The 68,286-nt window shown below is 44.2% G+C and overlaps 3 protein-coding genes across 4 annotated transcripts in view; all 3 read left to right on the top strand.

The window, feature by feature from the left end:
• Positions 1–11,351: 11,351 nt before the first annotated feature.
• LOC120108577 (protein AGENET DOMAIN (AGD)-CONTAINING P1-like) lies at positions 11,352–17,973 on the top strand. 2 transcript variants are annotated; one of them, XM_039122221.1, is made up of 6 exons: positions 11,352–11,494; positions 11,610–11,681; positions 12,377–12,799; positions 13,995–14,058; positions 14,158–14,339; positions 17,736–17,973. In XM_039122221.1, exons 1-6 carry the CDS (start codon positions 11,435–11,437, stop codon positions 17,856–17,858), a joined length of 924 nt encoding a protein of 307 aa, XP_038978149.1. In that variant the 5' UTR covers positions 11,352–11,434; the 3' UTR covers positions 17,859–17,973. The 2 variants fall into 2 exon arrangements, with proteins under 2 accessions (XP_038978149.1, XP_038978150.1); XM_039122222.1 differs by lacking the exon at positions 17,736–17,973 and adding an exon at positions 14,585–14,929.
• Positions 17,876–25,147, top strand: LOC120108576. The gene is made up of 6 exons (XM_039122220.1): positions 17,876–17,990; positions 19,655–19,671; positions 19,800–19,869; positions 19,966–20,523; positions 22,359–22,425; positions 24,862–25,147. The coding sequence occupies exons 1-6, from the start codon at positions 17,876–17,878 to the stop codon at positions 24,953–24,955; spliced, it is 921 nt and encodes a 306-aa protein (XP_038978148.1). The 3' UTR covers positions 24,956–25,147.
• Positions 25,148–67,911: 42,764 nt separating this feature from the next.
• Positions 67,912–68,286, top strand: part of LOC120108575 — a 6,758-nt gene continuing 6,383 nt past the window's right edge. The window contains exons 1-2 of the mRNA XM_039122219.1: positions 67,912–68,043; positions 68,157–68,228. Of these exons, the coding sequence (XP_038978147.1) occupies positions 67,984–68,043; positions 68,157–68,228 (132 nt within the window). The 5' untranslated portion in view covers positions 67,912–67,983. The remainder of the gene's footprint in view (positions 68,044–68,156; positions 68,229–68,286) is intronic.

Genomic DNA, 68,286 nt, shown 5'->3' with positions numbered 1-68,286 from the left:
TTTTATATTTCTTTTTCCCTACTCTTATACTGGGTTTTCATACATGAGATTTCCCCATCTCCTCCGTTGCGTGAGATGGGAGATAAGAGATGTGATATTTTGTGATGTGGAAGTAACACAAACCACAACTGCACAAGACTATACTCTGTCTGGCGTACTCCACCAGCCCTTCAAAAGGCCAGCCACAGTCACCATTCCTCACCAATTGTTCTCATGTTTGCCCCCCTTGGCCTTGGGTTTGATTGGATTTTAATCTGATAGCGGTGCGGGAAACACACAATCGATCGGGAATGTCAAGGCACCACTTTCTATCTCGTCAACAGAGAGGAGAGGAGAGAGAGAGGGGGAGGGAGGGGTGTGATTGGATACGGAGAGTGGATTGTTATAAAGATGGCCACCCATTGATTGGTGAGACTTGCAGAATGGTCAGCAAGATACTCCTTCCAGGCAGCACATATTTTTTGAAAGACAAACAGAGCTGCAGATTGAGTTGCCTCCTTCGTGGCACGACACTCCAGTTAGCTTATTTGGACAAGGGCAGCTGATATCCCTTCTCCCTTATATCATCTTTTTACTTTTGACTTGTTTGGCTGTGCTCATGTGAAAACTATATGAATTGCCGTTTTTACCAAAAAAACGTCAAAGTCCTCATCGTCGCACCGGACCTCGACTTTGGCCCCAGCACCAAAGCCCCCGCCGGCGGTCCTCCCACCGCTCGAAGATTCTCCTCCTCTCCCAGACCTCCGTGCCATTAGGTTTAGGGTTAGGATTTCATTTGGAATGAGATTTCTCTCTTTTTTTTTGGCGGGAATGGAGCTGGTAAAAATCTGCAGGAGATGAGGTGAAGTAGCAATGGAGACGAGGCGCAGGGGAGGGGGCGGGGTTGCTGGGGATCCGGTCACCTCCTGTGCTTACCGCAAGGTTCTTGTTTCTTCTTGTTGCCGCTGCGGCGAATTCGAATTGAGGGTCATTGAGATATTAAGGCTACGGCGTTTATGTTATCTTAGGAGGCCTGATTTGTTTTGAACAATCCAGATTTGGCAATCTGTCAAATTTCAGCCAAAATATATAGTGGCTATTAAGAGGCCACTGTGCTACCGTAACACATGTATAGCTATTGTAGCTACACTGTAGCTCCTACAGTGCATTGAATGCCACTGTAGCTTGCGAGTTTATCACTGCATGAAAGAATATTCAACCATAGGAATATGAAATCCTATTATACATGACCATGGATAAAAATGTTCATCGCCATGCTTGAACTGCCATAAACTTAAAAGTAAAATCATCAACCACTCCATTGATTTGCTAACATGTAATTTTCTTTTAACTTCGGTGTATACCTCTATATGTTTCCAGTTACATAAAAGCAGAAAGAATCTCTCTAAAGACTCTAGCTTCCAATTTAATTCTAATGGCTGATTACAATTGTTGCAGGTACAAAGATATAGGATAACCACGAGTTCACATTAGCCATACCGACTCTTTTGAACCTATAGAAAAGAAGATTGTACTTGAAAATCTAGAAAGCTAAAAACAGAAAAAAACAAGAAATCAATTTCTGGTGATCAAGATGGAAGGATGCAGAGTTTTTAAAAAGACCAAGATACCCGGATATCTCAGCTCTTATATAACAATCAGGATATCTAAATAGTGGCTAATACAGTAAAAAGAAAAATCAACTATCATCTTGGCATTGTGTATAGTAGACAATATCCATGAAAAGAACACGTCCAAATAGTCTAAGTTGATCATAACATCTTGGCCGATATCATTGGACATCCAGCTGATACAGAAAGAGAATGATTTTATCCAAACAAAAGACCACAGATGTATGATGTCATGCCCACATCAATGCAGTGTATGTATTATTGCATTGTATTCAATTGTATTGTGTGGTGACAAGCCATACCAGCAAGTGCCCGACACCGGTATAGGCTTGTAATCATCCAAAACCTAGGTTGTTATGGAATACCATGTGTCACATGACTTGCTGGCAAGACACTGAGATAATAAATATTGTAGAACATATGCAGGATTGAATTGTAGGTGATAGGGGAAGAAATACTATAAGGCATTGAAAGGCCAACATATGAAACAATAAGAAAGAACTAACTTGAAGCCATACCATACCTGGGAGGAATAGCTGATTCACTGCCCATCCTCCCATACCTGGCAGGATCTCATTTCAAAACAAATTAAACTCCATCTCCTCTTCATGATGCTTCAACTTGACAATGTACTTTGACCCATTAGAAATCTGAGTAACAACTCCTAGCGACCACCCGCTATGGTAGAGCACCTCAACGACATCATGTAACCCGAAATCCTCATCGTCTAATGCAAGGGGAGGTGGAGACCTAATGCGTTGAGCATCAACAATCTCCGTCGACAACTCTCTATCAGTGACAGCTCTCAGGTCTTGCAATCCACCAAAAATATAGACTTGCTGATCATACTAACAATCGTAGCTGCAAACCAAACAGCTCCATAGCTCCGCTTTCCTGGCTGACCTAGACCTGTGCTCCCACACTGAACAGTGGCTCAGCCACTTCCTGCAAGGTGAAAATATGTGAGCGAACTTCCAGCCTTAACGTGAAATGGGTTTCACATCGAATCAAGCGTTTCCCATTGTGAAAAATATTTGATTTGCCTCCCAATTTAGCGCACGTAGTGCAGTTGGAAGTGAATTCAAATGCTACAGGCAAAACCACAGGAAACATATAGCACTCATAACGCATTTCCCATGCAACCAAAAGTTAACCAAAATGGGGAAGATATGGATTAATGCACCAAGAAAAACAACCAAAGCAGCATCACAGCAGTACCTTCACGGGTTTTTACGCAGTTTCCCATGTCTTTCCCTTCTGTCCATGGACTAGGCATCAAATATGGGAAGTTTAGACGACCCATTTGCGCCAGCCTTAGACTGACTGGGCGGTGGAGGGCTAGTCGTCTGGTGTCCGGACCCGTGGCCTATGTGGTGCTCGGGTGATAATGATGATGACTTATTCGTACCATGTGGCGGCGATCCGAAGTGCGGCATGGCATACCGTGAGCAGAGCTAGGCCATGCACGATCCAAAGTGTGGCTTGGCCCCCAAAGGTGCCAAAAGCATAACCCACGTTGAGCAGAGCTATGGTAACAGACCAAAACACCCGAAAAGTTAACTCAGCTGTCTTTCCCCATTAAAATCGCTTTATCATGTGGCGTAACTCACGACGCAAATAAAGAGGGCGCCATGAGAATACAACACAAGCTGGGTGAGTTTTGAGTGCCTCAAGCATTTTTGACCTAGAGTGGGGGTACTTGGTGTGTCAGACCGGATGCAATTAATGCAAATTCATTGACGGCTTCACGTGTCCGCGTAACGGAAAAAGCCACCCCGCGGTGGTCGCGGTTAGGCGGCATCAAGTCTGCACCGATTGATGCCGATGCCCGATATCTTAGATGGCAACTGGCCAACAATAAATAATAATGTAAATAAGCAATACAACTGGTATATATAAATATATACTCATGCACTTTAATGTGAATACATCTAAAATAATTTAAGAAAAATAAGTCTTGGAGCGCTCCTAAATAGCGTCCTCTCACTAATTTAGAGAACTCTCCTAAAGTAATTTGTCACACATACGGGGCCACCCAATCCGCAGCTCTATTGGCTTGGCCTGGAAGGTAATGTCTCCACCTACTATAGCCCAAATATTAGGAGTAGTGGATGGAGTCAAATATGTGGAGCAGTGAATCGCACCCCCCAAATGCCACCAGTGCCACGGAGATCTATCCGAGTCACCTTTAGAGTAAGATTGCATTGGCCTGTAGTATGCGTCGGCTTAACACAGACTAACCCAAGTTGCCCTCAACTCTACCTAGGAACAGAAATGTCAAAGATTTGGCACCCACCAACTGCAACCACCCTAAAGTCGGGATTCTGATCCCCATCCCACCCCTCCTACCGCTATCTAGTGCACATCGTCGAAGCTGACCTTGAGAAAACTCGGAAGTAGAGGCTTCCAAGTGATAGATACTGTCCGTGGGCGCTACAAGAGCAGATATAGAATTCTAGATGTTCCGAGCTATTAAAGGATATCTGATGGACCTGCATGGGTGATCTCCGCCCCCTGCACACTGGCCTGCTCCACAACAAACCTAGGTGTAGGACTGCTCTCCCAAGATTATGGCATTTTGGCCAGCCAAATATGGTTAGCAATATAAGTCGCCGCAATGGCCAATCTATGCCATATCTTAAAAATCTTAGCCAAGCTAAAATATGAACATAAAAAATTATAATTCCTAAATTATAATTATATAGAGTAATAGAAATAATGATAATAATGCATGCAAGTGGTAACTGCTTCTCACGGTTACCAGGTTGAAAAATTAGTGCGGGAAACATTATGAGAAACGGGAGCTAGAAATGATTGATAAAAAATTGTACAATTCAAGAAATGAAAACATCTATATAAAATTATAAATTTATTTATATATTTAATGTAGGAAATAAGGATGTTATCTTAAACATATTAATAGAATACTAAAATCTCTCAGCTCATTGTCCAGAAAGAGGGGCTAGAAAAATTTTCCTTCTGTCAACTGAAATATTAATAGATAGTAGATTTCTTTTAATCAAAAAAATAAGAGATTTACAAGACTCTTAATTAAAGAAAGAAACTTGAACATGGAGAGTTCTGCCATGAAGAATATTCATGTGGACAAAATCCAAATAAAGTTTTCATTTTTAATTTCTATTAGTAGTGGTACCAAGGTGCTGGCCTCACGAGGAGATACTGATTTTGGTAGTTTAAAAATGCATTGCTTAAAAGTATTTTTTAATTCAGTTTCCCGAGTAACCCCTATTTTAGTTGGAAACGTGTTTTTTTTTGTCAAAACGGTATTTCATTCATATACCTCTAACGTGAATACAACCAGACATATCAAAGAAAAGTAAACAAATAAAGCGTGTGGAACGCCATCTAAACTAGACCAGAAGACCTCTTCAGTGTGCCGGGCAACATAAGAGGCGATCCAGTTGCTGCACTGTTCGCCTCTCGGTAAACATGGGCAATCTGACAAGAGATCAGCTCCCGCACCAAACTACGAGTGTCCCGTATCAGAGGGTGACCATCCCCATACGTGTCCACACCTCGTATCCAGTCAATCACTGTAGAACAGTCACCCTCGAGAACAAGTCTGTTGGCCCCCAGCACTCGTCTCGCATACAAAACGCCCTCCCAAGCAGCCTGCAGCTCTGCTTGTTGGGTTTCCCAGTGTCCTAGGCGCAGCGGAAGATACGAGATTATAAAAATTTTCTTATAAAACCCCATTATATGAAATCCTAATAAGCCAAGATCACCTTAATAGTATAACCAAATAATATAGAAAATAATAATCTTGGTATAAAAGAATACCTGTCACGCTATATCCAATATGTCTGAAGATGTCCTAAGGTGCCCAAATGTTCACCCTCCAATGTTGATCCACAAAGGAATGGGTTCAAGACTCTAGCTCCACTAAAACTTGATTTCTAGTTGTTCAATCCTTCCAAAGGATTTAATTGGCTGATTTTCCTTCACTTCCTTCTTCCTTTCTACCTCTAAAAACATTCACTAGCCTTTTTGTCCTAAAGAGGACCCTCTTGTCTTGGGTTAGGACAAAAGAGAGAGGCTTGTAAGAAAGAAGGGATAAGGGAGAGAGAAGGAGAGGCCTTTTTCTCGGATGATATTTAGAACCCCCGGGGCGCCTCCTTATTATAAGAGATGGAGGGATGCATCACAAAGGATGCATCCCATCCACACGCCTCATCATGATGAGGCGTGTGCCAAGAGGGGCATCCATCATGATGGGGCGCTAAGGAGAAGGGTATTTCAAGCTTTAGAAAAAGTCGTATCTAATTATAACGCTTCTTTCTCACGTCTTTCTCTTAAATCCTGATGATCCAAGGGCCCAAATGCAGGGAACCAAAGCCAATGGTCCAGATCTAGGGCGCCATCTAATGGTCCAGATCAAGGCATCATCATCCAGGGTGTCATCCAATGGTCCAGAAGCAAGATGCCATCACCAATGGGTCCAGATTCAGGCGCTGACAGCAATGGTCCAGATCTTTCCATCTAGGAGCCATCCATGGTCCAAATTCAGGCATGACAATGGGTAGATTATTTCATTCCAGGGAGCCATCCAATGGTCCAGAATAATGCGCCAAACTAGTGGACTAGATCTTTTCATCTAGGAAGCCATCCAATGTCAGATGAAGGCGGCCAACCAGTGGACCTAGATCCTTCATCCAGGGAGCGATCCAATGGTCCAAAAGTGAAGGCCCTAATCAAACCCAATCCAATTGGGTTTAACCAACTTAAAGGAAATATTAAACCTAATCAAATCAGGTCTAATTAAAGCCAAATGGGTTCCAACTCTTGGCTTAACTCATTATTAGGTCATGATCTAATCATATTAGATCAACTAATCTAAGAATCAGATTCAAATTTAATTTGGAATCAGGAGCTAGGGGTTTGCAATACGTGCTAGCATGTTCATCTTGCAAACATGATCTAATCCAATTAGACCCTTGATCAATTGTTCTTTGTGTATAACCCATTGGGTTCCTTATCTTAGCCAACAGTAGGTGCAGGTGTTAGGTTGACTATCTTGATTAGAACACCTCTAAGTCCAATTTAGGTCCAATTCAGTTTTTGAACCTAACTTTAGCAATTAGAACCTTTCTGATGCTTTGATCTAATTCAAACTCTTTGATCCGATCAACCACAAGACAGATTGACGTTAGCAACGTATCATGTCTACTCGGAAGATGAGGAATGTATTGGACAAATCCAAACATACCCTTTAGTGGCAAGTTTACCGTGCAATTCAATCCCTCAGTCATACTACATCCTGAATAAGTGCATGAGTATGGATCAATATCAAACTCAATCACTTATTCATTTTCTCTCTCAATCTTTTATATGATAATTCAAACAATGAAATATTAGAAACTCTTTCTAATTTTTATTTTACTTTGATCAAAGGCTTCTTGAATCATCATAAGATTAGAGTAAGGTAGGATGTTACCTTCTCTTACTAGAAGTGGACTGATTCCTTGTTGACCTACTCACAACCTTCGTACAAAATCTACCATTATCCAGAATTACCCCGTACACAACGCAATGTCGTGAATGAGGGTAAACCAAAACATAGGTTCAAAGTGATTGGGAATTGTATCCTAAATGTCAATTGTCAGCATGTTGATGATTGAATTTCTGTAAATGAATTGACAAATCAATAAAGTATTTTTGGCATTATTCATCATTTTACAGCTTCAAATGAACTCTTATATGATGAAGTTCTTAGGACTTATTAATATCAAAAGGAGGATTTATCTTCGAGTCCTTAAACTAGTTCGCAACCAAATGATATGTTGTTACAAGGACAACAATATTATCGAGATTAGGTCGTTGTGTGACATATACGTTGGTTGTCCTCTTACCAAGGAGTGTGGAGACACTGATATGCCACACAGTGAAGTGTAGGAGTACATTTCACTGAACGTGACCATTTCGGAACGCTCTACTGTCAAGAGATGTTCCGAGTGGATATGGGTATAAGTTTTGGCCCTCTGACCTGAGACCCGCAACCTGTGGACTAGCAAGCACTCATTGTACTTTGGTACCAGACTACCTGAATTTCTAATTCAGTGACGAGAAGGTCACTGGGTGCAATCAAGTACTTGCGTAGTCAGTTGTGAGTCGAGATGGAATTGACCCCTCCTGTAAACAGGAGATAATGTCTTGTGATTAATTTAGCAAAACCTTAGTCAGGGTATGCCCAGTGAGGAGTCACGGGATATCTAAAGTTAATCACATAATGGATGTAGTAATTATAGGGTTGACAGTGAGCTCTTAAGTCATCCTGGCATTAGGAGTCCAAAGGGGATTGAATTATACAGTTAACCATAGTTAGTCAGGGTTCCAGAATATTTGCTTCGCATATATTCGACCTATCGGACGTCCGGTACCCATTGCTAGATGGTCACATTGATTAGTGTAGGAAGTCCGTTCCTATACTACCATCTTAGGTTCGAACCTATGAGGTCACACGCATAGAAGATTCCTGATTGATCAAGAAGGGCTGATGAATGATTAGAGAATCATTCAGGAATAATTTGGTCAATTCGATTGGCAAGATTATCTTATAAAATAATTTAAAGTAATTATCGAAGGATTAATTAGTAATTAGATTGCTAATGAACTCAATTGGATTGAGTAATTAGACTAAGGATGAGCCAAATTTGAATTAGATTCAATTCTGGGCTCAATCAGGGTTTTTGACCTGATTGGATTAGTATGAATCAAAGAGGACTTAGGTTGACAAAATTAAATTAGATTAACTTGTGCTTAATTAGGGATTGACCTAATTGGATTAGGTTCAACCCATGGTAATTGGATCATTCTAATTGTTAGGATTTAATTAAATTAAATGGGTTTGATCTGAAACTGGTTCGGGATCTTTGAAATCCACTTGTCACCATATCATGCATGGTGCCGTAAATTAATTTTTAATATGATTAAAAATTAATTTAATTTATTTAATGGTGCCATGGGGACACTTGGCAACATCAGGGACCTCTTTCATCATCAGATGGGGTGACATGGAGAGATAAATTCATGAAAAGAATTGGATAAGATCAAATTCTCTCTCTTCATGACATATGTCATCCCTTATCTTTATCTCCCCTCTAATATGGTTGAATTTCGAATTTAATCACTACAAAATCAACACGTGACCCTCTAATATGAATTTGGGGGCATGGAAATTCGAAATTGAAAGAGGATAAGTGGCAACATGATGAATGGTTTAGATTAGATCAAGCTTCATCATGTAATGGCGCATGAAGACTTGAATTTTGAATTCAAAATTCAAAACCCCACAAAATCCTCCGCCAAATATGGGATGGTTGGGCATGAAGTTAGAGGGGGATAGCAACATTAAAAAGGACCTCCATCAGCTGGTGGTCGAATTCAAGGAAAAAAAGAGAAAAAGAAAAAAAAAGAAAAAGAAAAGAGAGGAACCCTAGTTAATGTTGGGAACCCGCCCATGCCGCAGAAAAGTTAAAAAAAAAATTCCAGATGCAGCGGAAGTAGCATGCGGCGGGGATCGACGTTCATTTCATGAACGTTGTTCAAAAATCGTTCGTAGATAGATTAGGATTAAAAACCTTTCAAACCATTAGGAAGATTAGATCTTCACCTTGTGCGGGTAGATGATCACCGCAAACTAATGATCGTGGTTTTGGAAGAAGGATCGCTTGAAGCCGCACACGCGTCCGGCCTCTACGGGTATCCACACGAAGTAGATATCCGATCAAAGCTTCCTTGTCTTCCCGGGGTGCTAGCTCCCTTGCAGAGACAACTTTGGATGGCTGATTTCCTCCCTTTCAATCAACTCTTGAATTCTAGAGGAAGGAGGAAGAAGAAGGATGCAGAAAAGAAGAAGAACGAGAACCCCTAGCAGCCTTTTCCCTTTTGCATGCGTTGGGACCTTAGGAAGAAGATCAAGAGGAGGTGCACGCCTCCTCTTCTTTTTTCTTTGCTGATGGCGGCTGAAAACCCCAAGAGAAAAGATGGCTCACGGCTGAAAAGGGGAGGGAAAGAATTACTCTAGGGTTTGTTCCTTTAGCTCCTTATAAAGACACATGAAGCTCCTACATTTTAGGAGCTTTATGTTTTTCCTTTTGGAGCCAAGAAGAGGGGCGCACGCCCCTCTTCTCTTCTCTTTGATTTCGGCCAAGGGAGGGGGTTCTCCTCATCACGCATGCCCTACTTGATCCAATCAAGTGGGCTTGGGGTCTAATGCAAGGTGGTCTAGTCCTATTCCAAAGAGGATTAGGTGCACCTATTTGCTTTCCCTTAAATTCACCTAAACCTTATTTTGTGATGCTTTTTGTTGGTTATGAACATATCATTTTCATGCAAATGCATTGTGTTGCTTACTATATTTCCAAATGGTCCATGCTTTCAGTTGGGTACAAGCTGTTGGAAGTCAATTGCTTTCAGTTGGTTTCGACTGCAGTTCACACCAGAGTCTGAACCAGGTTCAAATTGCAGCTTTGGTTGCAGACCAGAGTCTGAACCAGGTTCAAATTGCAACGAGGTTCAAATCTTCAACGGGAACGAAGGAAGACTGATAAAGTTGGCTCGGTGCGGAGACGGGCTTCTGAGATGGCCACGCTCCTCACGACCCCTTTTCTGCTTTTTGGAGGTCTGCTCAGCTCCGCTCCGTCTAGAAGCAACGGCTTCCTCGGCTTTCGCGTACTTCCGCGCCCGGACTAACATCTCAGTGAGGTCGGTTGGAAAATTCTTCTCAATGGAGAAGAGAAACCTGTAAGACCGGGCTCCAGTCTTAAGTGCCGACATGGCTATTGACTGGTCCAGCTCGCGGACCTCCCAGGTTGCAGCAGTGAAGCGGTCCAAATATTCCCTCGATGTCCGTAGATGACAGAAGCCATACACTTTGATGGCTGAGTGAACCGGAGATCATTATGAACCATGCTCATGTAATGGTTGAGTGCGCCGGAGGCCTGCAGAGGCCATGCGCATTAATGGTTTGACGACAGTAGCGGGATACGGTGAGATTGAGTATCTAGAGTCAGACTCCTTTTAAGGAGCTTAGGCCAGGGTCGAATATTTGGGACAAGGCATTTCGGAGTTCGGCACCTGGTCGGGTGCCGAGCCGAGCCAGTTGCCCAGCTGGGCGCCTTTGGCTCGTGTCGTTAGGTCGGCGCTTTCTGGTCGGCGCCTCCTGGTCGGGCGCTTCCTGGTCGGGGCTCCCTGGTCGGCGCTCCCTGGTCGGGGCTCCCTGGTCGGTGCTCCCTGGTCGGGCACCTTCTGGTCGGCGCCTTCTGGTCGGGGCTCCCTGGTCGGGCGCCTTCTGGTCGGGGCTCCCTGGTCGGGCGCCTTCTGGTCGGGCGCCTTCTGGTCGGGGCTCCCTCTGGTCGGGGCCTTTGTTCCGGGGACGACTTTGGTTTTTCCCCCAACATTTTGTGATGCATTTTGTTGGTTATGAACATATCATTTTCATGCAAATGCATTTTGTTGCTTACTATATTTCCAAATGGTCCATGCTTTCAGTTGGGTACAAGCTGTTGGAAGTCAATTGCTTTCAGTTGGGTTCGACTGCAGTTCACACGAGAGTCTGAACCAGGTTCAAATTGCAACGAGGTTCAAATCTTCAACGGGAACGAAGGAAGAACTGATAAAGTTGGTCCGGCGGATTACCGTATCTGCAGGTATATAAGAGCGAGGGTCACGCCTTTCATTCCTTCTCCTTCCCTCCCTCCCTCTCTCTCTCTCTCTCTCTCTCTCTCTCTCGATCTCGATCTCGATCTCGATCGCTTCTCCGGAAGAAAGAAGAGCGAAACATCCAACTGTAGGAGGAGCGATCGATGGAGGCAGGGGCGAGTTCCAGTCGGCGGCAGCGGCAGAGGCCTCACGGAGCCTTCAAGGTAAGAGAATCCTTCTTCCCTCTCTCGCTCCCTCCCTCTCTCTCTCTCTCTCTCTCGATCTCGATCTCGATCTCGATCGCTTCTCCGGAAGAAAGAGCTAAACATCGAACTGTAGGAGGAGCTATCGATGGAGGCAGGGGCGGGTTCCAGGCTGCGGCAGCGGCGGGGGCCTTACGGAGCCTTCAAGGTAAGAGAAATCCTACACCTCTGCAATAATCACGATAATCTCTTGCCGATGATAAAATAGTGAGCACAGCACAGGGCCGGCTCAACCCTTAGGCGACTGAGGCGGTCGCCTAAGGCCCCGGCCTAAAGAAGGCCTTGGCCTGAATCCCTCTCCCCCCCCCCGGCATCTCCCGTCGTCGTCCTTCCCCTCTGATGAAGATCCATCAGAGGGGAAGATCCATTGCGGCAGCCGACGTTCGTGATTTCCCGAACTATCACACTGGACGGCTTCCCTCTTCTCCTCCGGTGGCTCTTCCTAAGGAGATACCGAGGCTCATCAGCCGGCGGCACCGGCTTCCGGTGAAGCACCAAAATCGATCCGCCTCCAGCTTCTCCATTCCTTTTTTTTATTTTTTTCCTCCACTAATCTCCCATTGAACCTCCCGATCGTGGCAAATCGATGGTCGTGATGTTGATCAAGGCCGATGGCTGCTGGTTGAGGACCGTAAAGTCCATGGACAGAAGGGAAGGCAAATCACTTCCAATGGTTTTTGTTTCCTGTGGTTTTGCTGTACATTTGAATTCACTTCCAACTGCACAACGTGCACTCAATTGGGAAGGCAAATCAAATATTTTCACAATGGGAAACGCTCGATTCGATGTGAAACCCATTTCACGTTAAGGCTGGAAGTTCGCTCACATATTTTCACCTTGCAGGAAGTGGCTGAGCCACTGTTCAGTGTGGGAGCACAGGTCGAGGTCAGCCGGGAAAGCAAGAACTATGGAGCTGCTTGGCTTGCAGCTACTATTGTTAGTATGATCAGCAAGTCCATATTTTTGGTGGATTGCAAGACCCCGAGAGCTGTCACTGACAGAGAGTTGTCGACGGAGATTGTTGATGCTCAACACATTAGGCCTCCACCTCCCCTTGCATTAGACGATGAGGATTTCAGGTTACATGATGTTGTTGAGGTGCTTTACCATGGCGGGTGGTCGCTAGGAGTTGTTACTCAGATTTCTAATGGGTCAAAGTACATTGTCAAGTTGAAGCATCATGAAGAGGAGATGGAGTTTAATTGTTTTGAAATGAGATCCTGCCAGGTATGGGAGGATGGGCAGTGGATCAGCTATTCCTCCCAGGTATGAATGGCTTCAAGTTAGCACTTTCTTATTGTTTCATATGTTGGCCTTTCAATGCCTTGTAGTATTTCTATCCCCTATCACCTACAATTCAATCCTGCATATGTTCTACAAAATATTTATTATCTCAGAGTCTTGCCAGCAAGTCAATGTGACACATGGTATTCCATAACAACCTAGGTTTTGGATGATATATAAGTCTATACCAGTGTCGGGCACTTGCTGATATGGCTTGTCACCACACAATACAATTGAATACAATGCAATACAATACACTGCATTGATGTGGGCATGACATCATACATCTGTGGTCTTTTGTTTGGATAAAATCATTCTCTTTCTGTATCAGCTGGATGTCCACTGATATCGGCCAAGATGTTATGATCAACTTAGACTATTTGGACATGTTCTTTTCATGGATATTGTCTACTGTACACAATGCCAAGATGATAGTTGGTCTTTCTTTTTACTGTATTAGACACTATTTAGATATCCTGATTGTTACATAAGAGCTGAGATATCTGGGTATCTTAGTCTTCTTAAAAACTCTGCATCCTTCCATCTTGATCACCATAAATTGATTTCTTGTTTTTATTCTATTTTTTAGCTTTCAAGATTTTCAAGTACAATTTGCTTTTCTATGGGTTCAAAAGAGTCGGTATGGCTAATGTGAACTCCTGGTTATCCTATATCTTTGTACGTGCAATAATTGTAATCAGTCGTTAGAATTAAATTGGAAGTTAGAGTCTTTAGAGAGATTCTTTTTGCTTTTATGTAACTGGAAACAATATAGAGGTATACACCAAAGTTAAAAGAAAATTACATGTTAGCAATTCAATGGAGTGGTTGATGATTTTACTTTTAAGTTTATGGTTGTTCAAGCATGGCAATGAACATTTTAATCCATGGTCATGTATAATAGGATTTCATATTCCTGTGGTTGATCCTTTCATGCAGTGATATTTGCATCTTTGTTCGACCCTTCTGCTTAGGAATGTGTGTCGAAATTTTTCAGTGCCTCCTAATTATTTGTTGGCCTCTTTTTTTCAAAATTTCAGGTCAAGAATAGAAAAGTATTTTTCAGTGCCTCCTAATTATTTGTGAGACCTTGCTATTGTAGTTAGTTTGATAATAATTATGTTTGGACTTCATGATTCAATTTTCCCAATTGACTATTTTTTCTCCTTGTTCCCAGAGCATGAAACAATATTCACAGGAGGAGTTAAAGACAAGGAAGAGAGGCAGGCCTGCAAAGAAAAGTATCATTCACATGCATGCCTCTATAGTTTGCAGATGCTGCCATTTTAAGTTTAATGCATTATGCTCCCTGTAGCTTAAAACTGCTCATCAACTTGCAGGCATAGAATCGGAACAAGCAGAAGATTTGCCTGAGCAAGTTGCTGAAGAAGAACATGGGAAGAAAGAAATTGAGCAATCAAATCAAGGTCGTCTTGTGATGCATCTTTTGAAACTCGAGCACATAGTCATCATGATGAAGCAACGGGGTACAAGGACCCCCCACTACTTGCGAATATGCAGGGTATGTTTGAATAATAATATTGAAATTTACATGTTTGTAGTTTTCTCAACTATACCATATGTTCGCATTGTTGCTGGAAGATTAATATGACTTGTCATGAGCGCCTGGTGGTATTTGTATTTTTGAAGGGAAAAAAGGTTTCTTTCATTCAGTAGGTTAATTTTATTATTCCTACTTTTTTTTTCATCAGAGATTTTTAATTTGTTAATTACTCTCATTTATCTGTATATTTTCTGTTCTGATAGTCTATGAAGAAGCAACATCCCTCTTCTGAATCGCTGATTGCACAAGTAATTTTTAAGTTTTCATGGTTAAGATGTGGAACCAGTCAGTATATGGTTCTCAGCCTCGATCAGGTAAGCCCATGATTGTGGACTGGACCCAGTCGTGCCCAGTTCAGGTTTGAAAGCAACAATGCCTGAGACTCATGCTGAGTTCCATTTCCATTGCATTAGCTGACAAACTTCAAGCTGAGGAATATCAAGAAAAGTCTGCAATTGTATTAATCTGCTTCTTGGCCTAAAACATTGGATGGGCCCTATCAAATTTTAGTATTTCCAATGTAATCTTTAATACATAACTCCATTTAAACAAAAGGGAAATGTTAAACCACATTTCTGGTATAAAGATGGATCAATGCTTGTTGGCCTCGGCCTCCCTATTGAAACTCTACAGGAAATTCCCTCTTTAGAAAATCTATTTGCTTGGATCTGCAGTTGTCCGGTAGCCAGGCTGTTTCCTCTATTAATGCAATATGGATAAGCATTCTTAAATACCTCCTAATTGCCAGGCTGCAGCAGATGTTATTTTTTTTAAAAAAGGGGGGTTTTGGAGGACGGCTTCAAAGCTATAATGCTGACAATGAAACTATTAAGTTCTTCGTAGTTTAGAAACTAATTAATCTAAACTAGTAAAAAAATTATAAAATATTTTTCGAGTCATATAAATAGTTGTAGATGGAGCTTGGTAGGAGATGCAGGCGACCATCCTAAATTTATGAATACCATTCAAGATTTATGACATTCTACCACCCCCAACCCCATCACCTCTCGCCCATTGGAAAAACAAAATTCCAAAAAAACAAATGAGCATTTGGTAATCGTATCTCTCATTCTAATATTCAAATGAGCTTTAACAACAATACTATTTTGAGGTCACATGAGTTTTCTTTACCCTTAATTCATTCAATCATAACAAATTCTAGCGATTGGTAATTGCATGACTATTTAATGTTATTAGTGTTTTATTTGTAGGCTTTCTTTTTCTTTTTCTTTTTTTTCTCTCATTGAGAAGTTCATCGTTTGATTCTAGTTATTCTAATTGGACCATCATGTACATTTTGGTCAGGGTACTTTGAGATTTTTTATCCTGATTTTTATTGAATTTTACCAATTAAAAGTTATTGTTGAAGTGAGTTTGTGATAGAGTTTACTCTTATAATTTGAGCAGTATATTAGAATCTCTTGCCAAGATAGCACATCTCTTTAATCATGTCCCTTGTTCTAATATTGAAATAGGCTTTAACAACAACACTATATTGGGGCGTCATGAGTTTTTTCTTTACTTTTAATTTATTCAACCATGAAGAATTCTAGTGATCGGTAATTGTGTTTTTCATTATTAGTATTTTTATTGTAGTTTTCCCCTTCATTGAGCAATTTATCATTTGATAATAGTTTTTCTAGTGGGACAACCATGTACATTCTGATCAGGGTAGTGCGAGATTTCTTTGGAGCATCTCGGACAGTATATGCTTGACTAATTGAATGATATATGGTCTAATGGGTGCTTCACATTAGTTAATACTTTTATTTTCTATCTTTTGTCCTAAAATTATCTCTTTTTTATTACCTCTCCTTATAATTATCTTAGGATGAGCACACAGAACACATACATAATATATATTATTTAAATAGAAAATTACATCATACCCTTCAAATTTGAATTAGAAATATTTGATCCTAAATTTTTAAATCTTTCAATTAGTCACCATAATTTTTTTTTCCCATTACAGTGTGGCGTAGTCATCTATCCCCATTAAGAATCGTGATCTTGTAATTATCCTATGATAAAAACCTGGCCTCCTATTCCTTTAACGCCCTTCCTACTTGGATTAGCAACGGTGTTAGTTTTTAGTGTTAAGGGATAGAGATCATAAAGGACTCATACAAAAAATAAAAAAATATTGTACCATGAACAAATTAGCAGCCTATATATCCACTGATAATTTAGAATAATCACAACATCTAATTTCTTTTTTTTTGTTTCCTATCAATGATAAAAGGAAAAATAGATTAAAACTAGAAAAAAGGGGGAAGGGGGTTGATGCTTATGTCCTCTCCGGCAAGGCTGTGTTCTCTTGAGAAGCGAGGCTATGGATTATAGGAAGTATGCAGTTGTATTACTGGTCGCTTAAACTTTGAAAATTAAATTGTCTGTGGATCACCTATTGTTGTTAGTGCTATGACTATATAAATTAAGCTAATTAGTTAACTAAGAAATTTTCAGAAGTAAGTGTACTATGAGAGAGTTACAAGAGTCCTGTGGGATGTTTAATTTAGTTTAGCAGAAGTTGTATATGTGATGAAAAATTTGATTCTAAAGGCAAATCTAACCAGTCTACATTGACTAGCCTAACCTCCTCTTGTTAAGTGCTTTGCTGATAGAGTATGTGGGGATCACCTAGGTTTTGTTATACTGATATTGGGTGTTATGTATTACTTTCACCCTTTTGTTGTTCAAAGCATTGTATTACATGATTATCAGCAAGTAGTTAGTTACTGATTTAAGTTAATAACTGTGACCATTTCTACAAGATAGCAGGATAGTAACTTTTGCTCCTATTTTTATTAGCAACATTAATGCTACAGATATTATTAGTTTATTTTCTCAGCTTTCTCATTTTGCAATTCTTGCATGAAAGAAGTTTTGTTAATTTGTGGGTTTGTCTGGTTAATTTTCTAAATAACTTGCAAATATTTTTTAAATCTACTTCAGTTTTAGATTGTAATGGGTTTTCTCAAATAATGCCTAGCGGACATGGGCCTAATTGAGATGGATTTTCTAAGGGTTGATCATGGATTGATGTTGCTGGAGGTAAACTGCTGGAATAGTATATATTTGAGTAGGGCAGGATTTGGCTAATATACTTGCAGTTTTCTTGGTTATCTTTTTTCTTCGTATGATCAGATTATTTTTTTGGTTCTTTTTCTTTTGAGTGATGGAATTTGAATTTGATTCTTTATAAATGAAAAAGAAATACATGTTGTACTAATTTAGTTTCATTTAAATGTTATGGATTTTCTTTGTTTATATAGAAAGTCAGGTGATCTTCAGTTAACTGAATGGATGTTTCTTTTTTTTGATTAATTCAATTTTGCTCTTCATGTATTGAAGAGCAATTCATGCATAAAAACCGCTTACAAGAATATGCTCAAAGGTCATCCATACCTTTGCCAATATATCAAACTGTTAATGAAGGGCATCCATATGCATCACAATTTAGATCTACTGTTCTGATAGATGGAGTGACATTCATGTCATCTCGGACATTTCCTCGTCGAAAAGAAGCAGAGCAAGACGTGGCAAAACTTGCTCTTGAAGGCATATCTAGGAAGATAAAGGATGAAGGAATTCCCCTTAATTCATGCAGTATGTTGAATCTATCTAATTATTGTTTCATTAAATTTGTCATTGCAACATTTTTACACTTCCAAATGTTGTGTAGTGTGTGTATGTCCATACTCCAAAAATTGATGCCACTGGTCTTGCAATTTGAGTATTTGTTTCTTAATTTGTTTTGATACTTGTACATAAAACAAGAGAGCTAACACAAAAAGAACTGCTACGATATTATATTGAGACATCTAAGCCTACTTTTTATTCGTTAATTATATTGTCATCCACTAAGAAGATTAAGAAATCTTTTGTTCCTTCTTTGTTATTGTTTTGCTAAGTCGTGCATTTGTTTGTGAATTCAGGATGTTGCTCATAAAGCAAAACAAGGGTTAGGCAGGCACATATGTTCCATGTAGGTAAATTTAAGATTACCCAATGGAAAGCATGAAAATCATGGAATATAAATCATAACCACAATGCTTTATAGGACATTTGCAGATCAGTTGATCATTGAAAAAAAAAAATGATTGCAATGGATGTCATATCCGAATATATCTTATCGAGAGATTTAAGGCTGCCTTGTATTCTTTAATTATATAGTCATACCCTAAGAAGATTAAGAAATTTGATGTTCCTTCTTTGTGATTGTTTTGCTAAGTCATGGCGTTTGTTTGTGAATTCAGTATGTTGCTTATAAAACAAAATAAGGTTTAGGTGAATTTAAGATTACCCAACAAAAAGCATCAAGATCATGGAATATAAATCATAACCACAATGCTTTATTTTCAGGTCAGTTGATCATTTGAGAAAATAATGCAGTAGATGTCATATGATTTGTTTGTCAGTCTCACGTGTTGTCTAAAGTTTCAGATCAATTGTTCATGTAACAAAGGGCAAAGAATGTTGTATCATTTGTTTGCATTTGAAATATATTACTAAGTAATTGGACTTCATGACTTTCACTTCATGTTACTTGTTGGGTGCAACCATTACATAATAATGTGTGCACATGTATGCATTCACAAGTTCACTTGTGGAAGTGAGATGAGCCATGATATCTCATCTCCAGCTTTGCGTTTACTTAAAAATGAGAGCATTGCAAGTTAATTTCTCAGTAAAGCAATATAACTTCTTATCATTTGGAAGGGCGAGATAAGCCATTCTACCCACTTTGTTTTCATACTAAAAACTAATTGATATAGCTCTGGAACTGCTTGAAATTAGCCCCTAATACTGTAACTTTTACTTTGGAGCTTCATAATCTTTTGTTCAGTTATAACTGAATGCAATTATTTTTACTTTTGCTAATGTGAAGTCCCCCCACTATTTTGAGTTGTCTTTCTCTGCTGTAATCAGTATTGTCATTAATCATGACGAATGTTTTACCCATAATTTTTTTTGAGCATCACAATATCCACCTAACTAGCTTCAGTTGAAAACTAAAATCTGTTAGCTGGTGGATTAGATATTTTAATAATTTAAAATTTATGGTTCTATGTACACTTACTAGTCTGTGTATAAAAATGCTAGACATGTTCTCGAAGAAATAGTTGATAATGATGGTACTGATAATGACTTTGCTTATGTGTTATTCATGACATCATGTTTGAGTTCTGATTTTTTTTTTTATAGCATAAACTTTGCCTTTTGAAAGATTATGTATATCAAAATATCTGACTTTATCTGCCACTTTTCAGGATACTACATTCTGCAAGTCTATCCTTCACGAATATGCAGTGAAGATGAATATAGAGAAGCCTGCATACACAACATCTCAATTAGAAGGGGTGCTGCTTCCTTCTTTTATATCATCTTTGGTTTTTGATGGAAAAACTTATACAGGTGCTGCAGGAAGAAACAAGAAGGAAGCAGAACAGATTGCTGCACCGTGCTGTTATTCAATCCATCTTAGGTTCTCTTTATTGTGCTTACTTGATTTGTACCTGGTTAATTTAGAGCATGTATTAAGAAGTCATAGAGTTACTTTAATCATTCATAATGTTTGCAGCTCACTCTGATACAAGGATTATCATGTCTGAAATTGTAAAATCCAAGGGTAAATTGTATGCTGCAATACAAAAGAACAATGACTCAGGTTTATCACATCTGGGAAATGCAGCCTCGGGACAGCAGGCAAGGAATGACTCTAGTGGCAGTACTGTGAAAAGAAAAAAAATTCAGGCTGCCCCAGCAAATGACGACTTAGCTGGTGTTGCAAATCATAAGCAATTGCTCTTGGGGCAACGTCCTGCTGCTGCAGAGACAGAACCACTTCTTGAAGCTAAGAAACCTATAGAAGAATATCCATGCGAACAAAGTTTTGGACCAATTGGAGGGGGCACATCACCGCCAGTTCTTTCACAAGATGTTCTACCTTCAGGATTAAAGAGGATTGTGTTCGAGTCATCTGATGGATCTTATCATGCTGAACAAAACCAGGTAAATGATCTGGATGGGCCATCTATGCAATCCTATGATGCTCAATACAGGTTCCTAGTAGCCAGAGAAAGCGCTCGAGGAAGAAGCAGAACAGAGGACATCAACACAGGAAAGCACGGACTGAACAGTATGGATTATATAATCTATTATGGCATAAGTAACTTTATTTCTTTCTTTTACTACTGCGATGCATGACTCAGATTCTTCTGTCTTTGGTTGAAATTTAGTTCTTAACCAGTTTTGTTTAACAGGTAATCACACAGTCCAAACAAGATAATCTATTTATACTATTCATAAATTTTATAACCATAAATGAGAAAAATAATCCACTCTTGGAAGAGATTTGTCTCCTTTGATCAGTTCCTTGTAGAATAATTCAGCTCTTTATTTCATGTTGTATCAACACAAGTTTTGGAAGAGCAAATAGTTTGTCTAATGAATGGGGATGATATATTATGATGCTTTAACATGTCAGTTTTCATCACAGCAATTTAAGTCGACTATGGTACATCGTGACTCATTCATGCCTCATTGCCGGTTAAAATTATTTTCTTACTCAAAGAGACGTAACAGTATCATGCCATCTGCTATTTTGCAAGTAATGTATCATTATTAACTTGGAATTTCAGGACCAAGGAAATTGAAAGAATGATAAAACAAGCAGTAAGGGACTAAAGTAAGAAACTTGGTGAATCAACCATACATCAAGAAGAAAGCAGCTTCATGCTAAGTAAATCTTTCTTTTCTTTTCCTTTTTCTCTTTTTTTTGGAGGGGGTTGGGGTCGTGTATGTGCTGTGTTTAAGAAATGCTGAATTTCTTATTGAAAACTATAGAACACATACAACCTCGATGAGTGCTTTCTTCAAGATGGAAGAAAAGTTGGTTTGAGTCTTTATCAGGCCTGTATAAGATGTTGTTACAGGAGAAAATTATTCCCTTTTTAGAGTCTGAACCTGATAGATAAATCTTAGTAGTTTCTATCCATAAATAAAGGAGAGGAACATGCAATTAACCAAATCATGGTTTTCAGGACCCTGTACTGGTGGGAAACCGAATGAATACTTGGTACATCCTTAGTCAGTGCCAAAACCAGGACAGTACTAACAGATACCTATTGGGTACCATTATGGGTACTAAACCGGTACTATGGGCCTTGCACAAAATTTCTAAATTTCAGATAATCAATCCTTTTGATAACTAACATAAGACTCTTATTATATTTCTAGTCAAATACCAAAACTTTTCTATGACTAGATGAGCCATAAGCTTCCTAAGATAAGAATCGAAAATGCTACTTAAAGTCCAATATAAAACAGAAATAGAAAGACCATAATGCGGGACAATTCCAATGTGATGGAGACATATATGGAGGTCTCTGATGTCAATCTTATGCAAGGAGGCTATCTAGGGAAAGATTCATATGTGAAGGAATGCCAAACTTTTCAAGGTGATTTGACGTCAATCTGTGTAGTTTTTAAGCCTGAAGGCTGCATGATGATTTGCCTTAAGCTCATGATGGCTTAATTTAATTCAATGTTTCCTTAGTTGCCCCATTTCATAAGATGTCATGCTGGTGCTTCTATTTGGTGAAAGATTCTCATAAATGCAAGCAAAGATGAAGCTACATATCCTCTTTTCCCATGTATGAGTACATAAACCTTTGGATAATTGATTGTTCTTGGCTTACGAGGTTCAACCATGATCTTGCTAGCCTTGTCCTTTTACATATAAGATTCAGCCCTTGGATTAGAATGACTGCTGCGGTTCTTTTTTGTCCCACATGCTTTGCAAATCCATCATCCACAAGCCTAGTTATAAACCTCATTTTTCTGTAGAAGTTTGTAAAGCATTATTTCAGCTGTCTTAATATATAAAACTCAACTTCATTGAAAACATAATCAGACTTGATTTAATTATTGCATTTTTGACAAGGACTTCATTATAAACTTTTGGTACTTTAGGATCTTCAAAACTGGATTGTAATTGTTCGACTTGCCCACCATTCAGGAGCATCACTCTTTACCCAAGGTATTGAAAATAGCCTAACTACTGTTTGTGGGATAAGACAAGGCTAAAACTTCACAACATTGTGGGATTCCTTGCTATATAGCTTAAAATTCAACATGAATTCTCATGGTGCTTTATAGCTTAAGATTCATCTTTTCCCTTTCTGCAGCAAATTGTTGAATTGATTTAACTTATTTTCATTATATGACAGTCTAACTTCTCTAACACATTCCCTGAGGAAACTTGTTTTACTTCCAAAAATGAGTCAAGACGACATACCAAAAAAAGTATTGGAGATTAAGTTTTAGATGCCTGAGTTTTCATTTCTGTTAACTTAGCCTTTATACCTTACTTGGCGACCTTCATCAAGTTTATCATTACTTCTATTTTCCAAGTTCATTTTGTGTTGACTCCCATACTAGATGATGTTTGGAATAAGATTTGATGTTTAATTTTTTGGAGTCAAAAAACAGATGCTACTTACGTTGTTTTTGTGCCTCGACTCGTTTTTTTTTATTTTGGCCAAGTAAAACAATTTCTCTTTATAATATAAAGGACATAAGACTCATTATGGGTGATAGTTGACTGATTTGACAAGGACTTTTTGATGATGCCTCTGATTCAATCATTTGAAAAATATGCTTGAACAAGATCTCTCTTTTTTGGTAATAAGACTTGAACAAAATCTTTTATTAATTGAAAAAACGTATAGCTGTGTTTACATCTTATTCAAGCAAGTGCAATGCATGCAACTTAGGAAACAAGAAAGGAGTTAATTTATCATGCACTGGATTTTATTACAATAAAAGAAGTTCAACTTTTTACAAGGATATTTTCATTGTGGGTGCTTGTTAGTAACAGACAGATATGTCAATGGTTGAAGAAGTATATTCATTTATGTCTGAAGTTATATATAGCGTTTTAATGCTCCTCTATTCAGGTTGGGAACTACTTATACCATTTTTCTGCAATGATTCATAGAGAACTAAACATTGAAGAATGCTAATGAAACTCTGTTTTAATTATCACAGCAAACAGTTATAACCACCAATTTCTAATGGTCAGCTCCACCAGAGTAGTGCTGGATCATCCCCATTCCTGTTGGCATTGAGAGATACTCTGCCCTATGATTGCTTCATCTTGGTTCAAGAACCTACAAAAATCCTCTATTTTAATAAAACCAAATCGATGAGAATATGAAGGAGCCATAGCATTCACCCTTTTTCTGAAAATAGTAAAAGAATATGCACCACTGACTATATTAGATACACTACTGTAGTGTCATATTTTCGGTTTGCTTCCTAAATGATAGATAAGTAATAGACGTAATCTGTTCTGTGTTAGTTCAAGTAGTTAGTGTCTTCATGAAGAAGTATAATTGATGTTGTTAGGGTTCTAATTGTTTTCTATAGAAGTTAACCTTAACTAATATTGTACATATTTTTGAAAAATGCTTTCTTCATTTCTAAGATTATAGTAAGTTTAAGCTTTCCACCAGGCTGTGGTTCTTTTTTGCTCCTTATGATCAAAATATCTTTTTTTTCAGTTTGTTCCATCATGTGTTGCATTTGTGGATTCAAAAGATTTGAATGACTAGTTGTAGTTTTTTAGTTATTATTCTCGACTTGCATGTGTTTGATTTTCTACATTTGTTAGTAGTTACTGGTTGGAATTGTTTGTATTTCAAGTTAGTATCTCATTCAGATGCTCATGTGACTTACCCTTCAATTATTGGATACCCATTATAGGTCATAAATTGCTTTCAATTCAAAACTTTCTAGCAACATTGTTGTTAATTTGTTGTTGAAGCTAGCCAAGTCTCCTCTTCTAGTTGGTTTCAAAATTTGGCCTTTTCTTCTTGTGCTTGCCTGATCTTGATAAGCATATTTAAGCTCAACATGTTTAGACTTTAATTAAGTAGGGAGTGACCAATTAGTCATCATTATCTTGATGTATTATAATTTTCATCCTAAGAGTGAGCCATGGTGCAACAGTAAGGTTCTATTATGACCTGGAGGTTATGGGTTCGAAACACAGTCTTTCTATATATAGGAGTAAGGCTGCATACGTTTGACCCTTCTCAGACCCTGCAATGGTGGGAGTGTCGTGCATTGTTATACCAGTTTTTTTATACATTATGCTTAGGTGTTTAACAATCACTTATGCATGCTATACCAGATATACGAATGTGGTTTCTATATAAAACTTGTGTATAAAGATATATCAATTCGAAAGAGAAAAAAAGGGGGAAAAGATTCAACTGTAGATTTATAATCTAATATATTATTTTCGGAAAGAATCTGCTCAATATATTTGATTTTCTGTTTTGGACATATAGATGTGTTGAAATGTTTTCATATTCTTTTTTCTAGTGATGTAATTTCAAAGTTTATGCATGTATTCTACTTTCCCACAATCTACTTTCCAATGATGCAACTTTATGTCAATGTGATCCAGGATGACAAATCTTTCAGCATATTACGCAAGTCTCTTGGCTCATTTCTGGAAGGCGCATCCGATGATGATTTTGGGCTTGATGAATGAGCCTTGATCACCAGTAACTGCTCTTGGATATGGGGAAGCATAAAATTCTGTATATAAACCTTATTCTCTGACACCATCTGTCTTCTTCAACTGAAGATTTTACCAAATTGTTGGATGGTGAATTGGGATTAAAATTTGTCAATGGTTCCTAGGCTCCAGATTCTGTTTTGTTAATATAAGAAAGGGGTATCTACAGTAATCATCGCATTGCCTGTTCCTAGTTTTCCAGGATCTTGACTACTGAAACACTATGTTGGTAAAGGAAGTGAAGTTAAATCTTTTGACGAGGACATACCCAGGAATTGCACCAACCATTGACTTGTGTGAACCACAAGACATTGCACTTATCTTCCATAGCTTACATGAATGATTTCATCATCTCAAGCAAAAGTATTCCTGTTACATGAAGAATATCGAGTTGCATGACATCTCAAAGTTCACTAGCATGCTCCACAGAGAACATGCACAAAAGCTTTTTCCTCTATTGATTTTGAACCCAGAAGATAGGGGAGAGGCATGGTTTTCAAATATTCGCTACAACCTCTTGGATACTCATGACCTATCAAATCTCGGGCATTTTCCAATTTTTTAATTGAAGATAATGAAATGCCTCGAGGCTTTGTATGGTTCCCAGCCAAAAAAAAACTTTCAAGTCAGTATTGCTCCTCTTCTCCTCTTAACCCACTCTCTGTTTTTTATAATTCTACGCTGTTGTTTCTGCTTGGACCTTTCGGCCGCAGCTGAACCTCCTTGGTTGCTAGAATCAGGAATCTGTGCGGAATGTATGGTGTACGTAGTGGATGTTTTAAAGAAACACTCATATCTAAGGAAAATGCCTGGAATGCAAGTAAGCATTCAAGTTTCTGGAAGTTTTAAAAGCAATTACATCACTTTCAGTAGACGTTTCCTGCTAGAAAGAGCAGAATCATAATAGCACATCTTAAACATCATTTATGTGAAACAATTGTTAAATCTAAACCATGTAACTTCTTCGGACCTATTGATGACCATTGGGGATCACATTTAACTGTACAGTACCAATAAAACTTCATCATAAGCAGCAGTGAGTGTACCATTTGAAGTTGCTCCAGAACCCGACCCGACTTGATTTTTTGTTCGGGTCCTAATTTTGGACCCAGACCTGACCCGGTTGAAAATCGGGTCGGGTCGGATCTATGCCAACCCTGACGGGTCATTCGGGTCGGGTCTGGTCCGGGTCTATGTATTTTTAATTCAATAAGTGTCAACTCCAATACAGCATCAGATGAAGCCTTTTGCAAGCTCAACAGTTCCTCCTGGAAGCATGAAAATAAAGGTTTTTCCTTTTTTTTCCAGAGTGTAATTGATGCTCATCTTTTCCAGAGCACATGCATTCATCAACAGAAATTTAGGAAAACCAATGCAATCCTCCACAAACCTATAATGGAAGAATAGTGTAGCAGTTTTCAGCCGAAGGTATCTGTTTATCCCAATAATCTGCCTCAACGATTTCTGTGTATACATGGAACTTATCTATCTGTTACATTCAAAACAGGTTCAGAATACGTTTCACCAAAAAAATGATACTAATGTAATGAAGAAATTATTCTGGACAACTTACCTCAACTGTAAGCTCTTGCAGATTTGGAGAACCATTGAGTAGGGATACTAAAATTGAAGCAAGATACTTGCCATTGAAGTGCATTTTCAGATCTAGCTTCTTCAACTGGATCAACCGATGTTCGGAAGGCAAACTGACAGAGTCTTTTTGGAATAAGAAAGAGATAGAAATATTATTATGCCTCACATTGAGCATAGAGATTAAAACAAAATCAACTTGCCCAACATTTAGACTGCAAGTTCCTACATCTAAAACATTTAAATAGGTGCAACTTTCCATCTAAAACATAAACATTTGAAGAAGTGAACACTGTTGCAATTGCTATTCATAAACAATCAAACCTGAGAAGCAAACCTGGTTACAGTATTAGCATCACAGGATTTTTCAGAGCAAAATTCAACCCCATATGACAAATGACAATCCAAATAATCCAAACAAACGGTCACAGTATTAGCATCACAGCATTACAATTTACAATATCACAACAAAATTCTACCCCATATGACAATCCAAAAGGATGCATCACAACATCAGCATCATGTTCAGTGAATTTTAGAATTACATAACTAAGAACATACATAATGAACCACAATTTCCTCCATCCATTCGACAACAGCTAAAAGATCACCCACTCGGCAGAAACAGTCAAGAACATCAGTTAAGATAGATTACCACCATCCTGCATAAAGCAAAGAAGCAACATCAGTTTACGATCATTATACTATAAAATCATGAGCATAAAATGCTACTTTATACAATAAAAACAAAAAAATTAACGATGTATACCTATGACAAATAACTGAATAAGTAACAAATATTTCAAATTTATATAAGGACAAAAATATGCCACCAAAAGTATAAATAAATAAGTTCTTTCTTCAGAGTACAAACTTCAACTTGAGAGTACAAATTTCAATTGAATAGTTACACACTTACACTAGCAGGAACTAATTAATATACAGGCATACGGACAATCTAAGCATTTTTTGCATTAATAACTGTTGTGGTTCAAATCTGGCCCGAGGGTGACCATGCTGGTGGAGCCGAGGGAGCCGCCGGTGTTGAAAAGGGGAAGACGGAAGCCACCTCCTGCGCGACGGCCACGGACCTGTACAGAGCCTCACCGGTGTTCTCGGTGAGGACCCTTCGACGATCAAGTTAGAGTGGGCAAATTTGGTCCAGCCAAAAAGTCCCTTAGGAATTACCTGATCGAGCTATTTATAGCCTCGGTGGAGTGGCCCAAGTGACAGAGGTACTGTCAGTCCCCATCATGAGGGGGTATGGCTCTGAGCCGGATGGCGTGCAGCCCAGATAGGCTGGTGACGTGCGCTCGAGGTTCTGTCACTCATAAGTGCCTACTTCCATTAGATATTTTAATAATTTAAAATTTATAATTTTATGTAACCTTACTGCTCTGTGTGTGAAAATGCTAGCCATGCTGACCGTTTTATATTTCTTTTTCCCTACTCTTATACTGGGTTTTCATACATGAGATTTCCCCATCTCCTCCGTTGCGTGAGATGGGAGATAAGAGATGTGATATTTTGTGATGTGCAAGTAACACAAACCACAACTGCACAAGACTATACTCTGTCTGGCGTACTCCACCAGCCCTTCAAAAGGCCAGCCACAGTCACCATTCCTCACCAATTGTTCTCATGTTTGCCCCCCTTGGCCTTGGGTTTGATTGGATTTTAATCTGATAGCGGTGCGGGAAACACACAATCGATCGGGAATGTCAAGGCACCACTTTCTATCTCGTCAACAGAGAGGAGAGAGAGAGAGAGAGGGGGAGGGGGGGTGTGATTGGATACGGAGAGTGGACTGTTATAAAGATGGCCACCCATTGATTGGTGAGACTTGCAGAATGGTCAGAAAGATACTCCTTCCAGGCAGCACACATTTTTTGAAAGACAAACAGAGCTGCAAATTGAGTTGCCTCCTTCGTGGCACAACACTCCAGTGAGCTTATTTGGACAAGGGCAGCTGATATCCCTTCTCCCTTATATCATCTTTTTACTTTTGACTTGTTTGGTTGTGCTCATGTGAAAACTATATGAATTGCCTTTTTTACCAAAAAAAAACGTCAAAGCCCTCATCGTCGCTCCGGACCTCGACTTTGGCCCCAGCACCAAAGCCCCCGCCGGCGGTCCTCCCACCGCTCGAAGATTCTCCTCCTCTCCCAGACCTCCGTGCCATTAGGTTTAGGGTTAGGATTTCATTTGGAATGAGATTTCTCTCTTTTTTTTTGGCGGGAATGGAGCTGGTAAAAATCTGCAGGGGATGAGGTGAAGTAGCAATGGAGACGAGGCGCAGGGGAGGGGGCGGGGTTGCTGAGGATCCGGTCACCTCCTGTGCTTACCGCAAGGTTCTTGTTTCTTCTTGTTGCCGCTGCGGCGAATTCGAATTGAGGGTCATTGAGATATTAAGGCTACGGCGTTTATGTTATCTTAGGAGGCCTGATTTGTTTTGAACAATCCAGATTTGGCAATCTGTCAAATTTCAGCCAAATATATATAGTGGCTATTAAGAGGCCACTGTGCTACCGTAAACACATGTATAGCTATTGTAGCTACACTGTAGCTCCTACAGTGCATTGAATGCCACTGTAGCTTGCGAGTTTATCACTGCATGAAAGAATCAACCATAGGAATATGAAATCCTATTATACATGACCATGGATTAAAATGTTCATCGCCATGCTTGAACTGCCATAAACTTAAAAGTAAAATCATCAACCACTCCATTGATTTGCTAACATGTAATTTTCTTTTAACTTCGGTGTATACCTCTATATTGTTTCCAGTTACATAAAAGCAGAAAGAATCTCTCTAAAGACTCTAGCTTCCAATTTAATTCTAATGGATGATTACAATTGTTGCAGGTACAAAGATATAGGATAACCACGAGTTCACATTAGCCATACCGACTCTTTTGAACCTATAGAAAAGAAGATTGTACTTGAAAATCTAGAAAGCTAAAAACAGAATAAAAACAAGAAATCAATTTCTGGTGATCAAGATGGAAGGATGCAGAGTTTTTAAAAAGACCAAGATACCCGGATATCTCAGCTCTTATATAACAATCAGGATATCTAAATAGTGGCTAATACAGTAAAAAAGAAAAATCAACTATCATCTTGGCATTGTGTATAGTAGACAATATCCATGAAAAGAACACGTCCAAATAGTCTAAGTTGATCATAACATCTTGGCCGATATCAGTGGACATCCAGCTGATACAGAAAGAGAATGATTTTATCCAAACAAAAGACCACAGATGTATGATGTCATGCCCACATCAATGCAGTGTATTGTATTGCATTGTATTCAATTGTATTGTGTGGTGACAAGCCATATCAGCAAGTGCCCGACACCGGTATAGACTTATATATCATCCAAAACCTAGGTTGTTATGGAATACCATGTGTCACATTGACTTGCTGGCAAGACTCTGAGATAATAAATATTTTGTAGAACATATATATGCAGGATTGAATTGTAGGTGATAGGGGATAGAAATACTAGAAGGCATTGAAAGGCCAACATATGAAACAATAAGAAAGTGCTAACTTGAAGCCATACATACCTGGGAGGAATAGCTGATCCACTGCCCATCCTCCCATACCTGGCAGGATCTCATTTCAAAACAATTAAACTCCATCTCCTCTTCATGATGCTTCAACTTGACAATGTACTTTGACCCATTAGAAATCTGAGTAACAACTCCTAGCGACCACCCGCCATGGTAAAGCACCTCAACAACATCATGTAACCTGAAATCCTCATCGTCTAATGCAAGGGGAGGTGGAGGCCTAATGTGTTGAGCATCAACAATCTCCGTCGACAACTCTCTGTCAGTGACAGCTCTCGGGGTCTTGCAATCCACCAAAAATATGGACTTGCTGATCATACTAACAATAGTAGCTGCAAGCCAAGCAGCTCCATAGTTCTTGCTTTCCCGGCTGACCTCGACCTGTGCTCTCGACCTGTGCTCCCACACTGAACAGTGGCTCAGCCACTTCCTGCAAGGTGAAAATATGTAAGCGAACTTCCAGCCTTAACGTGAAACGGGTTTCACATCGAATCGAGCGTTTCTCATTGTGAAAAATATTTGATTTGCCTTCCCAATTTAGTGCATGTTGTGCACTTGGAAGTGAATTCAAATGCTACAGCAAAACCACAGGAAACATATAGCACTCAAAATACGTTTCCCATGCAACCAAAAGTTAAACAAATCTACAGGAAGATATGGATTAATGCACGAAGAAAAACAACTAAGCAGCATCACAGCAGTACATTTACGGATTTTCATGTAGTTTCCCATGCCTTTTCCTTGTGTCCATGGACTAAGCATCATAACGCAGCAAAGATGGGAATTTTAGACATTTCCCGAATACAATCAACTAGATAAAGTATGGATCACAACATACAAACGGTGGAAAATTTATACGTTTCCCTGTTCCGTATCACTGATTATATAATCATGACTATACGTTCCCAGTCCCATTTCGCTAACTACGGGTTACAAAACGTTCCAAGGATAGAAACATTTTTTCCCGCGGCGAGACATTTACTTGGTCTCAAGCGACGATCCACCGTCCACGGACCCACTCCAGCAGCGGCCGGATCTCCGACGGTGGGAAGTCCATCACCTCTCTTTTGTTGGAGAAGCACACAGTAAATCTCCTAGAATCCTCTCCGTCAAACTTGGACACCACCCCGGCCACCACCCATCATTGCAAAAAGCCTCGACGCACTGAAAGACCTGATAACGTATACATATACACGTACACATACGTGTGTATGTATATATGTATATCAAGATATATAGACTGATCGAAACATCAACCCAGCATTCAAACAGTCAACAGGAGTCTTCTCCAATCTAATAGTGGGTCCTGATAAAAATATTATTAATAAAAATTTTAACAAATTTTTATTAATAATATTTTTAGAATATTAATAATATTTAACAATATCATCATATATTAACAAAATCATATTTTATTAAGAACTAATTAAAAATATTTAATAATATAAAATATTTATATATTAATAAGAATATATTGTTTTCTAAATAAGTATGTAAAATATAATATTTCAGTGATGGTATTTCTTTTAAATAATAAAAATATTATAGATTAAAATATTATATATTATATTAAAATGGAGGCATTACTTTTCCATCTGTCACACGTCCAAAACAACGTTTCTCCCCGTTGCCTGATCCATTAATTGCTCCGTCCACATCTATACTGTCAGCCCATTTTAATAGGCCGTCGTCCTTACGTAACCGGCATCCAATAAAAAATTTAAAATTTGGAAGGCGGAGATAAAATAAACTAATTTTATTAAAAAATTTATCATCATAACAGAAACATCTAGAAAGTTGAAAACGAAGGGCACCAACAAGAAGAGGAAAGAATAGTATTTATGGAGAGAGAGAGAGTGAAAAAAGACCATACCCTCTCTTGTACTTCTGGCCCTGAGCTTCGGAGCATGTGCCAGGAAAATGTTGCATTTATGTGGAGAGAGAGAGAGAGAGTGAACATGACCAGTGCCCATCGTTTTTTTTCTATCCTTGTGGCAGATGAGGAAATCGAGTGCACATCCTTCTGTCATTTATTTTTTTTCTTGTTTCGCTGATTTTGGCTCTAGCAGCACCAATTTTTTTTTTCTTTTTGTTAACACCAGGTCCCTCCATGGAATAGCAGGTGCCTTTAGACTCCAAGCTTATGTGCTTGCTGTGTCCCCTAGTGCCTTTCTTAGCGTATCCATGGAGATCAAACTGAATATTGAGAGGGCATTTGATAGGATGTGTTGGAAGTTTTTTCGAATTTCTTTACAGAGCTTCGGCTTCTATGAGTTATGGATTAGTTGGGTCATGGGTTGCGTGACGGGTCCTTCTTTCTCCATTCTGATTAATGGTACTGTTGCTGGAAATTGGACCCGGGGGCAATCTTCGGTCGAGGAGAGGGAGCGGCTGTGAGTCCTCACGGCGGGGCGGCGGTCCGTCGGCGGGCGGCGTCCTCCGTTTGGGGCGGTCGGAGAGAAGGAGTAGCAGGTCCTCGCAGCGGGGCGGCGATCCGTCGGCTGGCGGCGTCCTCCGTCCGGATGCCTGCACACGAACCGGTGGCCGGGTTTTCCGGCGCCGGCCCTCCGACGCTCAAGTCAGGGAGGGGGCAAATAGTGTGGAGAAGGGAGATAAACAGTGATTTTAGAGTGTATGAATGTTCCAACCCCCACCTGAGAGGCCAAGGCTCCCTTTTATAGGCGGGGGTCGGTTTACCTGCGATGTAACAGGGCGAAGCCGTAGTACGGCTTGGCATGTTGTTCAGGTCGGCGCACGGTCAGGCGAATTATTGCACTGATGTCGGCGGTGAGGGTGTCGTACAGCCCGAACTAGCACGCTATCAGGCGAATTATTACATTGGTGTCGGAGGTATGGCCGAGATCAGAGACTTATCATAGTCGATTAGACCCTGCTGGGTTGATCTGCCGTGGAGAGATGAGAGTCCGTAGACGGCAGGAGCCATGCGCATTTATTATGGAGTAAGCCGGAGATCCGCATTAATGGTGGAGTAAGCCGGAGATCCGCATTAATGGTGGAGTAAGCCGGAGATCCGCATTTATTATGGAGTAAGCCGGAGATCCGCATTTATTATTGAGTGTGCCGGAGATCCGCATTTATTATTGAGTGTGCCGGAGGATTACAGCGGCCATGCGCAATAAATGCCGGAGGGGCGTCAGAGTACGGTCCTCGGCCGGACCTTGGAGGCGCACGGCCGTAGTAGGTGGCTGACAAGAGTAGGCCTCGGACATTGGGGTTTCTCTTAGGTCGGAGGTTTCGGGGTCGGTCGTCTTGTGGCCGAGCGTTCCGAGGTCGGACGCCGACTTCGGCTGTCCGGGGTCGGAGGTTGTACGGCTTCTTAGGGGCATTTATGTCATTTGGGGGGGGAAACCTTATTCCCCCCAACACTACCCCCCGACTTCCGAGTTCGAGCAGATTGTGGGCTCGGACGTGGGAAGTAAAGTCTGCCATTGAGGTCGGGGGGCAGGTATCGTCCGCCCCCTTGTGCTCTTCGGAGCTTTCATGGTGAGATATGCGCCCTTTGGCGTCTCGAGGCTGCTTTATTCAGTGAGCTAATGATGGAGCTCGTATCATCATGCTTCTTGAAGCGGAGGCGGCGTCTCTTGAATCGCCAGGATCATTTTACGGCGGATTAATGATGGGGGACCTCGAGCTCGTCGAGGCGGTGTCTCGATCCCGTAATCGAGGCCTCTCGCTCATTAATGAGTATGCCGTTATGGGGTTTAAAACGGACACGCGGCGCGACCCAAGGTCGGACGCTTCCGATTTCATGTCACTGGATCATAATTCCGAAGAAGTGGAGGCCTCATCGGGGCTCCACGTGTCCCAGATCTTATTAAATGAGGGGAGCGGGGGTTGCGTCCGCTCGTTCCTCAAGACGATTTGATTCTGTGGACCCATGATGAGGCCCCGAGATCCGATGGGACAATGCTTCGATTTCGTATCCGATTTATTAAACCAGAGTGAATACGGTGCTTCGGCTTCCGAGGTCGACACGTGGCGCAACCCGATCGGGGGGATGGGAACCGACCCCGTCGATCTGGGCCGTCAGGGGGGTCTATATAAACCCCACGAGTCTGCCCTAAAGGTCTTGTTTGGCTGCCTCTTATTTTCGTCGTCTTTCCCCCTTGCTTCCTCCCTCAACCGAATCTTGCCGGTGGTGCGCGGAGCGATTTCCGGCAATGTCCAGTAGGTTTTCTTCCTGTTTTCACTAGGGTTTCCTCTTTTTTTCTCCTCGTCAACTTCCATTTTCTGCTCTTAATTTTTACTCCACTCTTCTGTGAGAATGGGTTTCGGTCCCGAAGAAGTTGGGTCGAGTCTGTCGGAGGAGGAGCTGGAGTTAATCCGCTCCCATTTCTTCTTCCAGCCCGGGTTTCGCCTTGAAACCGCAGGGCCGGGAGACAGGGTGACGCAGCCGCCCCCAGGCCGGATCGCGGTTTACCGCGAGACACTTTGGGCGGGCCTGCGTTTTTCCGCCCATGAGTTCGTGAGCAACTTGCTGGCCGAGTACCAGCTTGTCCCGGCGCAGTTGGCTCCGAACTCGTGGAGGACCATAATCGGGTTCTTGTCCCTGTGCCTCGGGCATGGGATCCCGATCACGGTAGGCCTTTTCCGCCGGTGTTTTCTGTTAAAGAAGAACCCGGCGGACGCAGGGTGGCTATATTTCGTCTTTCGGGGCGGTATGTCACTCTTCCGGGGCGCCCCTTCCTCGATTCATGATTGGAAGGGGAAGTTTTTCTTTCTGGCGTCCGCGGCGCCTTGGGGGTTCGAGCCGAGGTGGGGACACCCTCGGCTGAAGGCCCTCAACAAACTCTCCGAGCCCACGGGGAGGGAGCTGAGGACCCTGGACTCTTTGCGAGCCCTCGGGAGGGGCAACGACCTGACCGAGCTCCTGCGGGAGGGCGCCCTGGCGAGCGTGGGTCTGAGCTCGGCGCGCCCCGAGGGTAAGGGTGGCTACGTTATTTTCTTTCTTTGTCTTTCGCTTTTACTGCCACTGGTCTGACACTTAACGAAATTTTTGATTTCAGACATTCCCCGTATGCCGACCAGCAATACGTCGCTTTTTTCCCGCCTGAGGAGGCGGGAGGCTGAGGCCGAGGGAGCTAATCCCCAGCCTCAGAGGAGGGCGAGGTTGGATGGCGCTTCCTCGTCGGCCGGGACGAGTGGCCCCGAGGCGGGGGCCCCTGCAGCCAACCCGAGGCAGGAGCGGGTCGTTAGTGATGCGGGCCCGTCGGCCCCTCCTTGCCCTGCCCCCCTTGCCCAGCGGGGGGAGCCGTCCGTGGCCCGGCCGCAGCAGCCAGGACCCGGGCCTACCCGAGGCCCCGAGGCGAGCGGCTCCGGGACCTCGGGTTCGATCGTGCCGAGCTCTTCCCGGGCTTTTCGAGAAGAGTCGGTCGAGCCGGACTCCTCTGTTCCCGAGGGGAGCTCGGCCTTTCAGGATGCCGAGGTCGCGCGCTCCATGTTGCGGCGTGCGGTACTTCCAGCGGACCGGGCCGTGTTCCGGAATGTTTCGCTGGAGGAGGTCGTTGGCAGCGCTTACTGCAACACCGCCCGGGTAAGTTTCCTTCTCAATTTCCCTGAGTTACTAGCGTACATGTGTGCTTTTCAACTCACAATACCCTCGTTTCTTTCTTTTCAGCATATTCTCGAGCTCGACACCATGGCGTTCATCGCCCATGGGTATCGGGAAGAAGTCCGACAGCTTGGCCAGCAGCTGGAGCCGGCCAAGAAAAGAGTCGCCGAGCTGGAGGCGGCGTTGGCCGCGGCCGAGGCTCGGTGGACGGCCACCGAGGCTGAGCGCCTTGCCATGGCGGGGGCGCTTGAGGAGGAGAAGGCGGCTCATGCCCTGACCAGGGCAACCATGCGCGGCACGGAGGCGCGCTTGAGGGAGGTCCAGGCCAGGGTCGCGGCCCTCGAGTATGAGGAGGGGGTCTTCTGCCTCCGACTCGAGCAACTTGAGGCCCGGGAGAGGAGGGCTCTCGAACGAGCCGAGCATGCTGTGGAACTCTTCAAAGAGTCGCAAGAGTTCCGTGACATGTTGGAGGAGGAGACGGTCGACGGTTTCCTTCGAGGCTTCGAGAACTTCCGGGAGCAGGTGCGCCGGTACTGCCCTCAGTACGACTTCTCGACGGTCCGTCCGAGGGAGGACCTGGGCTGGGGGTCCGACGTGCAAGCCCTTCCCGCCATCCTGACGTCCGAGGCGGGAATATACGAGCAAGACCCCGCCGAGCCTTCGACGGGGGTAGCCGAGGCGGACGGTGTCATGGAGGCGGCTCCGGCGGCCGAGATGGACGCCGTCCCGGAGGCGGTGCCCGAAGCTCCTGCTCCCGACCCCGAGCTTGTTCCGGAGGAAGATCATGAGGTCATCAATGTGCCGGATGACCCCCCGGATGTAGCTCCCGCCGCTTAGGACTTAGCATATTTTTCTTTTCTTTTTCATTGTATCCGGGGTCGGCCCTTCAGTGGCCGACTTCCAATTTTGTAATTGGCCTTCCGGCCCTTTGTTAATGAAAAAATATTTTTGTCATTCTGTGTTCATCTTTCCCTCTGTTGTCGTGAATGAGGCTAGAACCTTAGCTAACCGCCTCGACGACCTCTAACTTCGTATTTTAATCTTTGGGCTGCTTAACGAAGTTGCCCTTTTCCCGGGCTATATCTTAGCCTTCTCGGATTCTAGTCGTCTCGACCAAAGGGAGCTCCGAGCTTAGGTTTCTAGAAAATTTCTCTAAGTCCTACAACTCGGATCTTAGAGTCGGGGAGTCGCCACGTTTGGCCTTTAGGAAAATCTTAAGGTACCGAGGTCGGGCCTTAGCCCTTCAAGTGGGACCGGAATAGGTCTATCCGTGCCGCTATTCGGGGAGTTTAGCCGGGTTTCCGAACTCAACTCCGAACCTCTCGTAGGGAGCGCGGGCTAATAAACAAGTTATTGCCGAAGGTTTTCGTAGTTATCGTTCTCGGACTCTGCCGAGATTTCGGTGAGCAAGGCTGGGATTTGCCTTGGTACCCGTGTTTGGCTGGTACATTCGTGGCCGGGACCACTTTCTCAGCTGGACGTCGGAGTTTACTTAGAAGAGCCGAGTTGGGCCCTAATTTATGAAGCCTTTGTACAGATTGCGGAGACTTGACGAACGGAGCATGCATAATGAAGTTGGGAGGTCGGTCTTAAGCCGACCCATCGGAGAAGCCCGGCTTTGGGGCGAAATAAGACTCCAACATTGGATGAGATTCCGCTCGGCAATATGTAGATAAAATTTGACAAGGAGGGCGTCTATTTAGATGTACCTCTTGCATTCTCAGAGTTATGTTTCGCGTGGTGGAGTAGGTTGCCTCCCTTTCTCGTCGACCTCCGGAGTCATTTTGACTTTAAGGGGGCTCGGGCTTCTCACGGACCCAACGGCGCCCACCGAGGTTGAGAGGATTTGGGGAGGCTTTATTGAGTTGTAGCTTTCTACGAGGTCGAGGGAGCTTCAGGCCCTATGGTCGGACCTCAGGGCGCCTCAACCTTGGTCGAGGGATCATGCGTCAGGTCGGCGGGTCTGGGGACCCTTTGCTGACCTGTGGTACCTCCCGAGGTCGAGGGAGTCTGGTTCTCTACGGTCGACCCTCGGGGCATCCCGACCTCAGTCGAGGGATCATGCGTCAGGTCGGCGGGTCTGGGCACGCTCTACCGACCTGCGATGCTTCCCGAGGTCGAGGGAGTCTGGTTCTCTACGGTCGACCCTCGGGGCATCCCGACCTCAGTCGAGGGATCATGCGTCAGGTCGGCGGGTCTGGGCACGCTCTACCGACCTGCGATGCTTCTCGAGGTCGAGGGAGTCTGGTTCTCTACGGTCGACCCTCGGGGCATCCCGACCTTAGTCGAGGGATCGCTCGCTTCGGGGATCGGGGATCGTCGACCGCTCCCGAGGGTCCACTTTGTGGCGCCCCGGGTGGAGCCACCCTTTCCACCCCTCACGGCGCCTTCCCGAGGTCAAGGGAGTCTGGTTCTCTACGGTCGACTCTCGGGGCATCCCGACCTTAGTCGAGGAATCATGCGTCAGGTCGGCGGGTCTGGGCACGCTCTACCGACCTGCGATGCTTTCCGAGGTCGAGGGAGTCTGGTTCTCTACGGTCGACCCTCGGGGCATCCCGACCTTAGTCGAGGGATCGCTCGCTTCGGAGATCGGGGATCGTCGACCGCTCCCGGGGGTCCACTTTGTGGCGCCCCGGGTGGAGCCACCCTTTCCACCCCTCACGGCGCCTTCCCGAGGTCGAGGGAGTCTGGTTCTCTACGGTCGACCCTCGGGGCATCCCGACCTTAGTCGAGGAGGCGCTACGGGGGGCCGCGAAGGTACTACCCCGTTGTTGGTGTTGAGCGCCACGGGGGGCCGCGAAGGTACTACCCCGTCTTCCCGAAGTGTCGAGGGGTCTGGGCACGCACTGTCGACACTCGGGGCATCTCGACCTTAGTCGAGGGATCGCTCGCTTCGGGGATCGGGGATCGTCGACCGCTCCTGGGGGTCCACTTTGTGGCGCCCCAGGTAGAGCCACCCTTTCCACCCCTCACGGCGCCTTCCCGAGGTCGAGGGAGTCTGGTTCTCTACGGTCGACCCTCGGGGCATTCCGACCTTAGTCGAGGAGGCGCTACGGGGGGCCGCGAAGGTACTACCCCGTTGTTGGTGTTGAGCGCCACGGGGGGCCGCGAAGGTACTACCCCGTCTTCCCGAAGTGTCGAGGGGTCTGGGCACGCACTGTCGACACTCGGGGCATCTCGATCTTAGTCGAGGAATCTTGCACCAGTCGACGTTTCATCGTCCTGCGATTCTTCCCGAGGTCGAGGGAGTTTGGGACTCTACGGTCGAGCCTCGAGGCATCCCGATTTTGGCCGGGGAGTCTGAGGATCACAGACGACCCAATATTAGAAGAGGATTACAGTCATCAAGATGAGAGAAATATTTGCAGAAAAAGGAGCTGAGTCCATTATCCTGATTGTCTTGAACCCCTTGGGGTTTCACTGGTAGTACATTCGTAGATTCTCGGAGTTCCAGCTTCGTGGGATCAGAGTCCCCTCCAGGGACTTCAATTTGTACGCCCCTGGTCGTTGTACCCGAGCGATTTGATACGGCCCTTCCCAATTTGGGGCGAGCTTTCCTTGCTCGGTCAGTTGAGAAGCCTCGACTCTCCTGAGGACGAGGTCCCCTACTTTGAAGAGCTTGGGCCTGACTCTGGAGTTGTAGTATTGGGCCGTTCGCTGTTGGTATCTCGCCATGCGGACCCGGGCGACCTCTCTTGTCTCTTCGATGAGGTCCAAGTTGCTCCTGAGCTGGGAGGAATTGGTGTCAGGGTCGTAGTGCTCCACCCTTGGAGAAGGCAGGCCAATCTCCAACGGGATGACGGCCTCAGTGCCGTATGCTAGGTTGAAGGGGGTCTCTCCCGTGGGCAGTCGGAACGTGGTCCGGTACGCCCAAAGGACATTGTACAAGTCCTCGACCCACTGTCCTTTGGACCGATCAAGCCTAGCTTTGAGTCCCTGCAAAATAGTTCGGTTAGTTACCTCAGTTTCCCCGTTTGTCTGGGGGTGAGCGACCGAGGTGAAACGGTGATCAATGCCGAGCTCAGAGCAAAATTCCCTGAAATGAACATTGTCAAATTGTCGACCATTGTCAGATATAAGGATACGGGGTAGTCCGAATCTGCAGATTATGGACTTCCACACGAAGTCCCGCATCTTTTGCTCGGTGATCCGGGCAACAGGTTCGGCCTCGACCCATTTGGTGAAGTAGTCGATGGAGACGACCAGGAACTTTCTCTGTCCGGTGGCCAGGGAAAAGGGCCCCAGGATGTCGATCCCCCATTGGGCGAACGGCCAGGGGGCGATGATGGAGGTCAGCAGAGCTGAAGGTCGGCGCTGGATATTGGCGTTTCGTTGGCACCGATCGCACTTCCGGACGAAATCCGTTGCATCCTTCTGGAGTGTCGGCCAGTAATATCCTTGTCGCAGGACTTTATGGGCTAGTGCCCGACCCCCCAGGTGATTTCCGCAGATCCCTTCATGGATCTCTCGGAGGGCATAGTCCGCCTCAGAGGGGCGGAGGCATCTGAGAAGGGGAGAAGTGAATGATCGCCGATAGAGTTTGCTCTCGTATAAGACATACCGGGGAGCCTGGCGCTTGATTCGGCGAGCCTCCGTCTCGTCATGAGGTAGGGTTCCGTCCTGAAGGTAGCAGACGAGCCCATCGATCCAGCTTGGCTCGGAGTCGATGCACATGGTAGGCTCGGGTTCCTCCGTGCTGGGGGTCTGAAGATACTCGAGCGCGGTTCCCTTAGGAAGCTCGCTCATGCGGGAGGTTGCCAGCTTGGATAGCTGGTCTGCCCTGAGGTTTTTCGCTCTGGGAATATACTGAATATTGAAAGAATTCAGGGCAGATATGAGTTCCCGCACCTTTTGGAGATACTTTTGCATGGATGGCTCTTTAGCTTCAAAATCTCCTTGGACCTGGTTCACCACCAGCTGGGAGTCGCTGAAGGCCGTCAGGTCTCCCACTTTTAGTTCTTTCGCCAGCTTGAGCCCGGCGATGAGAGCCTCATACTCGGTCTCATTGTTCGAGGCCGAGAATTCGAGGCGCAGAGCTTGCTCGGCCACCACTCCATCTGGACTGGTGAGGATAAGTCCGGCCCCGCTGCCCCCCGAGGTCGAAGACCCATCCGAGTGCAGGACCCATGGCTGCCTCGGGGTCTCCTCCACGGATTCGATGGCGGCTCGGGGTCGTCCGGAAGGGTGCACTCCACGATGAAGTCGGCGAGTATCTGAGCTTTGATAGCCGGCCTGGGCCGATATTCTAGGTCGAATTCCCCGAGCTCGACCGCCCATTTGGCGATCCTCCCCGCACGATCCGACCTCTGCAATATCTGCTTCATAGGCTGGTCGGTTAATATAGCTATCGTGTGGGCTTGGAAGTAAGGCCTGAGTCTCCGAGCTGAGATGATGAGAGCGAAGATGGTCTTCTCAAGTTTAGAATATCGGGTCTCGGCATCCCTGAGAACCCGGCTGGTATAATAGACCGGCTTTTGGAGCTTGTCCTCTTCCCGGACGAGAACTGAGCTCACTGCGGCTGGGGAGACGGCCAGGTATAAGTAAAGGATTTCGCCCTTCTGGGGCTTGGTGAGCAGCGGGGGAGAGGCCAGAAGGCTCCGAAGCTCTTCAAAGGCCTGCTGGCATTCTTCTGTCCACCGGAAGTCTTTCGGCCGTTTGAGGCTCTTGAAGAAGGGGAGGCAACGCTCGGCTGACCGAGAGACGAACCTTCCCAGGGCGGCTACCCGCCCCGCGAGCCGCTGCACCTCCTTAACTGTCTTTGGAGGCGACATCTCTTGCAGTGCCCGGATTTTCTCCGGGTTGGCTTCAATTCCGCGTTGGGTCACTATGAAACCCAGGAACTTGTCCGAGGTGAACCCGAACGCGCACTTCGCCGGATTGAGTTTCATTTGGTATTTTCTGAGCTTGGCGAATGTCTCGTTGAGATCGGCTATGTGGTGTTCCGCCGCTCGGCTCTTCACCAGCATGTCGTCCACGTAGACTTCCATGTTCCGGCCGATCTGGTCTTTAAAAATTTGGCTGACCAGTCTCTGATAGGTGGCCCCAGCGTTCTTCAGGCCAAAGGGCATCACCTTGTAGCAGTAGGTGCCCTTGTCGGTGATGAAGGCCGTTTTCTCCTCGTCTTCTGGCGCCATTCGGATTTGATTGTATCCTGAAAAGGCGTCCATAAAAGTTAGCAGTTGGTGTCCTGAGGTGGAGTCGACGAGCTGGTCGATGCTCGGGAGGGGAAAGCTGTCTTTTGGGCAGGCCTTGTTCAGGTCGGTGTAGTCCACGCACATACGCCATTTTCCGTTGGCCTTCTTTACGAGGACTACGTTGGCGAGCCAGTCCGGGTAGGAGACCTCCCGAATGAAGCTGGCTCCGAGGAGTTTGTCCACCTCCTCGGCCGCAGCTCGTTGTCGCTCAGGGGCGGAGCCTCTTTTCTTCTGCTTTACAGGCCTGCTGGTTGGCCTCACCTGGAGTCGGTGGACCATGACCTCAGGGTCAATTCCTGGCACGTCCGCGGGCGACCAGGCGAAGACGTCAGCATTGTCCCGCAGGAAGCTGACGAGGCGATCCCTCTCATGGGCGCCGAGGCCGGAGCCGACCTGCACGGTTAGCTCGGAAAAATTTTCTTGTAGTGGGATTTGAATAAGGAGCTCACCGGGCTCTACTTGCTTTTTCCAGAGGGTGTCCCTCGCATCGAGGGTTTCTATGGGCAGTGAAGGGCCCATCGGGCAGTCTGGCGCCTCGGCTGGTTGCTTTACTGTGTGGGCCGCCATGTAGCATTGCTTGGCGACCAGTTGGTCTCCGCGGACCTCGCCTACTCCTTGGCCGGTGGGGAACCGCATGAGCAAATGGCGAGTTGAAACCACGGCTCGAAGGGCGTTTAACCCTGGGCGCCCAAGGATGGCGTTGTAGACCGAGGGCAGACGGACCACCAGGAAGTCCATCCTCACAGTGCTCTCCCGGGGGGCGAGGCCAACTGTGACAAGGAAGCTAGCCTCACCTTCAACCGGGACCGCATCTCCGGTAAACCCGACCAGCGGGGCATTGATTCTCCGGAGATGTCCTTCTGTCAACCCCATTTTTTGGTAGGCATGGTAGTACAAAATGTTGGCTAAGCTTCCATTGTCAACTAGGACACGCTTTACATCAAACCTATTTACAATCATTGAGATGACCACAGCGTCATCGTGAGGGGTCTCGACCCCTTCTAAGTCCTCGTCCGAGAACGAGATGACTTCATCAGTGCGTGGGCGCTTCGGGGATGCTCCCTGGGCGGCCGTTCCTGCTGAAGCCCTTCCAATCATGTTGATGGTGCCGGCAAAGGGCCTGTTGTCGTCCGGATTTTCGGGCGGTACGGTATTCTCCGTCGGCCTCCTTTCCTCATGTCGGCTCCTCACGAACCGGTTGAGTACTCCCCGTCGGATGAGCGCTTCTATCTCATCCCGGAGTTGGAAGCAGTCCTCCGTGTCGTGCCCACGATCTCGGTGGAAGCGGCAATACTTCATGAGATTTCGGAGAAATCCCGTGTCTCGCATAGGAGGCGGGGGTCGGAAGAAGTCCCGACCCTCAATTTCCATCAGGATCTCGGCCCGGGGAGCATTGACGGGTGTATAGTTCTCGTACCTCGCCTGGTACGTCCGGGGCCGTGGTGGAGACCTCGGACGAGGAGGTGTCCTCTGCTGAGGTCGCCCCTGCTGACGGGGCGGGCTCCTCAGTCTGGGGAGATTTTTCTCTCTGCGAGGAGACCGGCTCCTTTGTCGGCCGCGTTCCTCACGGCGTTTCTTCTGTTTCTTCGAGGCGGGCTCAATTGCTCCCCGCCTGGAGGCGACTGCCTCCTCGGCCTTGGCGTACTTCCGGGCTCGGGCCAGCATTTCGGTGAAGTCGGCCGGGAAGCTCTTCTCGATGGAGAAGAGGAATCGGTAGGAGCGAACCCCAGTCTTCAGAGCCGACATGGCTATCGACTGGTCTAGCTCGCGAACCTCCATGTGGCGGCGGTAAAGCGGTCCAGGTACTCTTTGAGGGACTCCCCCTCCTTCTGCTTGATGTCCAGGAGGGAGTCTAATGTCCGTCGCTGGCGCCGGCTGGCAGCAAAGTTGGTGGCGAACTGCCTGCCGAGCTGCTCAAAAGAGGACACCGTGTTCGGCTTCAGTCCAGAAAACCAAAGCCGAGCAGTCCCTCGGAGGGTTGCTGGGAAGGCCTTGCAGAGTATGGCCTCCGAGGACCCTTGTAGGGCCATGAGGGCCCGATAACTCTCCAAGTGGTCGAGGGGGTCGGTGATTCCGCTGTAGGGCTCCACCTGAGGCATTTTGAACCTCGCGGGAACCGGCTCGTCCTCGATCTGGCGGGAGAAGGGGGACTTGGTAGTGAACTCAAAGTCCCCTTCCTGTCTTGCCTTCTTGCTGTGGAGTGCCGCAATCTGGCGCTCCAGGTGCTCAACTTTTCGGTCGAGCTCCCCCACCCGTGGGATTGTCGCTGTGGTTTGCGCCAGCTCACGGTGGTCCGGGGCTGACTCCGCCTCAGAAAGTTGGGGTCTCCGGTCGAAACCTTCTCCCGGTAACTCCCTCCGGGGAGAAGCTCGTTCTCCGTTGTTGGCTCTGGAGGAGCCATGCAAATTTTGGCTGGGAAGAACCGGGCCGTTGGGGAGACACTCCGGCGGGGCCTGGGCCTGCGGGGGATGCGCCGGTAAAGCCTCCACGCGCCGCAGGCCCTGAACGGCGGCGGCCAGGGCCTGGACCTGCTGTACCAGGGCATTGAACTGTTCCGGCTGGACCTGAGGAACTGGGTCAGCCGGAGTTGGAGAATTCTGGACGGAGTGTCCAGGACTTTGCGGGGGACGCCGGGAGATGTTAGAGGCTCCCTTACTTCTCAACTTCATGACTGCTACTCGGGCCCTTCCTCTAGCGCCAACTGTTGCTGGAAATTGGACCCGGGGGCAATCTTCGGTCGAGGAGAGGGAGCGGCTGTGAGTCCTCACGGCGGGGCGGCGGTCCGTCGGCGGGCGGCGTCCTCCGTCTGGGGCGGTCGGAGAGAAGGAGTAGCAGGTCCTCGCAGCGGGGCGGCGATCCGTCGGCTGGCGGCGTCCTCCGTCCGGGTGCCTGCACACGAACCGGTGGCCGGGTTTTCCTGCGTCGGCCCTCCGACGCTCAAGTCAGGGAGGTGGCAAATAGTGTGGAGAAGGGAGATAAACAGTGATTTTAGAGTGTATGAATGTTCCAACCCCCACCTGAGAGGCCAAGGCTCCCTTTTATAGGCGGGGGTCGGTTTACCTGCGATGTAACAGGGCGAAGCCGTAGTACGGCTTGGCATGTTGTTCAGGTCGGCGCATGGTCAGGCGAATTATTGCACTGATGTCGGCGGTGAGGGTGTCGTACAGCCCGAACTAGCACGCTATCAGGCGAATTATTACATTGGTGTCGGAGGTATGGCCGAGATCAGAGACTTATCATAGTCGATTAGACCCTGCTGGGTTGATCTGCCGTGGAGAGATGAGAGTCCGTAGACGGCAGGAGCCATGCGCATTTATTATGGAGTAAGCCGAAGATCCGCATTAATGGTGGAGTAAGCCGGAGATCCGCATTAATGGTGGAGTAAGCCGGAGATCCGCATTTATTATGGAATAAGCCGGAGATCCGCATTTATTATTGAGTGTGCCGGAGGATTACAGCGGCCATGCGCAATAAATGCCGGAGGGGCGTCAGAGTACGGTCCTCGGCCGGACCTTGGAGGCGCACGGCCGTAGTAGGTGGCTGACAAGAATAGGCCTCGGACATTGGGGTTTCTCTTAGGTCGGAGGTTTCGAGGTCGGTCGTCTTGTGGCCGAGCGTTCCGAGGTCGGACGCCGACTTCGGCTGTCCGGGGTCGGAGGTTGTACGGCTTCTTAGGGGCATTTATGTCATTTGGGGGGGGGGAACCTTATTCCCCCCAACAGGTACACCCTCTCGTTTCTTTGATTCATCTATAGAACTCCGCCAGGACTGGCGCCCTTTGTCCCCCCTGCTCTTTATTATTTGTGCAGATGCATTGTTCAGAGCTCTTCGACATACGGTGGGCTTATAGACCCTGGAGGTTTATAAGATAGTGCAGGGGGCTCTGCCGATTTCCCACCTGTTATTCGCCGATGATTGCTTGTTGTTGACCAGGGCGACTAGGCAGGCTGCCCACGCGATTAGGAGGATTCTCCTTGTCTACTGCACTGCTTCTGGCCAACGGATCAATATGGCCAAATCGACAATTCTCTTCAGTCCGAAGACCAAACCTCAGATAAAGGCGGCAATCTTGGAGATCTTGGGAGTAGGCGAGTACATTGACATATCTGGGCGTGCCGATACTTGGACGACGACTACGTAGAGGAGATATCTCTTCTCTTGAGCTCAGCATTAGATGCCAGATTGAGGGGTGGCAGATGCACACACTGTCCATGATGGGCAGAGTCACATTGACACGGTCAGTACTTAGCTCTATTCTGATATATCTTGTGTCCAACACTGTTCTACCCTTAGCCTCGTTGAGGTCAGTTGAGCGACTCATTAGGGATTTCATCTGGGGGAGGCGTGGCGACAGAGGCAGTATGTAGTATGATCGAAATCCTCCTCGTCCTACTCCAGCAACCCCCCAGAAAGGAACGCCCACGTGGAACACTGAAAAATTTCTACGGCAGATTTTACTCAGGAAAATCTAGCAGCTCAAACCTCCCAAAGCCGACGTCGAGCTTCCAGCCATGAAATGCGCCGAGGCATGTCCAGCTCGGTACGCACCTCTTCTCGCCTACATGATCGAAGCACTGGACGATCAGGAGTCTGCCTACTTCCATCGTCCGAGCTACGGGGCAACTCGACCTCGGAAGTGGAGGGCAAATGATGAGTGGCAAAATGGATCGTCCAGCCCACAACTAAAAGGCCGCCCATCTTCAACCCAATAAGCGTCAAAGTCAATCGGCTGAATCTTCACTTCAGCCCAGAGTTAGCTCGACTTCGGGACTCCGCCAAAAGCTCCGCCAACTCCAGTATTCGCCGATTCCCCGACCAAGTTCGGAGTGCCTCTAATATTCGCCGACCCGCCCCGACGAAGCTCGGGGCGCCTACCTCAGTAGTACGCCCCGACCCTCAAGCTCGGGGCGCTCCACCGAGCACACCTCGGAACCCGAGAAGCCGAGCTAGTCATAGCACCCGCCAAGCCGACCTCGTCAAACGTATGATGCGACCTTTCAACGAGCTCGGCCTCGCCAACGACCGCACCCATGTGTGCGCCTACGCCCATCTACGTGACCGTACATTACAACACTACCATGCCACGTCTCCATATCTGGCCTTCAATAGTCAGACGACACCTTGACTACTCTGGCCATACCCTGCTATGACTATCAATACTCTACCGTTCTCAAGAACAGGCAGTACTACATGCCACCAACCAACCTGAGCTGCATGCCATCCGGCTCAGAGCCACACCCCTTCATGATGAGGACCGACAGTGCCTCTGCCACCTGGGCCTCTCCACCGGGACTATAAATAGCTCGGTCAGATAACTTCAAAAGAACTTTTTGACTGGATCAAATTTACCCCATTCTAACTTGATCGTCGGAGGGCCCTCACCGGAAACACCGGTGAGGCTTTATGCAGGTCCACGGCCGTCGCACAAGAGTTGACCTCCGTCTTCTCCTTCCAACCACCGGCGGCTCCCTCGACTCTACCGGTGTGGTCATCCTCAGGCCAAATTTGAACCACAACACCCGGATATCTCAGCTCTTATGTAACAATCAGGATATCTAAATAGTGGCTAATACAGTAGAGAAGAAAGATCAACTATCATCTTGGCATTATGTACAGTAGACAATATCCATGAAAAGAACACGTCCAAATAGTCTAAGTTGATCATAATACATCTGGGCCGATATCAGTGGACATCCAGCTGATACAGAAAGAGAATGATTTTATCCAAACAAATGACCACAGATGTATGATGTCATGCCCACATCGATGCAGTGTATTGTATTGCATTGTATTCAATTGTATTGTGTGGTGACAAGCCATACCAGCAAGTGCCCGACACCGGTATAGGCTTGTATATCATCCAAAACCTAGGTTGTTATGGAATACCATGTGTCACATTGACTTGCTGGCAAGACACTGAGATAATAAATATTTTGTAGAACATATGCAGGATTGAATTGTAGGTGATAGGGGATAGAAATACTATAAGGCATTGAAAGGCCAACATATGAAACAATAAGAAAGTACTAACTTGAAGCCATACATACCTGGGAGGAATAGCTGATTCACTGCCCATCCTCCCATACCTGGCAGGATCTCATTTCAAAACAAATTAAACTCCATTTCCTCTTCATGATGCTTCAACTTGACAATGTACTTTGACCCATTAGAAATCTGAGTAACAACTCCTAGCGACCACCCGCTATGGTAGAGCACCTCAACGACATCATGTAACCCGAAATCCTCATCGTCTAATGCAAGGGGAGGTGGAGACCTAATGCGTTGAGCATCAACAATCTCCGTCGACAACTCTCTATCAGTGACAGCTCTCAGGGTCTTACAATCCACCAAAAATATAGACTTGCTGATCATACTAACAATCGTAGCTGCAAACCAAACAGCTCCATAGCTCTCGCTTTCCTGGCTGACCTAGACCTGTGCTCCCACAGTACTGAACAGTGGCTCAGCCACTTCCTGCAAGGTGAAAATATGTGAGCGAACTTCCAGCCTTAACGTGAAATGGGTTTCACATCGAATCAAGCGTTTCCCATTGTGAAAAATATTTGATTTGCCTTCCCAATTTAGCGCACGTAGTGCAGTTGGAAGTGAATTCAAATGCTACAGCAAAACCACAGGAAACATATAGCACTCATAACGCATTTCCCATGCAACCAAAAGTTAACCAAATGGGGAAGATATGGATTAATGCACCAAGAAAAACAACAAAGCAGCATCACAGCAGTACCTTTACGGGTTTTTACGCAGTTTCCCATGTCTTTCCCTTCTGTCCATGGACTAGGCATCAAATATGGGAAGTTTAGACGACCCATTTGCGCAGCCTTAGACTGACCGGGCGGTGGAGGGCTAGTCGTCTGGTGTCCGGACCCTGTGGCCTATGTGGTGCTCGGGTGATGAATGATGATGATTATTCGTACATGTGGCGGCGATCCGAAGTGCGGCATGGCATACCGTGACAGAGCTAGGCCATGCCAGATCCAAAGTGTGGCTTGGCCCCCAAAGGGCCAAAAGCATAACCCACGTTGAGCAGAGCTATGGTAACAGACCAAAAACACCCGAAAAGTTAACTCAGCTGTCTTTCCCCATTAAAATCGCTTTATCATGTGGCGTAACTCACGACGCAAATGAAGAGGGTGCCATGAGAATACAACACAAGCTGGGTGAGTTTTGAGTGCCTCGAGCATTTTTGACCTAAAGTGGGGGTACTTGGTGTGTCAGACCGGATGCAATTAATGCAAATTCATTGACGCTTCACGTGTCCGCGTAACGGAAAAGCCACCCCGCGGTGGTCGCGGTTAGGCGGCATCAAGTCTGCACCGATTGATGCCGATGCCGATATCTTAGATGGCAACTGGCAACATAAATAATAATGTAAATAAGCAATACAACTGGTATATATAAATATATACTCATGCACTTTAATGTGAATACATCTAAAATAATTTAAGAAAAATAAGTCTTGGAGCGCTCTAAATAGCGTCCTCTCACTAATTTAGAGAACTCTCCTAAAGTAATTTGTCACACATACGGGGCCACCCAATCCGCAGCTCCATTGGCCTTGGCCTGGAAGGTAATGTCTCCACCTACTATAGCCCAAATATTAGGAGTAGTAGATGGAGTCAAATATTGTGGAGCAGTGAATCGCACCCCCCAAATGCCACCAGTGCCCACGGAGATCTATCCGAGTCACCTTTAAGTAAGATTGCATTGGCCTGTAGTATGCGTCGGCTTAACACAGACTAACCCAAGTTGCCCTCAACTCTACCCTAGGAACAGAAATGTCAAAGATTTGGCACTGTTGCCCAGATAGACAACCCAAGAGGGGGGGTGAATTGGGTTTTAAAATTAATTTAGATATTTAAAACTTATGGATGATTAATTAAAAACTATTGCAAGTTATTTAATTAATGCTAAGTGCTGTGAGTGATGTGAGAGTAAGAAGAAAAGAGCCAATCAATCACAAACACAAGATTTTATAGTGGTTCGGAGCTAACCCTTGCTCCTACGTCCACTCCCCAAGTCTCACTTGGGAATTCACTATAACCCCCTTGGATTACAGTCGGTTGTTTTGCAAGCTCACAACCAAACTTGTTGTTTTACGAGCTCACAACGAACTCGGTCGGTTTTCCCAGGCTCACCGACTAGAACCAACCCCGATTGTTTTCCCGGGCTCACAATCAAACCCTTACACACGTTGGTTTTAAACCGGCTCACCAACCAACCTTAATCCCCTTGATTCAATCCCCCGATTGAACCAAGCAAATACAGTGTGAAGAAGAAAACAGTAAACAGCTTCTCAAAAAGCAGATATAAAACAATATGAACGTAAAAGAGTTTAGAAGCCCTCAAACGCTTTTAAGATCGGAGATGAGGAAAGGCTTCTTGAACTCTGGTCTCCTCTTGAATGTGTAGTCGACTTGAATGCAGGAGGAGGATGCTTTTAATGCTGGGAAGATGTTGTAGGTTGCAGTAAATGCAGATCTCCCCTTTTTCGTTGAAGAGCACGTTGCAGAGTTGAGAGCTTGAATGCTTGGTGTGGAATGGGTGTTCTCTGCCTTGCTACAGTCCTCTGTGGCTATTTAAGCCAACCCCCACGGAAACTAGCCGTTACACTGCTTTTTCTGCCCGTTCTGCACACTCTGCGCAGCCTGACAATATGACCGTTGGTGGGTTGGAGTCGACTCGCGCGATCAGGAGTCGACTCGGCTGTAGCGGGAGTCGACTCAAGCTTTTCCGGAGTCGACTCGGCAACTGTTCCAAATTTGAATTAAAGTTGCCTTCGCGACTGGGAGTCGACTCGTCTTGCCCCGGAGTCGACTCGCCAACTTCTGGAGCTGACTTGGCAATTTCGGAGTCGGCTCATCCACTGAAATCCGTGGATCCAATTTTGAATTTTGTCCACTCGAGTCGACTCGACTGTCCTGGGAGTCGACTCGAATCTTAGAGCCCGAACTCCCGATCCTCTGTCTTTTGGCTCATCCAGTCTTGGAGTCGACTCGAACTTCTTTGGAGTCGACTCGGCTCTCAGTTTCTGAAAGTTGGTCTTCTGCCTTTTGACGTGAAGCTATCTTGGAGTCGACTCGAGCTGCCTGGGAGTCGACTCGAATCTCAGAGGCAGTAACTTGGTTTTCTGTCTGTCTTGGGGTCGCGGTGTCTCGGAGTCGACTCGCGTATTGCGGGAGTCGACTCGAATCTCAGAGTGCTAAGAATGCTCTCTGACTTTTTCTTTGTGTACCGCTGAGAGTCGACTCTTGCTTTCTTTGGAGTCGACCCGCCAACCATCGGAGTCGACTCGCGTTCCACTGGAGTCGACTCGAATCTCAGACCCGAAAACTGCTCTCTGACTTTTCTTTGTGTTCCTCTTGGAGTCGACTCTTTACTACCCTGGAGTCGACTCGTTGAACATTGGAGTCGACTCGCGCACTTCAGGAGTCGACTCGCTGACGGGTTCCGAGTTGAAGCTTTCTGTTCTTCTGTCTGTTCTCAGTCGGAGTCGACTCGTACTAATCAGGAGTCGACTCGAGCTCGTGCCAGTGAACTTGATACGCTTGGAGTCGACTCGTGATACTCTGGAGTCGACTCGAGTCTCAGACTTTGGTTCATGCAGACTTCTTAACTTATCCAAAATACTATGAACCAAGTCTAGAGACACTTAGACAGGATTTTCACTGAAACACTCAATTGAATTCATTAGTAATCACAAGATATACTCAAATGCTTTGAGCTCATCAAAATCAAATGGGGTTTTAATCAATCACTCCACAATCTCCCCCTTTTTGATGATGACAAAACTTTGAGTATATGTAAAATGAATTGCCCAATAAATAATTAAATAAAATCCATAAATGAATTCAAATGTCTGGTAATTTAATTTATCCAAGTTTGAAAGGAGTGAAACATTAAATTTCGGAGTTAAAGCTCCTCCTTTCATTTGGAATTATATAAGCCTTCATATTATGCAATCAATTGTTTGGCTTATATGTTATTAATGATTTAGCTTGATTAAAATTCAGATTCTCCCCCTCAACATATGCATTCTACTATGTTTTGATTCTCTGAATTTCCTTTTAATGCTTTGAAGTTTTTGAACTGAATTTTTTGTTTTTAGAGGGAAAATCTGTCAATTTGTTCTTGAGTAGGATTCAGCTAATCTCCGAATATCCCTTGAATAGATTCTGGAGATTACTCCATTAGGAGCCCCAAAAGAGAGATAATGAGCCTCGAGGTACCGAATCCACTTAGAACAAATTTGTGTGTGTTTTTTAAGAGTTTATCTTTTTATTGATTTCTTTTACATATTTTATATCCATATTTCTCCCCTTTTACATATTTTTACATATTTTATACATATTTCTCCCCCTTTTTGTCATCATATCAAAAAAGGAGGTAATCACACACAATCAATGGCACAAACAATCATCAAATGGCACATAATTGAAGATAAGATGTCTACTCATTGTATTGATATGAAATGTGAATACATTTGAGAATACAATAAGTAAAGTAAAGTAATACAGAACAAAACACAAAAAACATCTATGGCCTCCTCGAAGATGAAGCTCCTCCTCTCGAAGCTGTATCTCCTCCTCTCGAGGAGGTGGCTCCTCCTCTCGAGGATGTGGCTCCTCCTCTCGAGGACGTGGCTCCTCCTCTCGAGGATGTATCTCCTCGAGGCATGCATCCAACCAATGCTTGGACCGCATTGGTGACGTTCTCGAGCTGCCGGATAACGGCCTGGATGGCCCTGCTCTGTGTAGTATCAACCTCGAGCACGGACTTCTGCACTTCGTCCAGCTTGTCGATGAGCACATTCGACAAGCGCTCGGCCCCCGCAGTGGTGGTGGACATATCACGGCCGATGTCATCTCGCATCCGTCGAGTGGTGCTCGTGACCTCACTCAAGCCGTGGAACTGGGCCTGCATCAGGTTCCTCATGTTGTAGATCTCCTGCCGCACCTCAGCCGTCATGTCTGTCACGGCTGTCAAGGATGGGACCAAGGTAGAAGATGCGGGCGCAGGAGAGGGAGCAGGCACCGAGCCTCTGAGCTCCCGAAGCAGCTCATCCTTCAGATCTCGGACGATCTGCTGCCGCAGCTCCCGGAGCTGCTCTGGATCAATACGGACCTCCATAGATGGTGGAGCTGAGGAGGAAGGTCCGGCGGAGGTGGTAGGAGCAGGAGGAGTGGATGGAAGGTCTGGATGGTCTTGAAAGTCTGGGTAGTCTGAATCTGGCTCAGGACTGGGTGATGGTCTGGTGGTCTGAGCAGTGAGAGTAGACTTCCTAACCCAGATCCCTTCTCTCTTCCGAAACCCCATCCTGTGCATGGTCCCCGTACACAAGCGATCTGTCCATCGCAATGCACGAGAGGGTTCCCTCTCAGGAATGGGAATCTCGTACTCCCTAAAGAGAAGGGTGAAAATCATGCCGTATGGGAGGGTGAGCCTAGGTCTATCTAGGGGCTCACACATATACCTATAGATGAGCTTGGGGAAGTTGACCGGGGTGTCTTGAAGAATGTAAGACATGATAGCTAGGTCCCTCTCATTTACAAAATCAAATCTCCCTGTCTTAGGGAAGATGGACCTAGACAGAATACTCAAAAGGATTCTCACTTCAATAGGAAGTGAGCTAGCAGATACCTCATCTAGGGGGGACTGAGGTGGATGCCCTAGGACGACCGTAAGGGCCTCAACCCTATCCTCAGGATGTGCGGGAGCCACCCCTACTAGTGGAAGGTGGAGGATGTGGGCAATGAGATCCTCCGTGACACGCACAGGGACACCGACTACTGTGCCCTCAATACCTCCATCTCCCCGATGGACGATACTATAGAACTCTTGAACAAGGCCAGGGTAAGTGGGAAGGTCCAAAGTGAGGAAATACTCTAGGCCTTGGGCTCTAAGCCTATCGCCTATGGTGAACCCTTCCCGGGAGAGATAGTCGAAGTCGACGTACCTCCCGGAGGTGACAGCCTTCCCGGCCAACGGCCTTGCGGGAACCGCCCTAGGCGGGGAACGAGCCGGAGGTGGTTGCCTCGCGGGATCGTGCCGCGCCTTGGAGCGCCGCTCGGGACCGGCCTCGGGACGGGACCTCTTCCTAACGACGGTCTTACGAGGCATCTTGACCTAAATGGGATAGAAAACCTAAAGGACGGAGAAAGGTCGACAGAGGAAGCTCGGGACGGACCGGAGACGACCTAGGGACGGACAAAAAAACCTAAGAATCGGTGAAAAATCGACCGAAAAGAGGTAGGAGACGATCGGGGATGACCTAGGAGTCGGCTCTAGGGCTTTTTGAACAGTGGCGGCTTGAAAGAAAAGTGTTTGCGAAACGACAAACCTAGGGTTAAAAAGTCGGATCCCGACTGCGAGTCGACTCCCCTGAGTCGCGAGTCGACTCCCCTGAGTCGCGAGTCGACTCGACCTCGAGTCGACTCCAGAATATGCGCGAGTCGACTCTCCTTATGCGCCTGTAGATTTCGAGTCGACTCCCGACAATGTGCGAGTCGACTCCCCCTCGGCTGCCATCTTTGCGAGTCGACTCCCGCAGATGCGCGAGTCGACTCCCCCTTAGGAGCCGGCTCTGAAACTTACTCGAGTCGTCTCTAACTTTGGCACGCACCTGAAACTCATGCTATAATCGTGCCAAATGAGGGAAAATCACCTAATTAAGGTCTGATTTGATGATCACTGAATAGAAACTCTATTTTAACCATATTCTAATCATCAAAATCAATTAATCTAGTGGAAACTCCCACTAGGATGGATCAATCACTCCTAATCCCCTCCTAAGTACACTAAACCTCTCTTCACTTAGGGGTTTTGTGAAAATATCTGCTAATTGATTATCAGTACAAACAAATTGGAGTGTCACATCACCATTCAATACATGATCTCTTATGAAGTGATGTCTTATCTCAATGTGTTTAGTTCTTGAGTGTTGAATTGGATTTTTAGTTAGATTTATGGCACTTGTATTATCACAATTAATGAGAATTTTATCTTGTTTAATGCCATAATCTTCTAATTGTTGTTTAATCCACAAGATTTGAGCACAACAACTCCCGGCTGCAACATATTCAGCTTCTGCAGTGGATAATGCAACCGAGTTTTGTTTCTTGCTAAACCATGAGATTAGGTTTTCTCCTAGAAATTGACAAGACCCGCTGGTACTTTTTCTATCAAGCTTACATCCAGCGAAGTCTGAATCTGTGTACCCTATTAAGTTTAGGCTAGATTCTTTAGAGTACCACAGCCCTATGTTCTTAGTTCCTATTAAGTATTTAAAGATTCTCTTAACTGCAGCTAGGTGTGATTCTTTAGGATTAGCCTGATATCTAGCACACATGCACACACTAAACATAATATCAGGTCTACTTGCAGTAAGATACAGTAAAGAACCTATCATACCCCTATAAAGCTTTTGGTCTACAGATTTACCTGATTCATCTTGGTCTAACTTGCATGATGAGCTCATGGGGGTGCCGATTGATTTGTTTCCCTCCATATCAAACTTCTTGAGCATCTCCTTGATATATTTGGCTTGATTGATGAAGATGCCACCTTCAGATTGTTTGATTTGAAGCCCGAGGAAGTAGTTCAGCTCTCCCATCATGCTCATCTCAAACTCACTCTGCATCAAATCAGCAAAATCCTCGCAGAGGCGATTGTTAGTAGCACCGAAAATGATATCATCAACATAAATCTGTACTAATAACATATCATTATTTTGCTTTTTCAGAAATAATGTAGTATCTACATTTCCCCTAGAGAATTCATGTTCTAATAGGAATTTGCTAAGCCTCTCATACCATGCTCTAGGTGCTTGTTTTAAACCATAAAGTGCTTTGTTTAGTTTATATACATGATTGGGGTATTGATGATTTTCAAAATCAGGAGGTTGTTCTACATATACCTCCTCATATATACCCATTCAAAAAGGCACTTTTTACATCCATTTGATATAGTTTGAAGTCCTTAGAGCATGCATATGCTAATAATAACCTAATAGCCTCAAGTCTAGCTACGGGAGCAAAGGTTTCATCAAAATCTATGCCTTCTTCTTGATTATAACCCTTTGCTACTAGTCTAGCCTTATTCCTTATAACAATTCCATTTTCATCTAGTTTATTTTTATATATCCATTTTGTACCTATAATTGGATATTCAGAAGGTCTCTCTACTAGATTCCACACTTTGTTTCTAGTAAATTGGTTTAGTTCTTCTTGCATTGCATTTATCCAATTTACATCATTTTCGGCTTCTTCTATATGTTTGGGCTCAAAATGTGAAACAAAAGCTAGATGGTTATTCAAATTCCTAAGAGATGCTCTAGTCCTAACCGGTTGAGATGGATCATCTAGAATTAGTTCCTTAGGATGCCCATGAGTATACCTCCAAGCTTTAGTTAGCCCATGATCCACAATAGCCTCTTGGCTTGATGACTCTCCTTCAATCAACTTTTGATTATCATCTTGTAATCCCATCTCATCTAACTTTTCTTCAAGTATTTCAACATCATCATCAAAATTAACCTTTTTACTAGACGAGATGTCACTAGAGTCATCAAATACAACATGTATAGATTCTTCTATAACTAGGGTTCTTTTATTAAAGATTCTATAGGCTTTACTAGTTGTAGAATAACCTAAGAATATTCCTTCATCAGATTTAGGATCAAACTTCCCTAGATTATCTTTCCCATTATTATGCACAAAACACCTACATCCAAAAACATGAAAGTAATTAACTTTTGGTTTTCTGTTTTTCCACAGTTCATATGGTGTTTTCTTTATGATGGGTCTCAATAGAACTCTATTTAATATGTGACACGAGGTATTAATGGCTTCTCCCCAAAAATACTTAGGGAGGTTACTTTCACATAACATAGTCCTAGCCATTTCCTCTAGTGTTCTATTCTTCCTTTTCACAACTCCATTTTGTTGTGGTGTCCTAGGTGCAGAAAAATTATGGGTTATCCCCTTTTTACTACAAAATTCGTCAAATAATTGATTTTCGAATTCGGTACCATGGTCACTTCTAATGGCTATGACTGAAGACTCTCTAGCATTTGTTACTTCCTTATGGAACTTCTTAAACATAGAAAATGCTTGATCCTTATGCGCTAGAAACATGACCCATGTGTACCTAGAGTAATCATCTACTATAAATAGACCATATTTATTTCCACCTAGGCTTGTTGTTCTAGTTGGACCAAATAGGTCCATATGTAATAATTCTAGAGGCCTAGAGGTAGAGACACATTTTATGGATTTAAAAGAGTTCCTAGATTGTTTGCCAAATTGACATGCTTCACATATTTTGTTCTTTTCAAATTTTAATTTTGGCGAACCTATCACGGAGTCTCTTTTAACTAGTTTAGTTATTGTGTCCATGCTTGCATGACCTAACTTATGGTGCCATAACCAACTAGCATCATTATCTTTAGTTTCATTTACAACTAAGCATTGGTTATGTTTTGCAAGATCTTCTAGGTCTACAACATATACATTTCCTCGTCTAATTCCTTTAAAAACTAAACTATTATCATTAGGATTTGTTATAATGCATAGTGATGGTTTAAACATAACATCATATCCTTTATCACATAATTGACTAATGCTTAACAAGTTATGCTTAAGACCATCAACATATCTAACATTATCTATAAAAGTAGAAGGGGTGATTTGAACTTTACCAATACCAATGATGTGACCTTGGTTGTTGTCTCCAAAAGTCACAGCACCTCCCTTCTTAGCTTCAAGGGTGAAAAATTGATCTTTATCACCCGTCATGTGCCTTGAGCAGCCACTATCCAAATACCAGCAGTTTTTGTTGACCTTGGCTGCAAGACACTCCTACACAAGCAAATCATGTCATCTTAGGTACCCAAGTTTTCTTGGGTCCTTCATGGTTAGTCAAGTTGGTTCCTTTTGGAACCCATACCTTTTTAATTTTTCTTTTAGTTTTACTTTTCCTAAAATTACACACATTTGCTTTATGACCTATTGTACCACAACAAAAGCAAGTTATTTTCTTAATTTTAGTTTTTCCAGCTTTAACAAAGAAGTTACTAAGAAGTTTTTGTTTATTTCTTGGTTTATATCCTAAACCCGCTTTATTAAATACGGCTCGTTGATTATTAAGTATCATATTTAACTTTTCAGAACTATACGTAAACTTTTCAACTAAAGGTTTGTATTTTCCAAGTTCTTTAGTTAATGTTTGATTTTCTGCTTTTAAATCATTTAGTTCTTTTGTGAGATCCTTGTTTAAGATTTGTTTATGGTTTTTAAGTTCTGAAAGTTCCTTAGTTAGTTTTTCATTATCTTTCGTTAAGGTGTTAGTCTTCTTAATTAAGAGTTGGTTGCTTGTCTTAAGTTCTAGATTTTCTTTAGTAAGATTATCTTTATCCTTAATTAATGAATCATGCTTATGAATATAAGTTTGGTTAGTTACTTTTAGTTCTCTGTTTTTAACATTTATATTCTTATATTCAATCATTAATTCATTAAACGCATCATAAAGTTCATCAAATGTAAAATCAAAATGCGTATCGGAAGTTACCTCGTTTTCGTTGGCCATGAAGCAGAAATTGGCCTTCTCTTCTTGTTCTTCATCCGATGATGAAGATGATGCGTCGGAGTCCGATAGGGTGGTGACAAGGGCTTTCTTCTTCTTCTTGTACTTGCTGCCCTTCTTTAGTAAGGGACACTCAGCTCGAATGTGTCCCGGCTTTTTGCACTCATAGCACCCAATCCCCTCATTTTCTCTTTCCTTACCTTTGTCCTTGCGGTAGGAGTTTGAGGAGCCTCTCCTTTGATGATAGGACTTCTTGTGGTTGATGAATTTCTTGAACTTGCGCACAAGAAGTGTCTCACCACCATCTTCCTCATCTTCTTCTTCTTCACTGCTGCTGCTGCAAGATAAGTCCTTGTTAGAAGAAGTAGATTTTAAAGCTATTACCTTTTTCTTATGGGAGGACTCTTCCTCGCTGTGTTGTTTCATGGTGAGCTCGTGCGTCATAAGGGATCCAAGGAGCTCCTCAAGTGGTAACTTGTTCAAGTCCTTGGCTTCTTGGATCGCCGTCACTTTAGCTTCCCACGACCTTGGTAGACACCGAAGGATTTTCCTGACAAGTTCACTGTTAGTATAGTTCTTGCCAAGGCTTTTTAGGCCATTGACAATATCAGTGAACCTAGTGAACATGCATGTGATTGTTTCATTTGAATCCATTTTAAATAGTTCATATTTATGAACCAAGATGTTTATTTTGGATTTCTTGACTTGATTTGTGCCCTCATGGGTCACTTCAAGTCTGTCCCAAATTTCTTTTGCAGAATTACAAGTTGAAATCCTATTGAATTCATTACGGTCTAAGGCACAATAAAACACATTCATAGCTTTAGAGTTTAATTGTGCCTTCCTCATGTCATGTTCATCCCAATCCTTTTCTAATTTGGGTACCTTAACACCCTCTACATATGTGGATGGGATGTATGGGCCATTCACTACAATGGTCCACATCTCATAGTCTTGGGCTTGGATGAATATTCTCATCCTAGCCTTCCAGTATGAGTAGTCAGATCCATTGAAGAAAGGGGGTCTTTGGGTTGACTGACCCTCAATGTGAGAAGATCCAAATGGGGTTGTCATTTTGATCTTTTAACTCTTGGGTGGAAGAGTTTTTGGCTCTGATACCACTTGTTGCCCAGATAGACAACCCAAGAGCGGGGGTGAATTGGGTTTTAAAATTAATTTAGATATTTAAAACTTATGGATGATTAATTAAAAACTATTGCAAGTTATTTAATTAACGCTAAGTGCTGTGAGTGATGTGAGAGTAAGAAGAAAAGAGCCAATCAATCACAAACACAAGATTTTATAGTGGTTCGGAGCTAACCCTTGCTCCTACGTCCACTCCCCAAGTCTCACTTGGGAATTCACTATAACCCCCTTGGATTACAGTCGGTTGTTTTGCAAGCTCACAACCAAAATTGTTGTTTTACGAGCTCACAACGAACTCGGTCGGTTTTCCCAGGCTCACCGACTAGAACCAACCCCGATTGTTTTTTCGGGCTCACAATCAAACCCTTACACACGTTGGTTTTAAACCGGCTCACTAACCAACCTTAATCCCCTTCATTCAATCCCCCGATTGAACCAAGTAAATACAGTGTGAAGAAGAAAACAGAAAACAGCTTCTCAAAAAGGAGATATAAAACAATATGAACGTAAAAGAGTTTAGAAGCCCTCAAACGCTTTTAAGATCGGAGATGAGGAAAGGCTTCTTGAACTCTGGTCTCCTCTTGAATGTGTAGTCGACTTGAATGCAGGAGGAGGATGCTTTTAATGCTGGGAAGATGTTGTAGGTTGCAGTAAATGCAGATCTCCCCTTTTTCGTTGAAGAGCACGTTGCAGAGTTGAGAGCTTGAATGCTTGGTGTGGAATGGGTGTTCTCTGCCTTGCTACAGTCCTCTATGGCTATTTAAGCCAACCCCCACGGAAACTAGCCGTTACACTGCTTTTTCTGCCCGTTCTGCACACTCTGCGCAGCCTGACAATATGACCGTTGGTGGGTTGGAGTCGACTCGCGCGATCAGGAGTCGACTCGGCTGTAGCGGGAGTCGACTCAAGCTTTTCCGGAGTCGACTCGGCAACTGTTCCAAATTTGAATTAAAGTTGCCTTCGCGACTGGGAGTCGACTCGTCTTGCCCCGGAGTCGACTCGCCAACTTCTGGAGCTGACTTGGCAATTTCGGAGTCGGCTCATTCACTGAAATCCGTGGATCCAATTTTGAATTTTGTCCACTCGAGTCGACTCGACTGTCCTGGGAGTCGACTCGAATCTCAGAGCCCGAACTCCCGATCCTCTGTCTTTTGGCTCATCCAGTCTTGGAGTCGACTCGAACTTCCTTGGAGTCGACTCGGCTCTCAGTTTCTGAAAGTTGGTCTTCTGCCTTTTGACGTGAAGCTATCTTGGAGTCGACTCGAGCTGTCTGGGAGTCGACTCGAATCTCAGAAGCAGTAACTTGGTTTTCTGTCTGTCTTGGGGTCGCGGTGTCTCGGAGTCGACTCGCGTATTGCGGGAGTCGACTCGAATCTCAGAGTGCTAAGAATGCTCTCTGACTTTTTCTTTGTGTACCGCTGAGAGTCGACTCTTGCTTTCTTTGGAGTCGACCCGCCAACCATCGAAGTCGACTCGCGTTCCACTGGAATCGACTCGAATCTCAGACCCGAAAACTGCTCTCTGACTTTTCTTTGTGTTCCTCTTGGAGTCGACTCTTTACTACCCTAGAGTCGACTCGTTGAACATTGGAGTCGACTCGCGCACTTCAGGAGTCGACTCGCTGACGGGTTCCGAGTTGAAGCTTTCTGTTCTTCTGTCTGTTCTCAGTCGGAGTCGACTCGTACTAATCAGAAGTCGACTCGAGCTCGTGCCAGTGAACTTGATACGCTTGGAGTCGACTCGTGATACTCTGGAGTCGACTCGAGTCTCAGACTTTGGTTCATGCAGACTTCTTAACTTATCCAAAATACTATGAACCAAGTCTAGAGACACTTAGACAGGATTTTCACTGAAACACTCAATTGAATTCATTAGTAATCACAAGATATACTCAAATGCTTTGAGCTCATCAAAATCAAATGGGGTTTTAATCAATCACTCCACAGGCACCCACCAACTGCAACCACCCTAAAGTCTGGGATTCTGATCCCCATCCCACCCCTCCTACCGCTATCTAGTGCACATCGTCGAAGCTGACCTTGAGAAAACTCGGAAGTAGAGGCTTCCAAGTGATAGATACTGTCCGTGGCGCTACAAGAGCCGATATAGAATTCTAGATGTTCCGAGCTATTAAAGGAATATCTGATGGACCTGCATGGGTGATCTCCGCCCCCTGCACACTGGCCTGCTCCACAACAAACCTAGGTGTAGGACTGCTCTCTCCAAAGATTATGGCATTTTTGGCCAGCCAAATATGGTTAGCAATATAAGTCGCCGCAATGGCCAATCTATGCCATATCTTAAAAATCTTAGCCAAGCTAAAATATGAACATAAAAAATTATAATTCCTAAATTATAATTTATATAGAGTAATAGAAATAATGATAATAATGCTATGGTAAGTGGTACTGCTTCTCACGGTTACCAGGTTGAAAAATTAGTGCGGGAAACAATATGAGAAACGAGAGCTAGAAATGATTGATAAAAAATTGTACAATTCAAGAAATGAAAAACATCTATATAAAATTATAAAATTTATTTATATATTTAATGTAGGAAATAAGGATGTATCGTAAACATATTAATAGAATACTAAAATCTCTCAGCTCATTGTCCAGAAAGAGGGGCTAGAAAATTTCCTTCTGTCACACTGAAATATTAATAGATAGTAGATTGCTTTTAATCAAAAAATAAGAGATTTACAAGACTCTTAATTAAAGAAAGAAACTTGAACATGGAGAGTTCTGCATGAAGAATATTCATGTGGACAAAATCCAAATAAAGTTTTTCATTTTTAATTTCTATTAGAAGTGGTACCAAGGTGCCGGCCTCACGAGGAGATACTGATTTGGTAGTTTAAAAATGCATTGCTTAAAAGTATTTTTTAATTCAGTTTCCCGAGTAACCCCTATTTTAGTTGGAAACGTATTTTTTTTTTGTCAAAACGGTATTTCATTCATATACCTGTAACGTGAATACAACCAGACATATCAAAGAAAAGTAAATAAAATAAAGCGTGTGGAACGCCATCTAAACTAGACCAGAAGACCTCTTCAGTGTGCCGGGCAACATAAGAGGCGATCCAGTCTGCTGCACTGTTCGCCTCTCGGTAAACATGGGCAATCTGACAGGAGATCAGCTCCTGCACCAAACTACGAGTGTCCCGTATCAGAGGGTGACCATCCCCATACGTGTCCACACCTCGTATCCAGTCAATCACTGTAGAACAGTCACCCTCGAGAACAAGTTTGTTGGCCCCCAGCACTCGTCTCGCATACAAAACGCCCTCCCAAGCAGCCTGCAGCTCTGCTTGTTGGGTTTCCCAGTGCCCTAGGGCGCAGTGGAAGATACGAGATTATAAAAATTTTCTTATAAAACCCATTATATGAAATCCTAATAAGCCAAGATCACCTTAATAGTATAACCAAATAATATAGAAAATATAATCTTGGTATAAAAGAATACCTGTCACGCTATATCCAATATGTCTGAAGATTTTCTAAGGTGCCCAAATGTTCACCCTCCAATGTTGATCCACAAAGGAATGGGTTCAAGACTCTAGCTCCACTAAAACTTGATTCTAGTTGTTCAATCCTTCCAAAGGATTTAATTGGCTGATTTTCCTTCACTTCCTTCTTCCTTTCTACCTCTAAAACATTCACTAGCCTTTTTGTCCTAAAGAAGACCCTCTTGTCTTGGGTTAGGACAAAAGAGAGAGGCTTGTAAGAAAGAAGGGATAAGGGAGAGAGAAGGAGAGGCTTTTTCTCGGATGATATTTAGAACCCTAGGGCGCCTCCTTATTTATAAGAGATGGAGGGATGCATCACAAAGGGATGCATCCCATCATAATGAGGCGTGTGCCAAGAGGGGCATGCCATCATGATGGGGCGCTAAGGAGAAGGGTATTTCAAGCTTTAGAAAAAGTCGTATCTAATTATACGCTTCTTTCTCACGTCTTTCTCTTAAATCCTGATGATCCAAGGGCCCAAATGTAGGGAACCAAAGCCAATGGTCCAGATCTAGGCGCCATCTAATGGTCCAGATCAAGGCATCATCATCCAGGGTGTCATCCAACGGTCCAGAAGCAAGATGCCATCACCAATGGTCCAGATTCAGGCGCTGAGCAATGGTCCAGATCTTTCATCTAGGGAGCCATCCAGTGGTCCAAATTCAGGCGCTGACCAATGGTCCAGATTATTCATCCAGGGAGCCATCCAATGGTCCAGAATAAGGCGCCAACTAGTGGACTAGATCTTTCATCTAGGAAGCCATCCAATGGTCCAGATGAAGGCGCCAACCAGTGGACTAGATCCTTCATCCAGGGAGCGATCCAATGGTCCAAAAGTGAAGGCCCTATCAAACCCAATCCAATTGGGTTTAACCAACTTAAAGGAAATATTAAACCTAATCAAATCAGGTCTAATTAAAGCCAAATGGGTTCCAACTCTTGGCTAACTCATATTAGGTCATGATCTAATCATATTAGATCAACCTAATCTAAGAATCAGATTCGAATTTAATTTGAATCAGGAGCTAGGGTTTGCAATACGTGCTAGCATGTTCATCTTGCAAACATGATCTAATCCAATTAGACCCTTGATCAATTTTCTTGTGTGTAACCCATTGGGTTCCTTATCTTAGCCAACAGTAGGTGCAGGTGTAGGTTGACCTATCTTGATTAGAACACCTCTAATCCAATTTAGGTCCAATTCAATTTTAAACCTAACTTAGCAATTAGAACCTTTCTGATGCTTTGATCTAATCAAACTCTTTGATCCGATCAACCCACAAGACAAGATTGACGTCTAGCAAAGTATCATGTCTACTCGGAAGATAAGGAATGTATTGGACAAATCCAAACATACCCTTTAGTGGCAAGTTACCGTGCAATTCAATCCCTCAGTCATACTACATTCTGAATAAGTGCATGAGTATGGATCAATATCAAACTCAATCACTTATTCATTTCTCTCTCAATCTTTTATATGATAATTCAAACAATGAAATATTAGAAACTCTTTCTAATTTTTATTTTACTTTGATCAAAGGCTTCTTGAATCATCATAAGATTAGAGTAAGTAGGATGTTACCTTCTCTTACTAGAAGTGACTGATTCCTTGTTGACCTACTCACAACCTTCGTACAAAATCTACCATATCCAGAATACCCCGTATACAACGCAATGTCGTGAATGAGGGTAAACCAAAACATAGGTTCAAGTGTTGGGAATTGTATCCTAAATGTCAATTGTCAGCATGTTGATGATTGAATTTTATAAATGAATTGACAAATTAATAAAGTATTTTTTGGCATTATTCATCATTTTACAGCTTCAAATGAACTCTTATATGATGAAGTTCTTAGGACTTATTAATAATAAAGGAGGATTTATCTTCGAGTCCTTAAACTAGTTCGCAACCAAATGATATGTTGTTACAAGGACAACAACATTATCGAGATTAGGTCGTTGTGTGACATATACGTTGGTTGTCCTCTTAACCAAGGAGTGTGGAGACACTGGTATGCCACACAGGTGAAGTGTAGGAGTACATTTCACTGAACGTGACCAATTCCGGAATGCTCTATTGTCAAGAGATGTTCCGAGTAGATATGGGTATAAGTTTGGCCCTCTGACCTGAGACCGCAACCTGTGACTAGCAAGCAACTCATTGTACTTTGGTACTAGACTACCTGGATTTCTAATTCAGTGACGGAAGGTCACTGGGTGCAATCAAGTACTTGCATAGTCAGTTGTGAGTCGAGATGGAATTGACCCCTCCTGTAAACAGGAGATAATGTCTTGTGATTAATTTAGCAAAACCTTAGCCAGGGTAATCCCAGTGAGGAGTCACGGGATATCTAAAGTTAATCACATAATGGATGTACTAATTATAGGGTTGACAGTGAGCTCTAAGTCATCCTGGCATTAGGAGTCAAAGGGATTGAATTATACAGTAACAATAGTTCAGGGTTCCAGAATATTTGCTTCGCATATATTCGACCTATCCGGACGTCCGGTACCATTGCTAGATGGTCACATTGATTAGTGTAGGAAGTCGTTCCTATACTACCATCTTAGGTTCGAACCTATGAGGTCACACGCATAGAAGATTCCTGATTGATTAAGAAGGCTGATGAATGATTAAGAATCATTCAGGAATAATTTGGTCAATTCGATTGGCAAATTATCTTATAAAATAATTAAAGTAATTATCGGAGGATTAATTAGTAATTAGATTGCTAATGAACTCAATTGGATTGAGTAATTAGACTAAGGATGAGCCAAATTGAATTAGATTCAATTCTGGGCTCAATCAGAGTTTTTGACCTGATTGGATTAGGTCTGAATCAAGAGGACTTAGGTTGACAAAATTAAATTAGATTAACTTGTGCTTAATTAGGGATTGACCTAATTGGATTAGGTTCAATCCATGGTAATTGGATCATTCTAATTGTTAGGATTTAATTAAATTAAATGGGTTTGATCTGAAACTGTTCGGATCTTGAAATTCACTTGTCACATATCCATGCATGGCGCCGTAAATTAATTTTTAATATGATTAAAAATTAATTTAATTTATTTAATGGTGCCATGGGACACTTGGCAACATCAGGGACCTCTTTCATCATCAGATGGGGTGACATGGAGAGATAAATTCATGAAAAGAATTGGATAAGATCAAATTCTCTCTCTTCATGACATATGTCATCCTTATCTTTATCTCACTTCTAATATGGTTGAATTTCGAATTTAATCACCACAAAATCACCACGTGACCCTCTAATATGATTGGGGGCATGGAAATTTCGAAATTGAAAGAGGAAAGTGGCAACATGATGAATGGTTTAGATTAGATCAAGCTTCATCATGTAATGGCGCATGAACTTGAATTTTGAATTCAAAATTAAAAACCCCACAAAATCCTCCCCAAATATGGGATGGTTGGCATGAAGTTAGAGGGGATAGCAACATTAAAAGGACCTCCATCAGCTGGTGGTCGAATTCAAGGAAAAAAAAGAGAAAAAGAAAAAAAAAGGAAAAGAAAAGAGAGGAACCCTAGTTCATGTTGGGAACCCGCCCATGCCGCAGAAAATTAAAAAAAAATTCAGATGCAGCGGAAGTAGCATGCGCGGGATCGACGTTCATCTCATGAACGTTGTTCAAAAACCGTTCGTAGATAGATTAGGATTAAAAACCTTTCAAACCATTAGGAAGATTAGATCTTCACCTTGTGCGGGTAGATGATCACCGCAAACTGATGATCGTGGTTTTGGAAGAAGGATCGCTTGAAGCCGCACACGCGTCCGGCCTCTACGGGTATCCACACGAAGTAGATATCCGATCAAAGCTTTCTTGTCTCCCCGGGGTGCTAGCTCCCTTGCAGAGACAACTTTGGATGGCTGATTTCCTCCCTTTCAATCAACTCTTCAATTCCAGAGGAAGGAGGAAGAAGAAGGATGCAGAAAAGAAGAAGAACGAGAACCCCTAGCAGCCTTTTCCCTTTTGCATGCGTTGGGACCTTAGGAAGAAGATCAAGAGGAGGTGCACGCCTCCTCTTCTTTTTTCTTTGCTGATGGCGGCTGAAAACCCCAAGAGAAAAGATGGCTCACGGCTGAAAAGAGGAGGAAAAGAATTACTCTAGGGTTCGTTCCTTTAGCTCCTTATAAAGACACATGAAGCTCCTACATTTTAGGAGCTTTATGTTTTTCCTTTTGGAGCCAAGAAGAGGGGCGCACGCCCCTCTTCTCTTCTCTTTGATTTCGGCCAAGGGAAGGGGTTCTCCTCATCACGCATGCCCTACTTGATCCAATCAAGTGGGGCTTGGGGTCTAATGCAAGGTGGTCTAGTCCTCTTCCAAAGAGGATTAGGTGCACCTATTTGCTTTTCCTTAAATTCACCTAAACCTTATTTTGTGATGCTTTTTGTTGGTTATGAACATATCATTTTCATGCAAATGCATTGTGTTGCTTACTATATTTCCAAATGGTCCATGCTTTCAGTTGGGTACAAGCTGTTGGAAGTCAATTGCTTTCAGTTGGGTTCGACTGCAGTTCACACCAGAGTCTGAACCAGGTTCAAATTGCAACGAGGTTCAAATCTTCAACGGGAACGAAGGAAGACTGATAAAGTTGGTCCGGCGGATTACCGTATCTGCAGGTATATAAGAGCGAGGGTCACGCCTTTCATTCCTTCTCCTTCCCTCCCTCCCTCTCTCTCTCTCACTCTCTCGCTCCCCCTCTCTCTCTCTCTCTCTCTCTCTCGATCTCGATCTCGATCGCTTCTCCGGAAGAAAGAAGAGCGAAACATCCAACTGTAGGAGGAGCGATCGATGGAGGCAGGGGCGAGTTCCAGTCGGCGGCAGCGGCAGAGGCCTCACGGAGCCTTCAAGGTAAGAGAATCCTTCTTCCCTCTCTCGCTCCCTCCCTCTCTCTCTCTCTCTCTCGATCTCGATCTCGATCTCGATCGCTTCTCCGGAAGAAAGAGCTAAACATCGAACTGTAGGAGGAGCTATCGATGGAGGCAGGGGCGGGTTCCAGGCTGCGGCAGTGGCGGGGGCCTTACGGAGCCTTCAAGGTAAGAGAAATCCTACACCTCTGCAATAATCACGATAATCTCTTGCCGATGATAAAAT

This window comes from Phoenix dactylifera, unplaced genomic scaffold (assembly GCF_009389715.1).
Source record: "Phoenix dactylifera cultivar Barhee BC4 unplaced genomic scaffold, palm_55x_up_171113_PBpolish2nd_filt_p 001405F, whole genome shotgun sequence".
Classification (NCBI taxonomy): Eukaryota; Viridiplantae; Streptophyta; class Magnoliopsida; order Arecales; family Arecaceae; genus Phoenix; species Phoenix dactylifera.
Note: the sequence above shows the minus strand (reverse complement) of the source record. Positions and strands in the feature narration are given on the sequence as shown.

Excerpts from the sequence above, each read along its gene's own strand:
- LOC120108577 (XM_039122221.1), top strand. The coding sequence starts at position 11,435 with ATGGAGGCAGGGGCGAGTTCCAGTCGGCGGCAGCGGCAGAGGCCTCAC. Across the intron at positions 11,495-11,609 it reads GGCCTCACGGAGCCTTCAAG|GAGGAGCTATCGATGGAGGC; the intron begins GTAAGAGAATCC and ends ATCGAACTGTAG. Across the intron at positions 14,340-17,735 it reads ACTACTTGCGAATATGCAGG|AGCAATTCATGCATAAAAAC; the intron begins GTATGTTTGAAT and ends CATGTATTGAAG.
- LOC120108576 (XM_039122220.1), top strand. The coding sequence starts at position 17,876 with ATGTCATCTCGGACATTTCCTCGTCGAAAAGAAGCAGAGCAAGACGTG. Across the intron at positions 20,524-22,358 it reads AGGAAAGCACGGACTGAACA|GATCTTCAAAACTGGATTGT; the intron begins GTATGGATTATA and ends TTGGTACTTTAG. Across the intron at positions 22,426-24,861 it reads AGCATCACTCTTTACCCAAG|GATGACAAATCTTTCAGCAT; the intron begins GTATTGAAAATA and ends AATGTGATCCAG.